Below are 60,948 nucleotides of genomic sequence, written 5' to 3'. Positions count from 1 at the left end.
CACAGCCCCAACACGGGCACAGGAGTGGGGCCAGGCTGGCAGCTGCCTTGCTTGAGACGGTGCAGGTTGGATGAGGAATTTGGGGCGCTTGGTGAGGGCATCTGCCACAGGACCTCCCCACCTCTAAATACACCCTGCTTTTACTGCAGTGGCCGGCCAAACTTTCAAGGGTTTGCAAGGTTAAATGCACCAGGAATCCCCTCTGTGCAGTGACCTCCCAGGAGCAAAGCAAAGCTCACGCAAGGTATTTAAAGTGCCTAACTTTTTTTTTCAAAGCAGAGGTGCCTGAGCTGGATGGAGGTGCCTTGCCTCTGTGTATTATTATTGCCGTGCCTTGGAAATAATGGATTTGCTCACCCTCCAGGTCAAACACTTTTAAACTTCTGGGAGCACTCTTTACAAGCCAAAGTTTTATTTGTTTCATAAACAAGTAAAATTATATTAATGTAAAACAAGTAAATGGACAAAAGTAAAACACACAGCACTGAACACAACGCTATAGAGCACTGACATGTAGAAGTGCAGTTCCCTCCCTCGTGCGATGCCCTCCCCCCCGCAGTCCCCCAAATGATTTGCTTGAAAAGCCTAATACAGAGGTCCAAAATCTGATTCAGCTTAAACATGATGTACAGGTCACAGTATTGAATCATAGTATTGAATCATAAAGGTAACGATAAGAGAGTAACTGTCTCGGAAAGGGGAAGGTAAAAGAGTTCCCCCATGTCTTCTTTTTCTTTCTTTCTTCCTTTTTTTAAATTTTTAAACAAATAGGTTAGGAGGAGAGGGGGGAAAATCCATGGAAATAAACACTTTTTCACTCCAATATATATATATAAAAAAAGCAGGATTCTCAGTGAACACAAAATTCTATAAAACTACCATTGATCTGTGTTGTTTTCTCCCCCTCTTTTTTTTTCTCTTTAAAAGTTGCTTAAAAAGGATAAAAAGTGCACAGACACCCTTATAAGGCACAAACAGATCTTCTGTACAAATCATGTATCATCGGACTGTTTAAAAAAAATAGCAATACAAGTACTAACAATTAAATCTGTAAGAGGCTACCTTTTCCTGGAAATTTTTTTTTTTTAAGAGGCCTATTTTGGAAAATTCCTGTTGCTCTCGGATAGGCAGGGTGACACGTCCACTGCTCTCACGTCCCCGTCGCCGCACGGCCGCGCTCTGGACCCTGACTGAGCTGGCTCCCTCACTGGCCCCGCTGGATGCTGCCCTTCTGGAAACCGGTCTCGGCTGCTACAGCAAAAACTCAACCTGTGCAATGTGCCCTGAACAGCTCAGACGCAGCCTGGGGTGGATTCAGTATTTCTCCTTGCTGGCTTAAAAAAGAAAAAGAGCTACACCAAAAAACCCCACCCCACCCCAGGTATGCAATTAGGCCCGCTCATTGAGGACCTGAGGTGTCAGCCAAGCAAACGGGCTCCGCTCTGCTCGTGCTCTTAGCTGCGTGCAGCCACCAAAAGGGACGGGGCACCCCTGAAACTGGGACAGCAGCCCCAAGGACGGCTGCTGCCGTTTGCTAGCCCAGACCTGATCCAAGCTAGCATCGCTCGCTGTGGATTCAGAGAACCTTCCTTGAATTCCTCATCATGCAAAGGCTTCTCACCGCAACCCGTTCACCAGGCAGGCGCTGACCCACCTGCCCTTTCATTTCACGCTCACGTACTTGGCCATCGTCGTGCTCTTAGAGCTGTGCCCACTGACTGCGGCCGGACCCTGATCTGCAAACGCGGGACCGGGGAGGTCGCTGCGAAGGCAATGTCCGCGGTCCCCGGGCGGAGGGCAGCCTGGAGGTCTGGGCAAGGCTCCAGCTGCGGGAGAGCTGCCTTCGCTGCCTCCTTTTGCAAAGGTGTAAGCAAACTCACGCCACGGTCGCAGTGCCTGGGGCTCTGCTGAGGGGCTGAGCACGCTCGGCGGCGGCACAGCCAGTGGCATCGGCCGAGTTTCCAAAAAGGGCGCTGCAAAGCCGGCAGGCTCTCGTGCCCATGCAGCAGGGCAAGGGGTGAGAGATCTCACTCTACAGCAGCCTCCCACCTATACACTTAATTAAAATGTTAATTAGCTCTTCAAGATTAAAAAAAAAAAAAGCTTTTCTCCGTGCCCTGTTTGCTGGCAGCCACAGCCCGCTGTGGGAGGAGGATGAGCTGCTCCCCTGGGTGTGCTCTCCCTGATGGCAGAGCGGGGCTGGGACGGGGCTGAGCACCGGTCGGTAACCAAGTACGGCACCGCCGGCACCACCAAACCACCACCCAGGCAGCAGCGCTGCAAGAGGCGGCGGTGCACCCACAGCTACCGGCACCTCGGAGGAGAGAGTGAATGGCGAGGTGAGATGACAGACACTGACAACGTCAGGCTGCCCCTCTGTGCCCAGAAGCCCTGAAATGTACAGGGGTTGCTATTCCTTTTTTTCTTTTTTGGACTAAAATGTGGTAATCCCACCTTTCTGAAGAAAGCCGTTCTTACACGCTTGGTGGCACATGGTGACTGAGCTAGAATGACACCAGCCCCTCTCTCATCCTCCCATTTGCATCCTCTCTCTTCCCATCTCTATGAACCTGGACCAGCTGGAAGTGGCCAGGCGCAGGCTGAAGGACTGCAAAGGAGCCCTGTAAGTGGGCAGGGGGCAGGGGACAGAGAACGGAGGGCAGCTCCTGCTGGAGCAGCAGGGAGGAGGACACCAAGCTCCTCATATCAGCCCCAATGCTGCATGTTCAGATGCTGCCCAGCTCATCCAGGTTGCTGCTGCCTGTAGCTGCCTAATATCACAGCTGAAACCCATTTACCTTTTAAGTCCCAACATCTAATAATAGACCCAGAGCCTTATTCTTTCCTCCTCCCAAATAAAGCCAAGTGAGACAGATCCCTGTTCATCTCAACAAGTTCCCATCTACTGTTGGGACCCAGTGTCCAGGCAGCTGGGAGCTCTGCTAGGAAACCTAGAAAGGCGTGAGCAAGAGCAGGTAAAATCAGCACATACACAGTCCCCAGAAAAAAAAGTGAGCCTGCTGGGACTGGGTCAGAAATGAATTTCTCACCACAGGCTCCAAGAAGTCCCTGTGGTGGGTCGGGAAGAAGGCTGAGCCCTGCCACGGCACTGGCTGCAGGGGAAGGGCTAGGGGAGGCGAGGCGGGCAGGACGGCATGAGACAGCAGCTAAGTCGCCTGCGAAGAGGAGCAGAGCAAAATGCAGGTGCATGTCCCTGGAGGTGACAAACACCATCATCGTAGACGGTGGTAGCCCCGTGCTTTTTCCAAGCCAGGATTGCAGCGTGCCCATCCTAACGCCCCTCTCATCCACAGGCTGCAAGTTACGGCTTCAGCAGCCAGACATACGGGCAGTGCCTGAACAGCCCATCGCGGCTGCCCGCTGCTCCACCGCTGCTCCGCAGCAGTTGGGGTTGGCTGGGGCTCTCAGCGGGCTCATGCTCCCCACTGCTACCCCGTGACTGCTCCCTGGGTCTCAGCCTCCCTGGCGAGAAGTCCCTGCTCTGCCACAAAAAAGCAAAAGCTGCTTTAGCTAAGTCCAGACCAGCTGCTCCACGTGCCCCAGAAGCCTGTTCAGGGGGGGCAAAACCCAAACAAGTGAGAACCTAGCTGTGCTACTATTTTGGCCTTAGCTAGCTCCCCTTATGTGGATGAGCATGACATTTCCAGATCAGTTTTGTCTACTTTGCCCTCCCACTGGGCCTTGTCCTAATTTTGTTCCACCACAGCGCAAGCACCCGGCAGCAGCCCAGAGCTGTTGGGGTTTCGGGGTTGGGAAGGCCAGTGGCACCTGGCACTGACCAAGTGGCAACCTCCCCTTCCCGATCCACACCACAGCAAGCCTCCTCCAGAGGAGGAAGAGGAAAAAAAGAGCCTTTGCATGGGAAATTTCTCATTTGCAGCTGGGTTGGGTCCAGACCGCGATTCCCCGGATTCGCCCGCGGGCACACGGCAGCCGTGCCTTTGGGCCCCACATGATCCTCAGCTCAATTTTATCCCTGAATTGTGCCCTACCAGTCAAATAAGGAAACACAGATAACGAGCCACTTGATAACGACTGACCAGCACGATAACCCATAAGCAGGGACGGAAAGGCATGGTTACTGCTAGCGGCGTTCCCCCTTCCTACAGCCCGAGCCGGGCGCTAAGGGCGGTATATTTTAATAACATCTTTGATGACCCGTCGGCAGATTGGGCAGCAGGCGTTGAGCTGCTTCTTCAGCTTAAGACCGCAGGTGTTGCAGAGGCACATGTGTCCGCAGGTGTAGATCACCGTGTCCACCTCGCTGTCAAAGCAGACGGTGCATTCCCCGTTCTTGCTGCTTGTTGGCTCCGGAGGGGGGAAGACAGGAGAGATGGGGGGGCTCAGGGGGGAGCTGGGAGCAGTCACTGCAAAGGAGGAGGAAGAACAAGGTCATTCAGTCACCAGGACGATGCACACCTGACAACGTACAATGCGCACACCCTCAAGTCAATTTTTTAAGGCTCTTCCTTCCTTAGTCATTGCCTGGTTTGTTTGGCCAAATAAACCCCAGCATATTCTAATTGGCAGCACAGGTACAGCTCCAGGCAGAGCCTGCCATCCCTTTTCTACAGATGGGGCAAAGAACAGCTTGCCTCACCTTCCCCAAGCAGGGCTGTGATTTTGCACACCCATTTCATGGTATGGGTGTGCAGAGCCCCGCTCTCCCCAAAGGAGCTGTGCTCCGTGCAGGGTGCTCTTGCATCTCACTAGCCACGCCGGGCGGCTGCGGCACTGCACAACGGCGGCATGTGCCAGGGATGGTACTGGGCAGGGCACCCGGGGCTGTCTGCCCGAGACCTAAACACCAGCACGTGAGCATTTACGTGCCATTTACGTGCCCATCCCTTCAGCAGTAGAGCCTTGGTAGTGCAGAATGCAGCAGTCTGGGTGCTGTAAGACCCCCAGACACGATACTGCACCCCCCTCTATTGCAGCACTGCTGCTGCAGCAAGGGCAGCCCCGCAGGGACCACTTCCATTAGACTGACAAAGTGGGAAGCAACACACAGCCCTTCTTCAGGCCGTGAAAAGCTTCCCACCACTTTGTGGTTTTTTTCCAATTATTTCTGTTGGCCTCGCAGGAGATGTAACATCTCCACCCTAACCTTGCCCTGCCATCTTGCATAGCATCGTCTATTAGCCCCGATTCCTGTCTCGGCGTAGCCGGCAGAGCCGGGTGCCGAGGGCTAGGCTCTCCTTACCAAGCGATGACTCTGAAGCAGACGACGACCTGTTGACGCTGAAGGCCATGTCCGAGTCACTGTCGTACTGTGAGCCTCCAGGAGAGCCTGAGGGAGAGACGGTCACTGGGCTGGACTGCACAGTGCCTGCAAACACAGGAGAGATCTGAGCCGTGGGGGCCGACAGACACCCAAAGCCCACCCAAAGCTAAATGCTCCTCAGCCCGGCGAGTCGCTCCCACCCAACGTGTGCAGGGTGCTTTAGGAGAAAGTCCAGCTGCTAGGTGCTGCCCCTCAGTAACAATACAGGTGCGCTATTTTGGATGTGACCTCCAGGGCCTGGACCTTGCTATGTCCTTGTATGATTTCTGTTCAGTGCTTAGGTGAAGCAAGCACCAGGTTATCTGACAGCCATCACTTGGGATGCAAAGTCACTTCCCCGCAGTCCCGATCTCTCCAGCAGCAGTGGCCTCAAGCTATCACTGTCTTACTGTCAGGTCAGGGGCAGCTGGGAAAGGGCATTGCTTTAAATGAGAAAAACGTGCTTTACAAAGTCATCAACATCTGCTTTTCTGACAGAATCCTTAACAAGAGGAAAGGAGAAGCACTGTAACAGGTCACCAGCAATAGATCAAAAGTGACATCTGATACCTGAGCTGTGGCAGTGCTTGGGGAGCGATTACAGTCCATCAGCAACACATGTGCTTAAACCAGAGCTGTGCTCACAAAAATCATCGCGCTTACCAAGACAGGAGTTTAATATCTGTTGGCTGGAATAGTGGGTTTGTAAAGAATCCCTTTTAAAAACAAACCCACTGAAAACCAACTGTCCCCCCCCCAGCCATCCCTGCCTCCCTACCTGCTACTTATTTTATCTCTCAAGTCTCATCATTTTCTGGGAGGCTTATATAGGCTGCATACATCTATGTGACAGCTACCATGTCTTGCTCACTCTTGTTTGCAAACACAAGGTGAGATCAGGAGCTGCTTACTCACATCGGTGACCACCCGCTAAAGGCAATGCTGAAAATGCAAACCTGTAACTCCCGTTCTGACCCTGGAAACGTCACCAGCCAGGTGCTCCCCACTATAATTTCTTTCGGCTGCACTTACCCAGTATTTTGAGCTGGTTGATTACACCGTGGATTGTAAAAAACACCCAGAGAGACTGTGAGGTGTCCACGCACATTAGCATTCCTCGGCTTGCTCCATTTACCCCGTGGTGCACCTCTCCATTCGGCAAGACCATGAAACTGAGAATGTCGCCGCTGTTGAGGACTGGGAACGCTCGGTAAACCACCCAGTACTCCTTGCGGTCCAAGAGGAAGTCCGGATCTGCTGGGAGCTCATTTGTCCGTAAAGTACTCGGATCACAAGAAGTGATGCCAAACGAAAGGGCCCCGTAGTACGGCAACCCAAGATGTCCTACTTCCACAAAGAGGCTTTCACCGATGTGCAAAGGCCGGTCAGAAAACACCAAAGTCCTATTGCTTTCTTGCCAGTTGGTGCATGCAACCATCCGGTCCTGAGAAAAGGTGATGTCAGGTCCACGGGTGGGGTGGAATCGCAGGTCTGTGTCCAGGAAGGCTGGAACCCCCTGGGCACGCTGCCGTCGGTTTGGGCAACAGGGGATGATGTGGTTGTCGGTTGCAAGTCCTGGTACCCGGCTTAGGTTTAGGTTTGCAATTTTGGCCACCACTTGGTTATTCTCCAGTTCGTTGTTATTGAAGTTGGCTGAATCATGGTTGCTCTGCGGAAGGCAAGTGCTGAGACGGGCAGTGCTGAGACGGGCAGTGGTCATGGTCTCTGCAAACATGCTATCTGTGAGATAAACCCAGTGATAAGGGACATTAGAGTCAAGATACAATTGCCTACTTTTACGGTTACAATTGTTATTAGTTCAGCCTACGGATTATCTGAATTCTGTTCCTCTGAATGGAAAAACAATGGAAAAATTAGCCAGAGGTCAACCACTAATGAACAGCTAGTGGTGGAGAGTCGCATGTGGAGCAGGCAGCAGGCAGAGAAACAGCTGCATCTTGGCACTAGCTGAGGAAAAACAAGTGTTATGAAGTATCCGTGTAATCTGGGAGCTCCTCACACTGCTGAACTGGGAAAAGTTGTAAACCAGTGTGGTCCTACAGCTTTCTCAGCAGATGGGTCTAATAGCTTTGCTCTGTAAAAGAAGGAAACGTCTCAATATCTTGTTGTCCAAAGGTCTTGTGCAAGACAAATCCACAACACAGTGATGGGGGAAGGAGCACAAGCATGAACAGATATTCTTTTCACACTCCTTGTCATTGCCTTACAGCTGTAAGGCATCTTGGCACAGGTGTGTCCAAGAGAGGTCTTTTTACAAGAAGATTTCAAGCCTCATATCTCAGGGGTGTTCACACCACTGCAGAGATTTTAAATTGAGAGCTTGTCCCAAAAGCTACTTGCTGCAGGTGTTACAAAGAAGATTTTTACAGTAGAGAGTTATTTTCCCCTTTCATAGCACAGGGATTTCCCTTCCCACAAAGGGAAAGTCAGGATGCTGACTCTTAATTAGTTTCCCAGATTTTCACCTCGGCCATGCCAGGCCGGGGGGGGATTTAAAGGTGTGGGGAGGTTTGGGAGTGCCTTCCTTCTAACTCCACCACTGCCCAGGGCAGCTTGGACACTTCACTCTGAAGGTCAGGCATTAACCAGCTGAACAAAGCCGAAGCACATGGAAGTTAAGAGTGTGCGTGAAAGAAGCAGACTCCTGGTCTTCCCAAAGATGGAGAGGGGAGAATCATCCCAGCACCAACACTGCCTGCTCCTTGGAGGAGAAAATCACCAGGCTTTTACCAAAGAAGGAAAAACACCCAAATCCATCCAGCAGCTGCAAAGCAGAGGCTGCCTTTGCTCAGAAGCTCACGCCGGAGAGGCCATGGTGTAGGCTGATGGCTGGACCAGCTGCTTCTAGCAAGCACAGGGTATCCGGCAAGAAATGCTCCCACAGAGGAGTAAGACACATCCAAGCTCCATGAGGCTGAAAGATCCATTTTGTTCCTCTGTATTTGACCTATATTTCACAGCTTTCTCAACTTGCAAAAATTTGGGGAGAAAGAGACAGAGAGGCAAATGTCCATTATGACACCACCACACCTGCAGCAAGGAGGCTGGGTCCCCTGGTGCCCCAGATGGCTGAGCATCACCCTGATTCCTGGGGCAGTTTGTGGGGCTTGGTACTTTGATTTAAAAAAAAATAAAAATCAGAGTACCGGTGACCTCGGGCCAACTCTTTCACTCGGCACACTTGGATGCTGCAGGCAGGACTGGGGGGTGGGGAGCAGAAATAAGCTAAATCTTATTTTTCTAACTGTAATCTAATAAGGAGGAAGGACTGCTCTGGTGAAGCAGCTGCACTGACCAATACAGTAAACACTCCTTCACCTCTGTGATGAGCACCAGAGGCTGGAGTGCATCGCAATTGCAATTACAGGATAAGCTACTGGTAAGGTTTAATTACGCATTTGAGGCAGAGCAGGCAGGGCAAAGAGTTGTTTATGAGTAGCCTTCTCGCCTGTAAAATAATTGGTACCATTCAGAAGAATATGTGATGAAGCTGCCTGCCCACTGGACTAACCATTTCACAGCTTATTGCTGGTGTCTGCTCAGTGTGAGGATGGAGGCACCATTCCCTCGAGCAAGTGCAGCTTAGTTTGGCTGTTAAAACTGAATCAGCTCCTAGGAGCCTCCAGGAAAGGGCAACACACTTGTATTTTAAAAAGGATTCCCTGTGGTGTAGACCAGTTCAAAACACTCCATCTAACACCGAATTAATTTGAAATTTCAATGCCGTAGAAGTCACAGAAGTCATTCCATGGCAATCGGCTCGGTTTGCTAATGGGAACAAATTCATCCCCTCTTGCAGCCCTCCCCAAGGATGATGCTTGTAAATCAGCCAGGTACCACCTGAATGCAGCAATCTGCTTAGGGGTGAGGGGAGATGTGGCATGCAGTGGCAAGGACCCCGAAGCACACAGGAGCTCATGCTACATTTTCTCATCACTCTTCATTCAGCCGGCGGGCTGCATCCTGTGCTGCTGCCGGTACTTTGCAGACATACAGTGATGCTCATGTGTAAGGGAAGGGTGAGTTGAGTTATGTCTGCAAAAACAGCTTGTTAAACTGCCAGTCTAGGAGGGGGCCACGGCCAAAAGTTGAGAGAGGGGCTGGGGAAGGGCACCAGGAAACTCTTGGGGAATGGGTGGTAGTTTTCCAGTGGACTGGCAGTAACTGGTAGCTGGGAAAGAACAGGGGAAGCCAGAACTGATCACCTTTGTCGTCTCTGTCCCTGGGGCCTTGCTGTAAAGCAGCACCATGTTTTTCCACACCATAACAGTACCATAGCTAGCTCAGAAAAAGCTGGATAAACTTTACTATGTAAAGTATTTACTTACATATTTACTTATGTATTTATTTATTTACTTATGTATTTACTTTACAGGTAAAGATTTCCATTTATCCCTTCACATGGCTGCTATAACATAGCCTTAAGGCTTTCCGTCACTGACATCTCTAAAATATACTGCCCTCTGGATCCCCACTGCTGGCAAAAGAAAAATGGTTAATTTGAGGTACAAAACCAACAGTAAATTAGTTTTCTTACGTGTCCCGTAGAAATGATCAACCAGATGGATCATGCATCTTTTCTACGTGACCATGCCTCTGTGGAAAGAGCAACCAGAAGAGCGAGCCACAGGCCAAAACACACACTTACCTAGTATTTGCACTTCATGGGTGATTCCATAGACGTCTATGAGCGCCCAGAGAGGGCCGGAAACTTTAATACCACAGTGAAACAATATTGGCTCTTCATCATTAATACTGTAGAAGACTCTCCCATGACGGTCAACCCAGAAGGCCAAGATATTGTCTCTCACAGCAAACCTCTCCGGCAAAGCTTTGGCCCAGTATCCGGGTCGGGTCACTAGGTCCGGACAGGCGTACTTTGGTATCTCCTCAGAGCTCATCTGCGACGGGTCGTGAATGGTGAAGCCAAAGCGTAGGGCCCCGCTCCAGCCGTGGTGGACCGCCACCAGCTTCAGCCTGACCTTCTCGTAGAGGTGGATGGGCCGGTTGGTGAAGGTGACCCCGTTGCAGAAACTGTTCCTCCGCGTGGCCTTGCGGGAGTGAGCGTCCAGACGCACGTTCTTGCCTTTGGCTTGGGAGTGGAAACGCGGCGGCTCCGTGATCGTGAGGACCGAGCGTCTCTCATGGCTGCTGTTGGGCAAACTGTAGTAGGGGCGGCTGGAGACGGAGCGGGTCTGGTGGCTTGTGTCTGCAAAAGGAGAAACCGGCGGCTCTGTCAGAAGTGCTTGACCCGAGCCACGTGTTAGCTCAGCCCCGGCAACGGGCTTTGCGTTACTCGCCGGGAACCGCACCATTTAATCTTAAAATGTTGTGCTTGGCCACAACCTGCTCTTTGTCGCACCGATTTGGCCCTCAGCTTTATGCAAATGGAAGGCACGTGTGGCTCTTGGGGCAAAGGTTAGGCAGCTGCCCTTCTACACCCTGCAAAGCTGGATGAAAACGAACATCCTTTTGTTCCCATCAGATGCATCCTATCGCACTCGGAAAGGCCTAACGCTTGTGACTGGGGCTCCGAGTTTCCTATTAGTAATGCATGTGCTGTTAAATCACCAGCTGGCGGCCAGAGCCACACCATCTCTGAGAAGCATGGCTGTTAAGACCAGAGCTGCTCAAGATGAACGCGGATGTAGGATACTGATTTTTGTGGGACATGCAGCCACTGGCTTCTCTGTCCCTTAATTTTGTAAGGATGAACAGGAGCTTTTGAACAACACAAATAAACCAAGACATTTAGCAGCTGGAGCACTATCTCTGCATCACCAGACTGTTCTTCCAAAACTTTCAACCCAGTCCTTGGTTCAGATATCAGATGAAACTGACACATTAAGGAACATTTCATCCCACAAAGCTTTGCCTTTACACAGAACTTCCCATTTGAGCTCAAAGCACTTCATAAACGATGATTGTTTTCAGCTTCACAGCACCACAGATGGCACAGAAATCCTGCCATCCTCGTTTTACAGATGGGAGAAGGAGAATTTATGGGTGAGATCTTGCAGCATTTAAAGTCAATAGCAATTTTGAGACCAATTTCAAGAAAAGCAGATTTAAGGCCTAAAGTGAAGTTCACACAAGCGTGAAGCAGAAATGAAAAAAGCTCAACTTTTAATCTTAAGCCGTAGCTATAAGTTCCCCGAGGCAGCGACAATCTCTTTTGCATATCCCCGAACACATGGGGTCTTGCTCCAGGACCAGGGCTCCCATGACCACCACCACCACCATGGCATTACAGGCGCTTTGATCTCCCCATTTCCCACCCACTCCACCTCTCCTCCTCTTTGCACCTGGCTTTGTAGATTTTTAAAGCAAAAATGGAAGGCGTCCTGGGTGCTCAAAATCATCCTGTTAAATATAAAACTGCATCACATGCACACATTTATTTTGAAATATTTTACCACGTTTGAAGCTTTAGAAGCTCCCTGCCTAGCCCTTCCTTCAAGCTGCTTCCTCCCTGTGTGTAACCCCTGGGTTTGCTTCGTGACAAGGGAAGGATTTTCTGACACTTTTGTCAGAAAGACATTTTTGTCTTCTTTCTGACACTTTTGTCAGAAAGAAACACCAGAAGATGCTGGGAGCTCAGCTGGGAAAGCTGACAGGAGAGCTGCAGTTGTGACACCTTTTTTTTGCAAGCAAAACCATACCAGGTAGGGCAGTGAGATGCTGGGACTTGCAGTCATGTCTGAACTAAGAGAGGCTCTAAGCAACCGCTGCCTTTGTAAATGCAAGAGAAGAGGGGTTGCAGGCAAGATTTGAACATGAGCTTAGCCCTTGAAATCTGCAACAGGAGTCAAACAGCTACAAAGGCAAAAAGCTCCTGTTTGCATCAAGACAAAAAGGGCAATCCTAAATTATGACAGGCAAACGCAGTGGCTAAACAAAAGGTCTTTTGTATCTCTTCATTCGTACTGCACGTGACAATCGCTGTGCAGCACAAGGTAATGGTTAATTCTGGTGTACACTAATGTAAATAAATACCTCCTTGTTCTTACACCAGTGGGGGGGGGTATGCCATTTCCATGCCAGGGCCACAAAGGCAAAGTTCTGGGGGAGACGGGGAGAAGAGAAGCCCCTCCTGGGTGTTAAATCCCCTCGGGGCGGTCTCCCTGCCTGGCAGAGCACCTCCGCTCACAGCAGCACTGAGGACCAGGCTCTCCTCCGGGCTCTCCCAGCGCGGGAGGGGGTTCCCTGGGGCTGTGGCGTCAGCCTTGGCCACACTTGCAAGAAGTATGGGTATTTCTCTTGGGAATTCCCAGGAGAAATCTCATTTCTTGCCTCCTGAAGAGCTAAAACGCAGAAGATGGCTGCTCTCAGCACAGACCCACCCGCAGCTCATGTGGGTGCTGCTCCGTGTGTCTGCCTGCAAATATTACCGATAAACGATGCTGCTGCAGAGGAAATACGGTCTGGGGTTTCTTTAGCAGACAGAGGCACGGTGGCATGAACCCAGCCAGCAGGCAGTGCTGGGCGAGTGACCCTGAGCAGCGAGGGGTGAATCCTCTCCTGGCCACGCTTTCCCACACTGGCTCCCCATTTTTCACCGGGATTCACAGAGCCTTTGTGCCGTCCAGCTGGGACATGGGTCAAGCAAAGCCACCGACGGGTGCTGCCGGGACAGCCTCCGAGGGGCTCCTGCGGGACTCAGTGGGCTCAGTGCTGCTCTTTCACATCTCTCCCCACCTTGCTGGCCAACAGCCTCCCCGTGTAGAGAAGCCCCCATTTTATAAACCATTGAGCTGCTTTTTTTCCTAAAACGGTTAAAAACAACTGCCCTGTGAAAGCGAGCGCCCTGGTCTCAGTGTCTCTGTGTTGGCCAGGAGGAAGGAGGGAAGAGAGCTTCTGTTCTCCCCGCTATCACCAATAATCCCCTGCTTTTGGAAAGTGTGGAGGACCGAGGCAGGACTGACAGCGACAGCCGTGTGACGGACAGAAGAGCAATGACACGGGCACCCACTTCAAACGCAGCTTTGGGTCCACCCTGCCAGAGAGGAACTTGGGGCCAGGGTTTGGCTTTTTTTTGTTTTGTTTTTTTAAAAACAGGAAAGCATATTGTGGCTAAACAATAGGAAAGTCTCCAGAAGGAAATGAATGGATAATTTATTTATAACGGCGTCCCCCCCTCACATGAACACCTGCCAGTTGCCACCAGGAATAAAGCCTGACATAACCCAAGGCAGGGGAGGCAGAGCTTTCCCACTGAAACACGCCTGAAGCTGAGCTTGGGCATGTGCTTTACTCATTATGTACTGACGGGGACTAGGCAAGCTCAACAGGATGTTTGTGCCTTTGAATTGCCCTAATTTGTGGCTCAGCTTCCATAGTTTGGATCACATTTCAGTCCCTCTGCTATTTCTCCAAACCCTCTCCTGTCTGTGGTTTCCTACCCAAAAGGCCGTCAGGGATAATGACAGCCAAGCTCGTGGCAGAAATGCCACCCTACACAAGGGTGCCTGATGCCGTGACAGGCAGCTAAGAGCTATGCCAATGCTTTTTTTTCAGCTATGAGATTCCTACAACTCTTTCAGCAAGTAATTTCTTCTCTTTATGCCTCACTTCCCTGCCTAAGAGAGTAATAGTACTCCTCCACCTCGCAGGAAGCTAAAAGGATTAAAAAATGTAAGGTTCTCAAATACTACAATCCCTGAGCCCTGTAAGCAAGTCAGCAGGCTGGCTAGATCATCAAAAGGGACACGAACGCACTGGGTCCCCCTGGGTGATGTCTTGAGGTCCCATCCAGCACTTTTCTTCTTTTCATTACAGAGTTTTCCAGTTTTCATCCCTAGTCTCACCAACTGCAAACATGATGCTTGCAGCATGAGTCCATCAAACGCACGAGCAGGGCTTCAGCAAATATGAAGTAAGCCAGGAAAATGGAAGAATAAGCTGAACTGAAGGATTAAGAATGGTGTAGGGCTCTTCACTGAAATCTGCAAAAGAAACCCTTCTGGCAAGGCAGCATGTCCATCCACACCCTCACAGTGTCACACGAGCGGCACTGAAACAGATTTGGGTTATGGGGACCCATGCTCTCAACTGCAAGTAGATATCACACATCTGAAACTTCACCTGCCTTCCAAAAGGCTGGGACATTTATTTCTTAGGTTATGATGACCTTTGGAGAGGTATTTTAACAAACATGCACTTTGCATTTCAAAAAGGTACAGCAGGCAGACCCTGGACAAATTCCACATATTTATCATGGTTCCAGTTCTAAAAATAAACATTTCTTTCACCCATTTGTTCACAGCATCGGGTTTGCTGTGGCACTGTAATCCCACTGACAGCAGCAGACAAAATTCAGAACAAGAGCCCTCTCCAAGCCTGCTGCTCTCTAGGACACAGGACAGAGGAGGCTGCTGAGCTGGGGAGTTGACCTTAAGCCAGGTCAATCCTGCCTTCACTTACCCTGACAAGCTGGGCAGGAATAATACAACAGAAAGCCCTAAAATGAGGGAGGAGAGAATAACGTTCAAGACCAGAGCTACAGCAGAGCTATGGTGAGGGCAGCCTGACAGTCGGAGGAGGAGGAGAGCACTGCCTTTCCGATGTGCCATGGGTAAATCCACAGTCTGCACCAAAAAACACTCCCTGGTTCCCACAACCCTCTCCTGATGGCCCCCTCCAACTAAATCCATGACAAAAGACACGCAGGATCACAAGGTAAGCAAATTATGGGGCAGCCAGGTGCTAAAGAGGGATGCATACTGGATAAAGCAAGGATGTCAAGGAAACAGAAATTACTGGGACCACTACCCCGTGGATGAACAGCTCACAGGAGAGAGAGCTCATCAGCATGCAGCTGGAGTGTGGTCTGCCCACGTTGTTCAGAGAAAAGGCTGAAAGGTAGCAGCGGGCAGCCTGAAATCTATCTATTAACGCTTGCTGCACAGGCGAAAGGGAATCCACCTAACGCGCCTGTGTCTTATCTTTATGGCCGCTGCTTTATCTGTAACTTTAGAACTTTTTCCTATTACAGTAGATAGTTAGGTTGCTGCTGCTGCAACAACCCTGTTGAACATTAAACAAGGCATCTGGGGAGAGGGGGCAGGTGACTTTTGCTTTGAAACAGGAAAATCCCAACAGGTGGGGACAACGAGGTCAAATTTACTGCATGACCGCAAGCTTGTAGGAACAACCCTCACGGACTGAAAGTAAATCACAGCGCAGTCCGGTAAAAGGAAGGTCCTCGCCGCGCTCGTCCCACCGCACCTTTGCTGCTGGAGACGATGCGGCCGCCCACGGGCACGCAGGCTGGAGCCTTGCCGGAGGCTGGGAGAAGCAGGCTGGACTGTTACTGCAGATAACAAACCTTAACGGTAACACGAAACAGGATTCTGCTCCGACGCGATCTTATCTTCTGAGAACAAGAGATAAAAATCTGTTCACGTATAAATTTAGTGCGCTGCCTAGACATCTATGGTTTTTTTAAATACAGAAAATGTGTTGGGGAGATCTGCGGGAAGCACTGGTGTTGCCTATTCCATGCTCACCAGTGTGAATTTGTAAAGTTAGGCTACCAAATCCACTATAAGGCTGCTACAAAAAATTGGCCTCATTTCCAAACGTCCTGCTGGCTCAAACACTGGAAAACTCAACAATTAATAAATATCCCCCATTTAAACTCCTGTGGTTTGCAAGACCACACCAGAGCCCTCCTTTGGTGTAAAGGTCTCCTTGCCTGGTCCTCTAACCTGAGACAAATTTCCAGGGAGTTAAAAAACCCCACACGGTTCACTTGCAATAGTGATGCAGAAATGGAGGCGTTAAGGGGAGATTGAAGAGCCTGTAGTGAATTGCAGGAAATGTGACATTTTTGAAGAGACTAATTTGGGAAGGAGGAGAGGAGGAAAGACAGAAGTTGTTTCTTCATTAAAAGAAGGTGTGTTGTGGCACTGAGGTAACTCTCGATGCAAATAACCAATGGTCATATAACATTTTGCATTGCAAAACAGTCCAGAAAAATCCCGGGCAGAGAACAGGGCTTGACTTTAGCTCACAAAATCAAGTTGTGCCTGTCTCCACGAGGATTTTCGAGCAAGAAAACCCTCTTGCTTCTGTGGCCAATGCTTGAAAACAAACATTTTATGGGGGATTTTAAAAAAAAAATGCTAAAATCCATTTTTTTCTAGGCAGAGGCTAATGACACATTTATTCTGGTCTTCTAGGCATTCCTCCATGAAAGCAGAGAGGTATTTGCCAACAGCATTAGGCAAAATCCTTTTGTTCTGATCCTTTTTCTCAAACCAGCAAACACAGGCAACTGCAGCAGGACCTTGCAGTATTTTCCAGGCTGCTCCATCCCCTGTCTCCCACCATGTCCTCAGGAAACAAGCTCCTGCATTGCTGCTCCTTTCAAATTAAGCCCTTTCCTTGCAAATACGAACACAAAGTTCAACCACAACATTTAAAAGAACAGTTACCTTGACAGGAAAGCCAACGCCAGGCCTGAGCTCTCCCAGTTAACCGAACATCACATCATGACACCAGCACTGGAGCCAAAAGATGGCAAGTGCAGCTGAAACACCAATGTCTCTCTCCAAGATCCACCAGCTGGCTCGAAGCAGAAAATAAACCATGACAGAAGGCCTGCTCCAAGGATGAAAGTGCTGATAGCAAATCTTCCACGACCTAGAAGCGATCACAGAGCCCCAAAGACTGAGGAGAGCCAGCGCTCTCCCACATCAGGCAGGAATACTCTTCCAAACCACTTCCAGACCCTCTGCTTGACTTTGCGTTTTGGTAGTAAAGGAAAATCAAACTTGACACAAAGAAAGCCAGTGCATGACACTGATGGTGTGGCATTTTCAGAGCAAAGTGAGGAGCCCTGAGCTAAACTGATAGAGTCTTGTGGATCAGGCTGTAGAAGCAGGGTATGCTATCAAAAAATCTACTGCTGGGTCTGCAGGTATAGGTAAGTCCATCTATGCTCACCTCTGTCTCCTTGTTCCCCCATCTCTCTCCTGTTGTGCCTCCCACTGTGCACACACATGAATTTTGCTGCAAAGTTGGCCCCATCTTTATTACAGGCTTTCAGTTCTCCTGCATATAAATAGCACTAACAATCCACAGAAGCCAGCGATTAAGCATGGAAAAAAATCTCCTCTCCCCCGTATTATTAGTGAATCTGGGTCAATGAGTCTGCAACTCTAGTAACAAATTCTTAGACTTAGTTAATGAGAGACAGAGCAAGAGCAAGCGGGAGAAGGATGGAGAAAAGGCAGGGTTCATGCCATAATCCCTGCTTAAGTCTTTTGGTGCAAGTGATGAAAGCAGCTGCATGATAGATGAGGAGCTTTGGAAATGGCACAGCTTATTGTAATCCATTATATGGCCTCGACACCCAAGTCCACTGGCTCGTGTCAGTCAGAAGGCCATGCTCACAAGCCAAAGAGCTTTGAAAGATGTCAGGGATCTGAAAATCACAAAATATGGGATGCAAAACCAGATGAAATTTTTGGCTACTTGCTGAAGACAAAAACAAGTCAAAAATAATCAGTCAGCCACTCTTACTATAGCTCTTCTTGGGAATTTCTGGACTATGTTCTCACTAATATGCTGCATATGCAACACATATGATTTCATACACCAGAAGAGCAAACCTGTGCCTCTTACTTGATGTATTATGTTTTTGCAAAATTGTTACCTTCTTTAGAAAGTTAAGTTTAACTTGGGAAGAGCAGAGGGCGGCTCAGCTCACTTTATCTACCAGTCCTAAACTTAAAGAGTCCATAGCACAGTTTTGGGAGGTGATCAAAAGCAATGAGAACTAAGCAGTTGATGTCTGTTTAAGGAACTCCACAAATGGATTCTGAGGACTGCTAGGCTGGGAGACTAAATATTTTCTAAATCTAAATGCTCAGCTTGTCAGTCAGTGATTAAAATATGTATTTTTGTGATTTATTATTTTCGTTGTTTTCTAGAAACAGACAATAAAGTGCACCATAAAGCAGAGAGCACTAAAAGATGTAACACTTCAGGTGAGAAAGAGTGGTCTGGGGGAATGAACTCAGCTGGAGACCCAAAGATGGGAAGAGAGGAGCAGAGATGTGGATGGACAAAACCCCTCATTTCTCTGGGGCGGTTGGGTTTTGCTTTGATTTACTAAACTCATATAGAAATGGGGTCCAATTTCCATGGATTTACAGTGCTAAACCTTTTTTTTTTCGTTGGCTGTTACTTTGTGTGGCCCTGAAGCCCACTACCATCTTCTGATGCATCAATTTTGTTAAATCAAGTGTATTGTGCTCACTGCAAGGCAAACCCAACCTAGAAAGCCAACATCCAAGGATTCCATTTCAACAGTGGCTTTGCTGTTATGTCGCAGCCCCTTCTTCCTCAGCCTGACTCAAGGAGAGTCCCACAGTACATGTGTCAGGGCACCTTTTTCTCTAATGACTGCTACTACAATTGTTAGAGAAGGACTTTGTCTTCAGTGGCTTCAGTGCTCTTCAGCATGGCTCAAATACGGATTTTCATGGCATCAAGACAGACAAAGAGATATTCTTAATTTTATAGAATATCATGCCACTAGGGTCCGTCTCAGAGATCCCTTCCCCTTCCTCCCTGCTCCAGGCCAGCAGCATTCACTGCTGCAGCAGAGACCACAGGCACAGCCTAACAGCAACCCAAGAGACCCCCAAACCCTGCTGTATTACTCAGTACTGCTGGTCCCTCGAGGCTTGAGGCCACCATCTGGCTCTTGCTTTGAGGCCAGGAGGGACCCTGTTGTTGTGTCTGCAGGAGACCCATCGTATGTTCCTGATTAATCACACTGCACAGAAAAGATCCTAGTTAAAGCATTTTTCACAGATTAAAAAATGAATCTGGGTTTGTCTCCTTGCCCCCAATTCCTCTCCATTCATTAATTCACTTCCAAGACAACTTTTCCCCTACCAACAGTATAAACAGCTCAGAACTGCTTTTCAGAGCAATGCTTTGTTCTGAACCGGTGTTTTTCTTTTCCAGTCATGACTGTGATTTGTTGAAGAGTTACAAGAACATGTGAGTGGCATAATCACTGACATTGAAACGGTCCATGCCTTCACCCTCTCCCCTCACCGCCAGAAGAGCACATAACGACCATTAATGCAAATAGACTCCCTGTCTCCATTGAACCTCTTTTCTTTTGACCAGCTGTACCAAGTCATCTGCACTGGGGATTTATAAATAGTGACCATGTCATTCCAATGTTAATGGCTGTTAATGAAATTGGAGAATGAAATGCGTTCCCTTTTAATATCCTCTGAGCAGCAATTTTATTCCAACCCATGGTTTCAATACAGGGTTCATGGAAAGAGCGCTGGAGCTCGGCACATCCTTCCCACAGCCCATCAATGTGTCGCTTCCAGCACAGACAGGAACAAAAAGAGGGAAAGAATTTTGTTGTCTCCCTGATGCAGGAAACCCACCCATCCCCTACAGACAGGCAGCGTCACAGCGCTGCACCAGGGCAGCTTGTGAAACAGGGAGAAAAAAAGATTTGAAAAGTAATAGCGGTAATTTAGCTTCACTTTTGATGCATCGTTCTCTGAAAACACCCTAAAAGCCAGTGTTTATGTTGTCTTCATCCCTCTGAATTCAGATTGCATACAATCTATGCTTACGCCCTTCCCACCTCCAAAAAGCATGTTTGGAGACAGGCCAGTACATAAGACGTGCTGTCAGAGCCCTCCCCGGGTCTGCGTCTGCACCGTCCCGAACCACGCTACAGCTGAGCTGGACCACGGGATGCTCAGGTGGGGTGCGTGATGCTCGAGCCAAGAATTGTTACGAGCAGAGTGGGTTTTCCACGCTCGGTAAAAGTGCAAGAAAACTTTCCTGTAAGCACGGGAATTGTCCAGTGCCAGGACTACAGAGGAAGAAAAGCTGCAGATGAAGGGTGAGATCAGCACTGTGAGCGCAGAGCTACAGGCGCAAAAAGAAGAGCCTGGCCGTTCATTTCTGCCTTCAACTTTTTCCAAGAAAACCTTATGATAAAAGGAACAAACCTGCTATTTTTCTTTGCCTCAAATTTGTTACAGAAGCCTCTTTCGTCTTTATCTCCTCTCTTCGTAGTGGTTCTAAGGGTCTCTTTTTTCCCTCCTAATTACAACTTCTCTATAGTCAAAGGACAGGAAAGAATTCAGTTTAAAAGAAAAAACAGTGGAGCTATTTCAGTCCAAACAGGGATGGATAACCAGAGAGCCATTAGATTTAACGGTGGCACCCATACAGGGCTTTTGATCTGTCCTAAGGGAGCCGCAAAACCGCAGGAAAAGGGAAAAAAAGGCCTCTAGGAAGATGTTCTTTCCAGCAAGCCCTGCTCCCAACATGGTGCAGCATTTTTAAATGCTGTCCACAGTTCCTTTTATATTTACACACAGTTTAAACAGTGATCTGGCAGCAAGAGGGGAAAATGCTTTGGGAGGAACGCATGGCTGAGGAAGCTAAATAAAGAAGTGGCCAGGTCTTCAATCATCCTATATTTTATATATACAAAGGCTGCGATTCCACTAAGCTTTTCCGAAACAATATGTAAAGAATCCAAAACAGGGCAAATGGATGGGAATAACTGGTTATAATTAAATCGGGGGGGCGGGGGAGGGCGGGAGCATGGCTCTTCCACTCTGCCAGGCCAGTTTCCCTGGAGGCATCACAAAGCACAAAGGGATTTGTGGTGGTGGGACCTCTAATGGGTTATAAGTAACTGCACAGGAGCTGGGTCCAGCCTGCACTGGGTGGGCTGGTGCCTGAGGCCAACACTCTCCCAGCAGGAGATTTTACATAAATTTAATACTGGCCAAAATCTCTTTCCAAGCGATCTGAAGGGCTGGTGACTTCACTCAACTCATGTACAGTCCAACCTGTACAATAATATCACGTATTTTGTTGGCTGTTTTAGTTAATGTTCAGACAAATAAGCTGTATCTTTGGAAACAGAGCCAAAAATCTTTAAAAGGAAAAAAAAAGGAGAGTTCTTTGCTGGTCCGGAAACAGAGGAAAACATTCAACTAAAAAAAGATGCATCCTTTTTAACTTGGTTGAAATTTTTTTGAATGCATAGTTTTCTGCTAAGCTATGAAGCCAGTTTGAGAGGCAGGTGGTTGTGCAACACTTGGCTGCTGCGTGGCTGAGCTGTGAGAGCCTTTTCCATGATATCTACAGGAATTAATAAGAGGAAACAAGAGCCACTTCAAGGCATTAAACTGTCCAAACAAAAGCAAATACAGTCATACCACTACTGGACACACAATGACCTCAGCCCCTTTCTTCATCTCAAATGTCTTCAATTATTTCAACACAAAAAGGATTTGAGCAAGAGGTTTATTTTTAAGCCTCCATGTCAATCTTCTTAACACCAGTGGGATTTGATGCCAGCACACCTAAGTCAACATCAACATTTTTCTCCTCTTGCTCTCCCTTTGTGGTACCACAGCCGAGAGATAATAAAGGTAGGTGAACCAAAGAAATCTGGAGATGAGAGACAATTCCTTGCATTGTTGAAGATAAATGCCAGCTTTTTTTGCTCCTTCCCGCAGAGGAAGGAATTGCTCCTGAGAGATGGGGTGAATGTGCGAATTATACAGCAAACAAACAGCACTGCAAACTCAACACCGATCACCCGTGGATGCCTGCCTGTCAGGGGAGGTCCAGGCAATATAAGGTACTGGTTTTCATCATGTTTTCCCACCTCTTTAAGGTGGAGCTTGGACCATTGTTCAGCAAAGAACACTTGGTCAATACCTTCAAAACAGTTTACTGCAGAGCTGCAAGCTGTTGTTATTTTTATAGCTGTGTTGTATTTTTTTTGTATTCTTCATAGATCATTCACACTTATAAAACCCCACTGTATGGTCAAACAGCACACTCCTTAATAACTATGGAAATAGAAATTTTAGAAATCCCACATGAAACAATATAAACAGCTGTCTAAAACCTCCCATTTCCACCCAGATGGCTCTTGTTTCAATTAACCGAATCAAACTTCAATTCAGAGTCACTCACTGGCCTTGTTTGGATTTACTTGGAAAAACACACCTATAAATCACGTTTGGAATACTGTGGAGAGAAAGAATTTGTTTCTCTTTGGGTGGTTCTTCTGTTTTTTTCTTTTTTCTTTTTTTTTTGGGGGGTAGAACAAATTTCATTACCAGACAAAAAATACACAATTACATGTTGACAGCTTAGAGCCTCTGGTGGTTCTGGCCACAACAAAACATAGGCAGCTGCGTGACTACATGCTGTCCCTCTGCTTCTTCAAAATAGGTGGCACCGAGCGTCTCCCGTGCTGCGTGTGCCACTCACATCATCTCCCAGGGACTTCTGAGCTGGAAACATGCTGAAAAAGGGATGTCAAAAGTATGGAAAGCCTGAGGTCATTAAAACGGATCCACACAGGGGCTTTCCCTTGGTCCCAAATCCACCAGACACTGGGCGTTATGGGTGCCGCTGCTCACAGAACGCCTTCTTGAAATACCAGATCTGAGCAGTCACTTGAAGAGCTGCAGGAAAGCCCTCTCCGAAGCAACTCATTCCTTGCAGCAATCTGCTGCTGGCAGAAGGGGAGAGGCTCGGCGTCCCCGAAACCTCCCTGCATCCCACAGAAAGGTACGTTCCCCCTGAGCAGGCATGCTCCCCGCTGCCCAACCCCTCGTCTGCCAGCACATCGAGGAATTGGCTTCGGATGAAGCCAATTGCACTCAAGATGTCTAAAAATAACGCTGAAAATCATCTGAATGGCAGTGGCCAACATCCACGCTGGCACAGCTCGGTCGGCTCAGGTCCACGGAGGACTTCCGGCACCCACGTGTGCTGCGTGTGCCACAGCAAGGCGTGCGTGCACTTTGGGACGTGTCTGAGCTTTTCCTGACGGACAGGCAGACCAGAGCACCCACCGCCAAAGACAAACTCACCACCCTTTGCTGGTGAAACCAGCCTGCTGCTTGCAAGAGCTGCTCGTGGCAGATGCTAGGAGGGAAAGGGGCCGGGAAGCGGCACAGCTTGTCCTCAGCATCACCCCGGGATGTATACCATGCCCCAAACGCCTGTGCCGACCTAGCCCTCCTTACCCCTTCCATTCCCCATGCTTTTGTGCATGATGAGATATGCTCAAAACCACTGGTTCCCAATGAGAAAACCCCTTCGTTAGCACCACAGCGGAGGTTTTTTCAGACAGAGCCTGGGACATGGGACCAGCAAACCTGCCATCGACAGCCCCAGGGCGGAGCAGGTGCCTGCCTGACCTCAGCAAATTCAGGGATGTTTTCCAGCTCAGCTTCCTACGCACGCAGAGCTCGGCGAGACAGCAGCATGTCCTCCCGTGCCCTTTTAGGTTTTTCTAGGCCACCCTGGTCATGTAGGATCAATAGCAGAAGCGTTTCATGCCATTGGTAACCCCCTAGGAGCCCTCGCCTGCACACGAGCAGTGCCATACGGCCATGTCTCAATGGCACACAAAACCTCTCTGACTGCAACGCTTCCTTTGCTCGGAGAACACAAGATCCTGCAAAACTGCGTCTTATTAGCTTAAGGTGGTGCCTAATAAGGAGGAGCTGCTGGTGGGGCAATACCAGCAGACCCTCCCCAGAGCAGACCCAAGCCGTGAACCTCTCCAAGCCAGAAAGGCAGCACCGGGAGCCTCCCCTGGCATGGGAACGGTATTCCTCAAGGACTGCACAAGGCATAAGCCTGTGCCTAAAGGCCCTGCCCTTTGCTCCCATCTTTCCCATCTGCTTCGCATTGATGCCTCATTTCTCACAGCAGTAACTGCTGAATTTGAATTGTTTTCTGCAGCTCCCCACCCTGTGACAGCAGGGTTTTGGATGGGGACATTTCTTCCTTCTCTTTGTCAGACCTACATGTCCACATCGGGCAAAGCCCCGGTGCAGCATATGCACGCAGGGTTGCACGGGGCCACCAGAAGGATGGAGAACAGCTGGCATGTCTGCCTCGATCATTCCCCACCACCACAGCCCCAGGCTTGCTCCCCAGCATAGATCCCAGGCAGTGCTGTGTCTACACCCCCTCTGCCACCAACCATGCCTTGCCTGAACCCCTCTTGGGGGAAACGGTCACTTCCCTGGAGAAAGAGCACTTCAGGTCCCAAAACCCACAACCCTCCAAGGCAACAGAGTGGTGAGCTGTAAGGCAGCATCACTCCCTTCAGCTACTCTTTCGTTGCCACAGAGAGAGACAAGTCACAACTAGTGCTCCCAGCACCGCTGTTAGCTCCGGGGGAAAAGATTACGAAAACGACAGGGAGAGCTTTAGAAGAGCGTTGACTCGGTAGGGCAGAGACCCAAAGTGATGAGCCTGCCGCGATGAATGACAGCTGGAGATGCACAACAGCAACCGCTCCAAAGTGATACCCTGGCTCACTACTGGAATATAGGCACAGAAAGACATAATACAGGAATATAAGCACGGAAATGTCCTCAGCACTGACCTACCTAACATTTCTGCCCATCACTTTTAGTCCATTGGAAAGGAGGAAACAAGGACGGCTCGGTGCAGGGCTGTGTTCAAGATACAAGATGCAAGGAGCAAATCAGGGAGGGAGAAAGTATGGTCAGGACCCAGAGGCACACAAGGAAAGCTTCTCCCTCCTTCTGGGACTGTCTCATGAGGTTGCACCGTTAATCTCATCTCAAAGGAAAATCTGAACGACTAGCTAAGGGGTACTTGACATGGTCTGATGATTGATTCTACTGGCATGCCCATATATTTCAGTATTTACAGGAGTGCAGGGTTTTTTTGCATGGCTGTATAAACATTTACTACATAGGAATGCATACAAAAAGATGGTTTGAAAATAGTTTGTTTTAAAATGAGAAGTGGTTTTGACCTCTCTGGGAGGAATGTACCTCTGCCCTCTGCTTAGAGATGGTCAGCTGAATGCTTGAAGAGGGTGGGAGAAATAGTAAACATGTTCAGGGAGCTGGGAAGCAAATTTTTATTTTTGTTTTGCTTCTAAACCTAGCTTTTAATATTTCTAAGAGCAAGAGGCATTTCAAAAGAAACACGATCCCTCGCAACTCAATTTTGAAAGGGGGCTCATTTTTAATCAAAATAAATTTTAAAGGAGAAAAATGCACACGGGGACGGCATTTCAGGGAGAAAGGGCTTCGCAAAGCATTTGAGTAACTAAATGTCACAGTGTCCTCATGAAGCAGATGAGCTGGCAGCAGAGCTGGGGGGGGACCCCCACCCTGGGGTCCCCACCCTGGCACCCATAGAAGAGAAATAATCTGCGCTGCTATTAGGAAGCACTGGAAACCATCACTTTGCTTGTTTGAGGGAAGAAAGGACTGTTTTAACCAATTCATTATTATGAATATTAAACAAATCAAGTTTTGAAGTTTAGTTCATAACGACTCCAACTTCCGCTATTGTTCTGCTCTGTAAAATCAGACTCTCCAGACAGTATCTGTCAATCTGATTACTATGTAGTTAAATGAGGGAGAAAAAAAATTGTTCTCTCTCACCTGCAAAAAGCTATCTATGCCTTGTAATTATTTGCCTTGATAAATTTAATTTACTTGAGTTTTCCCTTCTAGATTTGGCTGGTCAAGTTAAACTATAAAGATTATTCATAGAAAAGCAACCACAGTTGGTTACTAGGATACAAAAAATCACTTAGTACGTTCCTCCAATGAATAATCCCAGCAGAACACACACAAATTCAATAAATTATGAATTTCTCTTTCTCTCTTACATAAACATTGGGGTTGCAGAGGCATTTCTTGGAACCCTTTAAAATAAATTAATATCTTAATTACTATGCAATAGCAAAACAAACAGAGGGGATAGCCAAGCCTTGCAGGTGAGCTGCATCCTTTGTCTAGACATGAAAGTTATTTTGGAACAAAGGCAGGGTGCAAACGGATAGCAGATTCATTATTGCCAGTATCTATGTGCAGACACTGGTATTTGGCATGCTCACATGCCTTTTCAAAGCAGATAACGTAAGCAGTAGAGTAAGCTAATTTGGAAGAAGGCATTCTTATTTCAGAAAAAAAAAATCTCTTCCTGCACAATTCCACGTATACAAAAGGTCTTACATAAATGCACTTGTTGCCAGATCTCTGAACCTACAAGGTGAAGCGAGAGATAAGTTTTCCTACATTGGGTGGCAGCTGCCAAGCCAGTCCATACGAGGCCAGCATCCACAGGGCAGCACAACTGACACTGCTGATGGGGAAAACAAACTGCAATCAGACTAAGTCTGCCCCAAGCCACTCAGATATTTTTGGAAACAACACCCAGACTCAGCAGATCGATTTTGGATACTTAACAGCATTTGGTCTTTCTTTTTTTGTGTGCATGTGTGTGGTTGTATCTTGCTCTGTCTTTTCCTAGCCCTCATGATATCCCCTAATAACAGCAATCCCCAGGCATGACTCAGTACAGACTGCTGTTCAAGGCTATGGTATTTAAAGACATGCTATGGGGTCTGTTGGCTAAGATCAGTTTTTACAAACTTTAACCAAGATGCACTTCCTTGAAACTCTGACTTGCGAAGCATCTGTCCTTCTCACCCTCTCCCTTTGATCACATCAGCAGCACAAGCAGTGCTGTTCTGCTGCTGGCAAATCACCCAGTAATTGCTATTTAAGACTCACAAATCAGATGCCAGTGTGAAGATCTGCCTCATACTCTTCAGAGGACATCTCCTTTCCAGGAGAGATCAACCAAAATGCCTGGCATACTGAAATATCTGCAAGCCTTCTTCCATGCAAGTGCAGGGAAGCTCCGCTGGCATCAAGCTTTCCCTCCCCTCACACATGGTCTCAATGTTCAACTTTTATGTTTCAGCCCTCTCTGCCAACGAGGCTCTCGTGCAGACCCCGTGCCGTGTCCCCGTGTCCCCGCAGGCTCGTCCCCAGCCCATCCTGCACAGGGCTACGTTCACCAGCCAGCCACCAAGTCCCAAGGGGCACCGTGCTCCAGAGCAAATCCAACGCTGATCATCAGATAAAAGTTGAGCCACTTAAACAGTCTTTCCATTGTGTAGTTTGTCCCTACGAACCATCCTGTGAAAGTTATCTCTGTTTTATAAGCCAGCACAATGGCCAACGGCCACCACACAATATATCAGCCAATACTCTTTATCACTAAGAGTGAAGCAACAGCCAGTTAGCAAATTATTTCAGTTTTCATACTTAGAAACCCTTTCACTTTGCAGGACAAAGTAATCAAGAGTTTTTGATGGCGTCCTGTGGAATGGACCGCCAAAGAACAGCCCCTTAAAGACGTGTTTCTTGGGGGCACACCTCTTTGGCAAGAGCCTGCAGAGATTATCTAGCCCACCTTTACCCTCTGATTAGCTCTACTAATGCCATTCCTAGCTGATGAGTAACAAACTTGTTCTTTAAGACATCCAGTGATATAGATATTCCAATTTACTGTACCCCATCAAGGTTTTACACTGATGTTAACCTGCCTGGCTGGCTTCTGGAGAACATGTGCTCAGAGGTCCTGGTCCTGTCTCCTCCCCAAAAAACTGTAATTCACTGCAGCCTCTTAGTTGCTCTTCTTAGCAGCAATTTTGGCCACCATCAGGACACTAGACCAGACAGATCTCAAGCGCCAAGTGTTTTCTGTTACCAAAAAAAAAAGCTCTATCCAACCACGTCAAGTTCAAAATCCCAAGAAATAGCAATTTCTGCTCATTAGGAATTATGCTTTCAACCTTAGCATCCCACCAAGGAGATAACTTTTGAACTCCACTCCATAAATTACAGAACATGTTAAGCTGAGAAGCTAGTGCCCCGATGAGACAAAACAGATAACAGGCTGAGAAAAGCTGTTGCCACAGTGCTAGTTATCACTGAGGAAAGAGAGATACTGAATGAAATTATTTCATTTCTGCTGCCAAATGAGATATTCTATCTTTTATCTTTGGCTTGTCAAGGCAGGGCTTGGCAGATTTAACATTTGAGTTATGGAGGAGGGCAAAAATCAAACCACTTTTTTCCCCTAGCATTTGGAAACCTGATGGAAAACTTTCACTCAGGGAAATTCTCTCTTGACTGACTGTCTTCCCTGTGTTGCTACTTGGGCAATGGAAAACAGAGCTTTGCTTTTATGTGGTCTATTTATTTCTCCCACGTAGCCATAAGACATTATGCCATCAGGAGTGCAATCACAAGAAACCTCGAGTCACAGACAAATAGATGGTTAAAATAGGAGAATTCCTAAGTACAAAAGTCTCATTGTTATGTAAATATCCACAGTGAAACAAGAAAATGGAGAAAACGCTTCTGTTATATGCAACTATCTAGCCAAGAACTCTACAAACACAACTCCATCCATTTTTCTCCCTTCAAAGCATCACTAGCTCTTAAAAAAATCCTAAATGTGATTTCCCTGCTGCAACGAAAAGCTTTGAAATGCAGTTAAATGGTTTTTCTTTAAAGAATCTTCCTGTATAATTCCAGCAGCAAGTGAGAATTCATTTCTTATCTTCTGATTTGGTTTCTTTACACCAGTCCTGTTGGTGCAGAAAGGAAAAAAGACATGCTGGAACAGGGAAGGGGATGGGGTCTGATCCTCTCAGTAGGCAATCTCTGAGCTGCTCCACTGCCAGAGGTCTGAAAGAACTGAGAGAGAAAAAACTCCTGGGTGGGAAGCAAGCCCTGCTTACACAAAGCAGAGGAAGATATCTCCCTGGACACAGAGGGAAAAACAAATTAATAAGCAAGAAATCACTTTCCTCTCCCTCACTCCTCCCCAAAGCCCCACTTCAACTGTTCAGACACCAGGAATTTAATGTTCCAGCACTCAATAATTGAGACAACAGGGCATCCAGGTCTGAAGAGAAAAGCTGGCACAGGTACACTGAGATAAAGCTTTCAACCAGACATCTCGGTGCCAGTGATTCATGCTTTTTAACGTATAGAGGGAAAAAAAATACAGCCATCATCAATATATGGAACAACCCAGAGTAAACAGCATCTCCTTCCCAACAAGCATATCCTCCCACGGGCGTACATCTTATCTAAGGGACCATCGGGAATGGATTGCTCCAGCTAATGCCTCTGGGCAGTCCTGCTGGATTTGCAGCATGCAGTGAGGTGGGATGGGGAGGGAGGTCTTCAGAGAAGCGGTAGGACCTCACAACCTAAGGACACTGGGGCCATCAGAGAGACACATGGACCGTTGACACAGGGTCAGTCCCCTCCAGGACACAGCAGATTAGCGATGCCAAGGGCAAGGGTGGAGAAGCTGCCTATATGAGAAAACAGAACAAAGTATGGAAATGCTCCTATAGCAAAACTTCCTCCAGCAGTCACAGACAGAAAAGCCTCCCCGAGATGTGACATGGAGCCAGGTCCCTTCCGACAGCTCTTCGGGCTCCCACCTCTTCCCACGCTTGTTGGTAAGTAAGCGCACATGTGCCCTCCGGGTAAAGTCTGGAGAATGGTGTGCTGGCCAAGCTCTATTTTGATGCCAGGAAGCCCCAAATAAGCATGTGGCTGAGGAGCTCATCAGGAGCAGGGAAGGTGCACGTCGTGAGTCAGCCGTGTGGTTTGGCTGCCACGGCAAGAAGCAGCAGCAGGCACGGGAAGCCAAACTGCTCCGGGCACAAGAAAGGAGACAAACAAAGGAGCTAAGACAGATGGAAATACAAAGAGAAGAGACGGAGGAGACTGAACACACCTTCCCCATATGGAAACTCAGATGGGATCTGACACGTGTTTCAGGGGATCACACCTGGCCTCATCCCATCTTGCGGCTCACGAAGCCACCCCAGCAAGGAAGCCCCTGCTCCCGGGTTCTCGCTAGCTCTACCCCTGGCTGGTCCAGCAGATTTGCTTCCCTGCTTCTCTCCTGAACCCACCACATCCATCACAGTGACACGCACGCACCACCTTAGGAAAGCCTGCTCTTATTTTAGCTACCAATCCACACAGATAGGCTCTGTAAACAGTGGGATGCTGATGAGAAAGAAAATGTTTCCTTTCAAGGCAAACTGTGCAGCAGGACACTGACTATCCAAAAGTGCAACTCCAAAACTCGAGGAGCTTGAATGCTAAATCCACTGGAGCTAACGAGGACCAAGGTGCTTATTTGCACTCCTAATTGAAAAACCACTGAACGTGATACCCAAGGAGGATCCTTACTAGAATGGGAAGAGAAGCATGGCATAAGCTTCAAGGTGACTCATCCTTTTCATGTCAAGTAAACATTAATGCCCGCACATTCAAACTTGACTGCCTAAAGTTAAAGAGCTTAAACATACTTAAGCACCTCCATAGGCTGTCAAATCATAATGTGCCAGGAAGCAGCAATTTCCTTTGCCTGCGGTGAGGGCTCTCTAAGAGTTTTGCCTACACACACAGACTTAGGGGTATGATTTTAAGCATCCACAGTAGGGTGAGATGGTGACACACGGCTCCTTTTGACCTGTGGCAATTATCCACAGAAATAAAAGGCAAAAAGTGCTCTTTGCCAGATATCCTACCTCTTAGTAGAGCAATTCCACTCTAGAGTGTGAACAATAAAATAGAAGAGAGGGCACCTGCCCAGCACTATCCAGCGTGAGAGTGGAGAGCAACAAAAAGGTCTTGCTTTAATGACACACTTGGCAATGTGCTGTGTGCGTCTGACAGCACACTGGCCATGGGGCATGACACACAGCTCCACTTAGCACCATCTTGATAGGTGATGCCTTCCTGGAGTCAAGTACAGTTGTTTCTCCAGTCTCAACAGCCGAGATGCCAATGGTAGCGCTGAATTAATTATGCCAGTTGGCAGCAGCACATTTTTGGGTATGTACTGTGCAAGGCTGGTTAAAGATAGTCCTCAGTATACGATCAACCTGTTCCAGCTCTAAATCACAGTGAAGGCTGAGCAGTTTCACAGGTTTCCTTCTGAAGAGTGGAAAAGCAGAAAGCTACAAAAGAAGCAGCGAATTAATCTATTTTTTTGCATGTCTATGACCTTCTTCCTGGAGATGCTTCATGCCTGCATGTTAATTAATTAACTCTCAAATAGCCTTATAAGCCAAACAGTGTTTCCGACCTGCCTTACATACAAAGCAAGACCATGATAAAGCCACTTACTCAAAGGTCACACAGGGAGTCAGCAGCAAAATCAATGACAGACTCTAGAAACCTCAACTCCCGAACTAAAAGAGGCAGAAAAACAGACAAAATAGGGCTGTTATTGAGGCAAGATTAACACCTGTAACCAGTGTTGAACCAAACCCAAACCAAAAACTAGTCTGAACAGGTACCTTTTTCACTCAAACCAGAACAACCTGAAGTGTTATTTTGTAGTTTTGTTGAAGTCAGACTGGAACCAAACCAAACAATTTACTGAACTAATTCCCTACTCACAATACCAAGAACTCCTCCTACAGTGTAACACTAGCAACTAAAGGGAGAGGAGGGACCTGAGAACAAATCTAAACAAAAATGCTCCTTGAGGCTGAGTTTGTAGCCCCTGGAAAAGGCAGAGACATCTTTTCCCACTACATGGTCTTTGCTACTCACTTCTTATAAAAGTGTGTATATTATGATAACACACATCAGTATTTTAAAAAGGATACACAGAAACATAATCTTTTGCCCACAAGCTATAAATTCCTGTTGCTGTACTGTAACCAGGACCCTAACGACCATCACCGTTTTGCAAAAGACTGGCAGATGGGAGCATCAGCCCGGTGAAGGTCTGAACCTGGGATTTTTGATTTGCTGAGAAAGTGTTAATTATTAAAAACATTTTTCTTAAGAATACAAAATAATTTCTTGAAAATAAGAAATTGAAGTCACTTCTGCCAGAACAAGCCCCATTCTCCCTTGTGTTTACCAGACACAAATGCCACTCATACTTGGTATTCCTCGCAGTTGTGAGGAAGGCTGTGGGAGAAGCACTGCAATCAGATCCCAGCCAGATTCTTAAAAGGGAATTTGGCTTCTTTGTTAAATACCAATGACCCTATTTGGGCCAGGATCAACAACTGGATCCCAACTGGAAAGTCCTTAACTCATGCTTCAGCCAGTGAGTGCCTCCTGCCTGCCCTGCCCACCCACGGCAGCAGCTGCCCATGCTCACCCCACCACGACGAGCTGCCGCGCACCACAAGGACACTTGCTCCCTGCCCAACTCTCCTAGATGTCGTTCCTCACTTTTTCCTGCACCTTGCAGCTCCATGTAAGGCCTTCGCCAGGTCAGGGGAATTTTCACCTCTCCCAGCCTGCCAGTCCTCAAGTACCGCTGGGCTCCCTGCATCTTCAGGGGAGGCTTCATGCCTCCATCTGGCTACTAACCATTTTCTGAGCCCTGTTGAAAGTGGCTGCCAAGGAAAGCAATTAGCACAGAGAAATTAGCACCGTCCGTGAAGGTGGGGTGCGGACGTGCGTCGCTTGCTGCCTCGCTCACCAGTGAATTAACTCGAGAGAGCAACTCCTCTGGGGAGCACCGCGGGTAAGAGCAGCCACAAAGCCCCATGTCGGTATGCAACCCATCCACCACCACCATCCACGTGGCCTCCCAGCCCACTCTGCAGGTCAGGACAAGTTCCACCCATCGGCTGCAATGCTGCACACCTAGTTTATCACCTGTAGGAGACAGAAAAACGGCATGCCTCAATAATAAAGAATTCACTCTTGCCTAACAACCTGCCCGCAAATCGTCTCGAACAATGGGCAGCGGTAAGGGGAGGGAGACAAGAAAATATTGACATCCAAGCGTAAATTCCCACGCTGCACTGGAGATGCAGTGGGAGATCCTCCCACTGTAGATGCAGGAAGGGTTGGCAACAGGGTAGCGCGGAGCGGTGTCGGCCAGCACTACGGAGGAGCCCGAAGGCGAGGGGGTCCTGCACACCCCTCCGGGGCCAGGCCAGCCGCAGGAGGCAACCGTCCTGCTGGAGGAATGTGTCATGTATCATTTAGCTGTCATCTAGATAAGAGCGATTTCCACCACCACCTCAGGACCGTTGTTAAGCGTATCTGACACATCTCAGCTCTTTTCCGTTCAAATGCCTCCTCAACCGGTTCAAATATAGAAGCTGCCTTTCATTAGCCCTAGCCTATTACTCATTTCAATACCACTGTGGTCAGAAACCTCGCTGTTAATTTGACAAAGCCTTCATCCATTGTGCGTTAACCATCAGATACTTGGCAAACACAAGTTTCCCAAGCTCCAGATACAAATTTCTCCGGCACCGATAGCGTGTGCTCTTGTATCATTACATGGAAATGTGGAGAGAAAGGGAGAGGCTGTGCAAGGATTTAAAGATGCCACAAGCACAGAAAACATATTTGAACAAATTTAGGTATAAAAATTAGTTGAGCTGTGTTCAATAGGATTTAAAATTGAATTCCACTACTTGAGAAGAGTATTTCCATTTCTATGTAAAACCTGAATTGTTGATTGTTTGGCTTTTCCAGGAGCCAAATGATGAAGGTCCACATTTCCTTGACATTTGATCAGAATGGAAAGACATTTTCCACCTTGAGCTATTTACTGTGAACAAAACGATAAAAAGGGAACAGCATCAGTAGGCTTCTACAGTTAACTGATTTAACACAACAGGTAGGCAAATTTTAGTTTGGGGATGTTCAGTCTGGTTTTTTTTTTAATAAATTACTTCAGCCCGTGGGACAGGGGAGAGCAATTCCTCTGTTAGTTAAAATGAAAGTGCATTGCTCAGTCTGCTAAGGTGAAGAAAGAAGTGCACGTTGGACAAAGAAGAGGAAAGACTTAATTCTGATTGATTATCTTTGAGTAATTCTAAACAGCCACAGCATTTATAAATAGGATTTTGTCCAAAAATTCAGTCTTCTGGAAAAACTTTATAATTTTCAAAAGGACGTTTCTAAGAACAGTTCTAAACCTGCTTCCCTCTGTGATGCCATTTGGATAATGAAAGACAAACAATACATCCAAGCACATCAATATGAAAAATTGCTGAATTGTGTCCAACTTGACAAAATAGGTTTATAAATTTCCAAACTGCAAACATCCCAAATCTCTTCTGCAGCCACAGGTTAACAGCTTCTTTTAACTGCTGCACACAGCTGAATTTGGGGAAAAGACACATTTTCAGCATCTTCCAGCACATTAGCGAACGGTGTTCAAGTGTCCTGCGTGGTTCTGCCTTGCGCAATTTGACAAATGTTTGCAAATGGCCTATCCCCAGCAAAGCAATCCTTACAGACAGCCTCCACCTGGCAGGACAGGACGGAGATTTTCTAGGCCACCAGAACAATGTTTAAGTTGGGAGGTCTACATAAATCAAGTCTTCGGTTTTTCCCATCAAACTTTCCCACTTTCTTAACAACTTCTTTTGAAAGCACTGCTAGGAACTCTTTAATCACAGAACTGCAGTACAACTGATGTCATCGCTTTTTTTAAATTCACGTGTGTAAGGCTGTGCATATGAAGGCTGCTCAGGAGAGACTGTTCTAGCAATAGGCAGAACGGCTGATACAACTCTCAGCCTTCTGGAACAGAGCTCACAGCTAGATCCCACGTCCCAGCAGGTACAGGTATTTTTTCTTTGGGAAGTTCTAGCCTTACCAAGGTAACCTCCCCTGACCCAAGGATATTTCCCTGGCTCTCCCAGGTTTTTTGCATGTGCCCTTTGATGCTTCCTCTAGCTGAAAAGCCGACCCACAAAATGAATTTTCTCCAAGGTCACGCACTCCTTACAGTGCCTTTATTTGCCAGTTGGTGAGGTATTTAAGAAAATGAAAACTTCCTTATTGTGAAAGGAGCTAATTTCCCATTTAAATGTAATAGAGAAGCAGAGGAGGTGCAGCTAGAAATCTAATCACAGGTTCATAGCTAAACCACAAGCCTAGCAGCTTGCTTTTATGCCTTGAAGGTCCCAAGCACCCTCTCTTTGCAAAGACAATATATGGCACATCCAAATGCAAATCTATTCCTCTCTTTATTTGTATATTCAGCTCCCTGGCTGATTACAGGGAGGCATGTGTGTGCGTTCAATAGGTCCTCCTGCTTCTTTAAATAAGTTTAATAATACCCTTTTTATTTATGGGAGCCCAAAGTACAAAGGATGCAATGCAGGAGCTCCGCAAGAGCAGAAAAGAAAAGAAAAGCAAACTAGCTGAAGATACAGACTGGCAAGGGCTCAGCAATTCAATACTGTTGATTCTGTAGAGACCAACTGCTTTTATTATGCACCGATTCTCTGAGGAGGAAAAAAACCCGCAATTATGAACTCGCAAAGGAAAAGAATCTGTACGTCTCTCGTGTAAGAGGAGAATTCGCTAAAAAGGCAGTTTAAAACCAGGGTGGTCTACCAAACATTTCAGACCTGCTTTCAAATACTTTTCTCCTGGTGACTCTGAACAACCGATGTCTCTCCACGTTAAAAAGTTGCATTTATTTTCTTTTCAAAAAAAGGAAGGGCAAACGCACAAGACAGCCCCTCGAAGGTTTCGACCGAAAGGCTGGGGATCCCCGCTTCAGCTGCGAGAACAGCTCCACTTCACCCGCTTCTGCCGCTCCCACATGGGCGAAGCCGTCCCCCGCCGCCGAAGCATCACCGCCCCGGTGCCCGCCGCGGCGGGCACCGTTAAAAATAACAGGAATGCCACAACCTTTGAAACACTCGCCTTACCTCGGCCCGCTCGGCAGGGGCGCGGGGCTCGGCCCCGGGGGCGGCACAGCCCTCCCGCCCCGACCCTCTCCCCCCGCCGCTCCCGGCTCATCCCCAGCATCTCCCGGGACGGGACGCGCCCCCCGCCCCGCAGCCCCCCGCGGGGCACCGCAGCCCCCCGCCAGCGCCCCGCTTCTCCCCCCCCAGGCCGGTACCTGCCAGGGTCTTGTGCACCGTGTTGCCCATCGCTCCGCTCGGCGGCGCGGCGGAGCCCGGGGCGGCCCGCTGCTCCGCAGGGCCATGGACAGCGCCCGCCTCCCGCCGCCGCGCTCCGCGCCCCGCCCCCCTGCCCCGCCCTCCGCCCCGCCCTCGCCCCGCCCAGCCCCCGGCGCGGCCCCGGGACGCCGCTACCGGCGCAGCCCCCCGTCTCCCCTCCCCGGTGCCTTTCCCGGGCGGCTGGGGCTGCCGAGCTCCCGCCGACACCGGCACCGGCACCGGTACCGGCACCGGGCGGGGCCGGAACGGCGGGGAGAAACTGCGGCGAAAACCGGCCGGGGCTTTGGGGAAAAAACACGGGCCCGGCGCTTCCCGAGAGGGTCCGCCGGCCCCGGGAAACCCCCTTTTGCCTCTCTTAGGAAAAACATTGCTGCTTTCTCCCCTAGAAAAGAAAGGGGGTGGAGAGCGGGAGGGCACGGCTGGCGATTCCAGCTTTATCCTCTTTCTGTCGGGACAGACCTGTCTATCGGCAAAACCCTCCCAAAGGGTACCAGCTGCATTGGGAAACACTGGGAGTCGATAAACCCCAGCTCTTTTCCCCTCCGTGCCATTTACTATCCGGGTGACCTCGGAGAAGCCGCTTTGCATCCCAGTGACACGGCTTCCTCATCTGGGAATTGAAGGTATTAGCAGGAGTGTTGTGTCGGCAAATTCGTTATTAGTTTGAAGCACACCAATACCATGGTGACGAAGGATACCTCAGCCGACAGCCTGAAGCACAGTATTGACAAGATTTGCCTCACAATTTCTCTCTCTTCCCATCTCAGACGTAAAAGCATGTTATAGCCCCATTAAAGAAGACCAAGGGATTCCTTTTTCTTCCCTGGTCGCACTTGTGCTGCTGAGGGGTGATGCTGCCTTTCTTCTCTGAGGCGGTTTTCGTAGTTTTAAGAATGGAGAAATGGGAGCATCAGAGCTACAAAATGTGCCACAACCAACGCATTGGGCTGATGCCGCAGTGCATAGTGTTTGGGAAAATCCACCGTGTCCCTTAGCAGAAGTCACATCTGTGGACTATCACATGTCCTGTGGGACACCAAAAAAAGTGGAAAGAGGGACAGAGCCAAGCACCGGTAGCTCAGTGGCCTGGCAGAGATCAGGCTCTGATCTATTGTCAGGAAGCTAAAATAACAAGCCTTTAATCTCTAGATCATGTTGAACGGGTCAAGTATGGCTCAGGAGATGAGAGGGGACAGAAAAACCTAATTTCCAGGGGGTTTTGCCATCACATGGATTTGTTAAAAATGGGAGTATCGAATGAGACACCAGCAGCTGTTCTTAAAAGCGCTTGCACCCATCTGCTGTCGTCTTAGGTTAGCATATGTCTCCCGCTGTCTTCGGTGCCCTGAGCTGTAAACCCGGCGCAGGAGCTGTCAGAGGGCAGGAGCCAGCGTGCTGAAGCCCAGCGCTCCCCGTCAGGGAGAAGGGGAGGGGAGCAATGTCATCCTATTTACACAGAGGGGAAAGTCCTTGTTTCACTAGACAGCGGGGAATGGGAGGCTTTGGCTAATCCCGGCCGGTTTCCCTCAGCAGGGAGTGGTAGTTGTTATTTTAGGGCTTAAATGAGCCTTAAAAAGCCAGAGGTGGCAGAGGGGGTTCTCCGCAGCTGGGTCTCTGCGGCTGCCTGGGGGCTGCCAGGGCAGCTCATGTGCGTGCCACGGGTGGGCTGCGTGCCACCTCCTCGGGGGCTGCCCGGGAGACGCGCCACGTCCCTCCTTCCACACCCCGACCACACCAGCCCAGAGACGGTCGCTGCCTATCCCAAGGGTGTTCCAGCCCTTCCTCCTCCCCAAAAATGAGGTAAAAATAGAAGACAATAAAATGGAAATGCACATCCTTAGGACATGGAGGCAGCCTCCAGGAATGCAATCAACGCTCCTACTTCTTGGCATTGTAAAAATGTAGAGTTTGTTAAAATAACCCGCTGCACACAATGCAAAACAATACGCATGAGAAATAGTTGAGCGAGGATGACTTCACCCTCCCCAGAAACCACACTGAGAAAGTACAAGAGAACCAGAGACCGACACTGAGCAGGGACTGAAAGGCAATGCAAAGTCACTGCTCAGCCTGGAGAAATGCAGAAAGGAAACCAACTGTCCCGACTGAGGAACCACAAATGAAAGCTCATTAGCATGTTAAAATTCTTTCCGCTCCAGCAAGTTTTGATAACTATTGATAACACACTTCAGTAATTTCTTCTGTAAGCCTGACAGATGGCTTAAGAAATCCCCTTCCCTCTCTCACCCTCATTTCGATCAAGGGACAGCATGACCTGCTTGCGCATGTCATTTGCTTTTGTATCTGCATTCTCACAGACATAAAATAGTAATATCACCTAAGCTCCTTCCTAGTATTTTTTATTACTAGATCTCAAACCATTTTGCAGACAAGGTGAGTGACATTATCCTTATTTTAGAAGTGATGAAAACGAGGCAGAAGGAACCCAGGAGACACGTACAAGGTCACCCCGTTGGCCATTGGCAGACTCGGGAGCAGAGCTCAGGAGCAGAGGAGCCACAAAACACTTACTGTGTTAGAACCAACTCACAGGACTGGACACTTTCAGCCACACACACAGTACTGCTGCTTCTCCCTCTGCATTTTCTACTGCCCCCCATAACAAATTCATCTTAGTGGGATCAGTGGAGTAAGGTCAGGGTAATACCACGCAAGGGAAAAAGTCTCTGGAAGGCATTCTGTATTACACTGATGTCAGACATCTGTTGCCCAGCTCACTTTAATCACCTCTAAATCTTACTGCGCGTGGACGTGTACCCAGGCCTTTAAAATATGGCACAAAAAAGAAAAGAGAGACAAATTTCTTTCTGAATCAAAAATGTGATGAGTTCCACCTGAGGTTTGTCACAGAGAGGGATATGATGCAAACCCTTCTATACCCACGTACACAGGCCAGACCTCTCACGAGAGGGTATGGGCTCTACTGACTGTTAGCAGTCACATAAACACACTCATATAAATGTAATATTTCCAGAGATGCAAATAGCTTACAAAGAACAGCTAAATTTCCACTGATTGATACCAGCCTGAGGTGTAACTCTTCCTATGGCATCAAATTGGTTGCATTGTCTTTGTAAATCCCTTGGGCGCTCGAATTTTAGGGGATGAAAGATGTTATGAGAGGTAAGGTATCACCGTTAGCAGCTGCCATTCTTGTCTATCTAACAGATGGCAGTAAATAATGACAGACTCCTCTCTTTCAGCAACAGTGAGATAAAACACTGAAAAATCTGTCTGCCTTTCCCCTTCAGGGCAGCAAGCCCTCCTGCACTCCAGCAGAGCAATCTCCCCGATCCCCAATTACAGCTGCGCCACGGGGTGCACCTTCCCTGGCCCGCAGAGCAAGGCTGCAGTTGCCCCTGCTGCTGGCTGCCTCCCAGCAAGCGCCAGTTCTACTCCTCCACTCTCAAACCGGCCAGCTCTGTCTTGTTCACAGATGACATCCACTGAAAACCTGTGGACCTCCCTAAATCTCTCTCTTTTACCAACGACCAGATTACTGCTTGCAGGCATTTCCCTCCAGAGCTGGGTATAACCCTGCTCCACAGCCTGGGGGCTGTCAGCTCTCGCTCTGGTTTCACACCCCTGCACCTTCAGTTCTTCTTTTTTTCTTTCTTCTGTGGCTCTAAATCTGAGTAGACGCTTGGAGCATCCATTTCTCTTTCAGCCCCATCTGTCTGGAGCTCTGAGACTGTCCAAACCCCTTCCATTTCCATCACATCTCACCTTGAAACCTCCCTTTCCCTCCCCTACTTAGCAAGAGCTCCCTGGGAATTCTCAGAGACTGCAGACAAAGATACCCTGGAAAAATACGTGAGTCGACTGCATGAGCCTACCATGCTCTTCCAGCATGCAAATACCACCATGTCGAAAAGAGTACAGTTACTCTGACATGCACATCAGTGACATACAATGCATCTTCTTCAACAAGTACATATCCAGCATGGATGCACCAAGCAGTATCACGGAAATAATTCCTTCCTACTGACACATGCGCAGCAAAAAGCTCATTTCTGTAGCTGCGCTGAATGGTGTTAGGTGCTTCCCCCTATAGAAGTCACGCTTCTGTGGACACCTTGTGTTTCCCTTCCTCATCCTACTGACTGAAGTGACTGTCCAGGAGAGAGCAGATTTGACTGAGAAAAGCAAATGTTACTTGTCTCACAACTTCCCAGCCTCCGCACCTTGCCTATGGAGAGTACTAATAAGCTTCGCTCCTACTTGGAGAGGAGCAAAAAAAAAAAAAGCTGTTCCCTGATTTCCCGTAATACCCATTTAAAGGGGTATTTGTTTAGGAGGGATGCGTGTACGGAGCGTCCTCCGGCACCGCACAAAGCCATCCTGCCACCCACGCCTTCCAACTGCTGAAAGCAATTACTTTCCTCCCCTGCTCTCAGCACTAGCACAGGATGCGCAAGGTCTCCACAGGTCATGCACAGAAACTGGTTTTTACTTTTTTTTTCCTCTAAGAAATCAAGGGAAGCAGGAGCTTCCAGCACAACAGTAGGAAAATCTTCCAAAGAGCTTCTTGAACTGGCCTTGACTACGCAGCAATTGAAGCTGTTTCCTGATCCCAGTCCTTACTGCCTGCTGGAGATTTGGCTGGCACGAGGCTTATTTACCCAAAGCTGGAGAGATTAAACCACATTTTCTGGAAGATAGGGCGGAATGGTGTTGGGCCAGAAGTGACCCATGGGATCTGACGCAGGCAGGGAAATGGAACCCGCAGAGATGGACCGGTCCCATGGTCAAACAAGCCCTTCGTGGCTTCAAAAGAAGCAGCGACCATCTGCCCTGACCGCACTTCTATATTCAAAGTGCAGCAAGTGGCCATGACATGCGCCAGCCATGCAGTGCATGGAAAAGTAATCTCTGACGAGATGCCAGAGCAAGTCTCAGCCAGAGAACATGTGGGCATTCCTGGCAAAAAGGACTTCGCGATGGATTCCTGAGCTGCAGCAATTACAGCCCAGCCAGAAAGAGGAAAAGGAAACGATGAAACCACAGTGCAGCAAAACATGGTTCGATGTCACTTGCACAAGCCACATCCCAAATGGCTTTGGTAAGTATAATAACACAGTCCCCAAACAGCAACAGAGGCAGTCGCAAAGGGCAGAAGGTGGGGTTGCAGCGAGGATGATGAGGCTGCGGGGAGAAGCAAGGAGAGTGGAGCCAGCAGAGAGGAGGCATCAATGGGGAGGTTCAGTGAAAGCACCTTTTTCTGGGAAGAGTGTAGTTGGGCTGATTGTTCTGCCATGGTATTAATCGCTTTAGATAAACAGCACTTTCTCTCCAGAGAACCCAAAAGCACCACCTCAGGTCGTTCCCCATGCTTTCCATAGGGCACGGGGAGAAGAGGGGCTTCTGGCCATGACCAAACACAGGTCCAACCCTGCAGCCCCAGAGGCACCAGCACGGCTGGGAGATGCTCCATCTGCAAGTCCCAGACGAATGCCCTTTTCTTCAGCGGGGGTGGAGGGTGGGTTGGGCCCATGTAAAGAAGAATTTCCAATTTAGAAACAAACAGAGGCAGTTCCTATTATTGTTAGTGGAATGTCAGCATCTCTGGTCCCAAGCACCACTGTCAACAAACAGGCTCACAAATGCTCCTTCAGCATCAGCCAAAATAAAATCCATGAAAGCATCTATAACTCAGCATTCACTACACACATAACAAGCTCTCCTTTTTCTTTTTAAATCCAGTCTTGTCCATGTAATTTTAACATAAAGGAACTGGCTGTGGGCTGTGTTATCAAATGAGTCATCATTTTATGTGACAGTGTAATATGATTTAGAGAATTCTTGGCACACCAGGATGGATTATGCATTATAATCTCTTAATTTGGACTGTTAGTGCTGTGCATCAGTGACTGGAGCAGGAGGGAAAGAGCAGGTTATCTGAATTTCAGTCCTAGCTCTGCTCCTGCTTTGCTGTGCGACCTTCGCAAATTAGTTACCCTCCTTCTGCCTTACTTTCTTCATCTGCAAAGCAGAAACACGCCTGTGTCTTGCGGCAGGGTTAGCTAATGTTCACACAGGAGATCTGAAGAACATTACATAAGTGCAAATTACTATTTTAATAAGGGAAGAAAAGCAGAAGGACTTTGTTTTGGATGCAACAGGCTGATCTTGGGAAGTATTATCAGAACTACCAGGACACAGTCTCTGGGTGCTGTACCAGTCACAAGCTAGTTGGAGATAAAGAATGATTTTCAGAAACATGAGGAAATACTATCAGGAAACCTAGAGATTTGCAGACTGGGACTCTTCAGAAAATGAGCATAATTTCTGATAAATATTGAAATGCAGAAGATAAATAAGAACCCTTGGGGAAACTCCTCTCCCATCCCCCAAATACTGCATGGTGATGTAGTCTTGACAAGCAATGTTGGCTCAGCAGCCCTGGAAGTGAGATCAGGCATCATTTGCTGTCAGGGAAGCCCAGGCAGGGGCAGCTGAAGGCGGACCTGCCACCTCCAGGGGCAGAGGCTGTGCTTGGCAGGTAGGGCGACGAGCAATTAGGGTGATGAGCAGCCTGGAGGAAATGGAAGTGCGTGTGAATCAGGAGCTGTGGACGCTTGTCCACTTCAGGCTGGACTAAAAGTACCAGAGTCCGTTTACCCAGTCCCACTCGTCAGAGCGGAAAAGTTTGGGATCAGAGTGTGCTGGGGAGATCCAAACAAACAAACCCAGAGCCTAACATCTGCAACTGTTACTCCTGACCCCCCTAAGCTTTCCATTCCCTCTGCCTTTGGTAAATATAAACTAGCACATATTTAGCAAAAGGTCAATAGGCAGGGAGGAGACCAGGCACCCATTTCCAAAGCTATCCCATTCCTGTCGGCTAGCTACTTTCTGAGTCCATGAAGTCTGGCTTTGTCTGCACCATTCACACAGTTCCTGGTCTGGTATTAGCAGGGAGCAATATTTCTACAGGCAAGAAGGATGCATTTTATGAGATGCAAATACCACATGAAGAATTTTAGGAGACTGAGGAATCCTCCCCAGAGAGAAAGAGAAACCCATCCAGAAGAAATGAAAAAAAACCACGATCTACATTTGCTGGCAGGAGGGTTTCTTCTGAGCTCTTCAAAAAGCAGCACACTGCTGCCAAGGCCAATCTGTCAGAATTGGGACACATCTGGGGTAGATAACTGGCCTTTCCTGGGGCTGACTAAAGATAAACTTTTTTCCTAGTAAAGGAAGAGAGGTCGCTGTGACAGATGAAGTAGGCAGACAGCAATGGGTGGCCTCTGGGAGCTCTTTGGGGAAGGCATGACAAGTGAGAAACACAAACATAGGACGTCTGCCTGTGCTTTGAGCTTTCTCACCTGTTACTCATTTCCCCAGACAGGGAAATGACTGAAAGGCCACTTTTAAATGCAGTAGCTGATAATATTTTACATCTTAGGAGCTCATGGGAAAAAAACCCAAGCCAAACTAAACCAAACCCCACATATACTACCTCTAACACCTTCTAAATATGGGACCAACTTCTTAAGCTTCTACTTGGGAGTTACTCTCTTGAAATGAAATAGGAAGAGGGGGCAGAGGGATACCGGATAGTGCAGAAAACTATCAAGGAAAAAAACATCTTTCCCTTCTTGCTCGACCTTCCCAGACTTTTCACCCATCTCGTAGCAAAAGGGAGTTGACCCTTGATGGCTCGCAGCTAATTTAAAAGCGGGTAGCTCTATGCCCAGGGGATGGGATGCCCATGCTGCCATGCCAGCTATCTAGGCACAAAGGTGTTGCCTAACGGGCTGCGTGAGAGCTCTGCATGGGCTGGAGGCAGAGCACAGCCCACCAAAACCCTGCACCTCTGCTCAGCTGGACCTGCTGTGCCAGGGCCGCACAGGGGACCGCGTGCGACCATCCACCAGCACGTCACCTCGGAGGAAAAAACGCACGCAGGGGCCAGCGAGGCGGATAGAGTATCCACGTAGAAACGAGCAAAGCCTTTTGTTCTGCACACACCTCCCGCATTTCCATTCAGCGCACCCAGCGCAAGTGAGGCGAGGGATGAGTCAAAGCTCTCGCGCCGGATGCGCCTCTCCGAGGGCTCCGCCGCGGTGCTCCTGGTTACGGTGAGATCAGCGCCTGCCTCGCCGCCGCAGCTCTGTGCCGTGCCGTGCCGTTTCGCCCCCGCACTCGCCCCCGCTGCCTGCACGCCGTGCTCAGCAAAGGAGCCCGCATCCCACCTCCCGTGCCTGCTTCACCCGGAGCTGCCGGGGAGACGGAGTCACCGCGACGCTTGCCTGGGATCGCGGAGCTGCCCATGGGGATTTATGGAGAGAACCCAAACCGGCGCCAGAGTAGGCTCAGGATGTCCCACAGGAGGAGGCTCAGGATGTCCCACGGCCACAGCGCCGCTCTTGGCCTGGGGATCACATTCGCTCACACGGGCACTGTAGGGATCGCTGTGTGGTCTAACAACTCTTCTCTGAGAGCTTCGCGAGAAGACATGACCCCCAGGCACAGCCTCAGCTAGCAGAAAACACGTCTTTGGCTGAGGGATTCAGGTTTGCCCCTCCTGTGGGCTCCTCCTCTAGCTCGCCCTGAGGAGAGGGCCACGCAGAGCATCGTTTCCGCTGGTACCCCAGTGCTGCGCGAAGGCCACTGGCTTGGGCAGCGGGAGGGCTCTCTCGGGGACAAATGCGGTATGTCCTCAGGGCAGCTGGCTACTAAACCCTCCCTTCCCTGCTCAGAGCATCTCCCAGAGGACCCCTGGTCACAGCATAGGTGCTTGCAGGGCCCTTCTGCAGCGCCTGTCTCAGCTCTAAGGTTGGTGCCAACTCCCGCAATCAACACCCCTCCTCCGAAGTACCAAAGTGAGGGAAAGCCTGTCAAGAAGCCTGTCAAATCAGCACAAACACAGCAGGGCATCTCTGAGCAGAAAGGCGGGAAGAGGCAGCAATGGGCATGGTAGAGCAAGGACTGGGATGGACAGCAATAGCTTACAGCAGTGTTGCCACCAAACACCCTGTGGTTTCAAACCAGAACCTGTGCACCGCTTGTATAAAAAAGCCCATTGGGACAGAGAAGAACCCAAATGAGAGAAACTCACCAGACTTTCTCTTAACTGGGAACACATCAGAGCAGTGTGGATGTTGTTATTCCCTTTGTGAGCTCTAGCTCTAGCACTCACAATAAATGTTATCTCCTGTTTTCCGCAGATTGTCCTTCTAGAGCTGCAGCATCAGATCCTGACCCCATGTGCAAAACACTGGTGCCTTTATCCCTAGCCCTGAGAACATGAAATCAAATGACAAAGAATCCAATCTCAGCTGTCCTCTTCGGGGCAGAACAAGACATGATTTATAGATTTATATACACACATGCCCATCTATTCATCCTCTCAGCAAACAGTTCATGAAGTGTGCCTTAAGCCTTTCTGAATTGGGCAATTCTCTGCCTAGACAATCAATCCCTAACTGAGAGTCTGCAGGGAAAGACATCATGTTGCAGGAATGCTGCAGAAGCTGTCGCATATACTGTTCCCTTTGTTGAGAATAGCATCTTTGCCTTGGATATATTTTTTTTTCCTCCTTAGCCATTAAATTTCATGAAACGGGGCCCAGTTCCAGCAAGCAAGAAGAACATAGCTAGATTTTGCTTCTCCTTTCCTGAAAGGCTGAGAAACCAGATTTAAAAAATGTGCTTAGTGGGCGTTTGGTGGGACGAATTCTCTCCCATAGTTCGGCATTTTTGAGATAGAGAGAGAGAAATAGTTACATTGCATATGGTGCCTGGTTTTTCTTCTACAGCAGGTAGCTTAGAGAGTTGCCGCTTCCCCTGCCATGAAAAAAATCATAGTAGTTGTTTTAATTCAAAAAAATTCTCCAAGAGACTTCAGGTTAGACCTTTTGTCAAAAAGGCTCAGTGCAGAAATTTGTAGAAACTTACCCAGTGCTTGCGTGTAATGAAAAGCAAATTATACCTTGACAGCAACCTAAAGGGCAGGTAGCTCTCTGGGGCATGGCCTGTCTTATTCTCTACAGGATTCCCAGTACGTGGCTGGGGCTATTGCGTGCTTGCCTATAACCATAGTAACAATAATAACCCTTCTGAGAAACATCTGATTCATCTCTTACAAGGACTTCAAAACCAGATGTAGCTCCCTTGGACGTAACATAGATGACAGCAGGATTAAAGTCTCTATGCACATTTAGAGTCTAACAGCATCATTCAGCATTACTGTTCTTGCAGAGCTGGCAGAAAGGACAAATGGGCAACAGGGCAAGTTTCAATCCTTCCCTGCCGTCTGATGCCACCCATGGCAGTGATGGCCCCAGCAACTATCCAGCCAAGCTTTTCCTCTGCATCCCCATTATGGGGAAAAGTTGTTGGAGCTTGGGTGGAGAGACCATAAAAACCAAGGGTGATTCCACTGTAACCAGTGTTCTTAAACCACTACAGAATGACCGGTGTGAAGACCTGGCTGATTCTGCGCACCAGGCATTTGCACACTCGGTTTGCAGGAACACAGACAGGAGGAGATCTCCATGTGCCACTGGGAGAGGGCTAGGAGACCACGTAAGGAAGAGGCAAAAGGAACAAAGAAAGATTCCTAATGAATGACGTTCTTGTTTCCATGCATTCTTATTAGCAACATAAAAAGGGGAGAAAACAATTGCCAAGATGTGCTGCATCTGCAGAATTATCTCCAAATTAAATGCACATCCACATTCTATAAAGCATCAGTAACTCTTAAAATCTAGTGATTTTTTTTTAGCTGCCAATTTTAGAGACTTCCCAGGAGATACCGGCCTAAACCTGCTATCTCAGCTATTAAATAAAGAGACAGGATATTTTTATTAAAAAACCCAAAACACCCCCAAGAGACTCAACAACTCGGACTGAAGATAGCAGCCCTGCAGCCATAAAACATGGTTTTTAAAGAGACTCAAATCTTGCTTCTAAATCTTGCTTCTGCGTTGCATATGCTAGACAAACTCTTCCTTTTCAGTTCACGGGGAAGCCTCTTTCCACCAGCTGGCTCCAGAAATCCATCCTTCTAACCAACACACACCTCTGCATCGCCCAACTTTCTGCTCTGGGTCACTGCAGCTCCTGGCACCGGGCACCTGACAACATGGGCAGTGAGTGCATCGTCCCAGCCCAGCTCATAGCACAGACATCAGTCAAGAGCAGCGCCAGCCCTCCTGAAGATCAGCAATAATGCTGGGGTAGCTGTACAATAAGCCTGGCAATTGTTTTATCCCTGATCTCAGTGACCTGATTTATGGCTATTTACCTGCACTTTAACTTTTAACGATTTCTAGTAATGAATCCCAAGCCTGAGACTAACTGTGAGAGCAGGGAAGTTCCCCAGAGCCGGTTTCTCATGGCAGGGCACGCATCCACGTCCATGCAGGAGCGTGCAGAAAGGGACCTGCGTGCCTGTTCAGGTTCCCCGTGGGTGCCGTCGGGAGGACTGCCTGCTGAGGCTGCACATCACTCAGAGGGCTGTGTCCCAGCGGGCACTCAAGACAGTGAGCTTGCACCAGTTAAGACCTTACACCTGCATCTGGTCGGTTTTTCTCCCATATACAAGGCTGAGGTCTGAATCTTGGTGCCTTTTCCTCTGTGATTTGGAGCGGGATATGGGATTTCTCACTTCCTTTGAGAGGCACTTTGAGATAGGCAGCTGAAAGACAACTACTACAGCACCACGTGGATTTGGGGATGTTTACAAAACTGCAGAAATCAGAGCTGTCTAATAGAGGGAGAACGTTGAATTCATTACGCCCCCAGATGGGGTTTGGGCTCAAAGAAATTTCAGATGACGAGCTTGTTATGAAACTTAATAGGACATTAAAGCCTTTCTTTTGCGGTGCCAGAGAACTAGCCTTTTGGCTTGACATTCAACCCTTCCCTTTGCAAAGGCTGAGCCCCATCCCAGGCTTTGCATGCTCACAAACGAGGACCACACTGGCACGTCACAGCGCATCCGCACCCTGTGAGGCGCGCACCAAAGCCAGCACGAGGGCGAGAGGTAAGGTAGTGGCCTGGCTTTTCCAAACCAACCAGCACCAACGTGTGCCCAAGCTGATGCGCACTCCTGGCAGCTGACTTTCCCAGGAGAAGACTTCAGCAATGTCTGGAAACCAGTTCTTTCCAAAGCATCTCACACAGGCTTATGAAAAAATTGAGGCCTCTCCAAGCAGCAATATCTACAAAATATTTCTGTAAGTTTTTTTATGGGTTTTCCCATTTCAGTGCCCAGGCAGCACATACATCCAGAGCAGTGAGGTGAGCCACAGCTCGCCGAGGGGGCTGGTGACATTGGCCAGGGACATGGACTCAGGACGTGGCATCAGGACACGGCTTCCTGGCCTGACTTGTGAGGTGATGCTGGGACACCTCAGCTGTGTGCACATGAGCCAGGATGGGTCCAGGAGAGCTGCTGCTGCCCCTGGCTGTGCCAAGGAATAGGGATGTGCATGCAAGTGAACTGAACCACGTGCTGGTACAGGGCTGCGTGGAGCTGTCTGGAGCATCTTGGCCAGCTCAGAGATCTCAGAGGTTGTGGTAGAAGCTCTGCAGCTATCAACTTCAGCAGCTTCTTGAAGGAAATCGGTGTTGACGGGCATAGCATGGGAGAGGCATTCAATCCCTGTATCTTCCAGCTAGTTGAGCTCTTTTCCCCCTGGACCAGCTTCATGCTGGCAAGCACATATGTGGCTCCAAGTCCCTTGGTTGTGGCAGACAGCTTTCTTCATCATGCACCTATTCTAGCTCATCTCACTGGTGGGATCCTTTGGCCTGGACTGGGTTTGCTCAGGGTAGGAACTGCACTGACTTGTGAGATTAATCAACCAAAAATCTGTCACTGATTTTCCTATGGCCATGAATTTGCTCTGTGTATTTTAAAACCACACCTATTCTGAACAGAAGAACCCATTCTTGCAGTGCACTTTGTTACTGAAGGGCTTTATTTGAAGAAAAGAGAAGGCAGCATCTATTGTATATCTCTGTGCAGTGAAAAGGAAGCAATGTCTCACAATACTTGTGAAACCTCTAGGTATTAAAGACAACAGTTTGCAAGACATCATCTCCACTGCCTGGCAAGGACTGAGCCTGCTGCCTTCACTATACTCTTGGCTTACACTGGTCCATCCATCACCTGCCTTTTTAACTGGCAATGATGAGGAAATTATGCATGCGAGCAGCCATGTGCACCACAGGGTGTAATTCCTAACGTCCCATAGCAAACATTTTTCCTGGTGCTAGCAGGTGTTTCAATCCTTCATCTGGACTTTTATGAACAGTGCTGCTGGGTATCTCCTTCCAGCTGCTCCCACAATCTAGCTGTCAGCTGTGTGCCAGCTGAAAAAAAAAAAAAAAAACCAAACAAAAAAACCCAAACTTGGGAAGGTTTCTGGGGCATCTGGAGCAGCTCGGTGGGCACTACCATGACCCTGTAGCTTGGCCTTAAAGGCTAGTAGAAGAAGAAGGCATGAGGCTGGTAACTAGACCAGCTGCTGGCTCCTCATCTTTCCTCAGACTCAGTGGGTTGTGTTTGTGCTGCAGCAGGCAGCACAGCACAGAGCAATTCATCACGGCCAGGCCTGGGCCACAAAGCTGTAGGGAGGGGTGGAGGAAGACTGGACAAGTAGGTCACTCAGCTACTGTCCCCCCAAGTTCATATTGGTCTAAGCTCTACCCAAATAGCAAGGCAGCAGTACTCCCTTCTACCTGCTTCCAAGCAAAGCTGCCCACAGCAAGTAACATCGTACACAAGGCTTGTCCCTACAGCTCAAAGAAACAGCAGTCACAAGTGCTCAGGCTCTGCCTTCTCAGGAGGGGTTTTCACGACACATTTTTCCCACGCATCTCAGTGCTTCATAAAATACAAACAAGCCTCAGAGCACTCCGAGGACGTGGTGGCTGTTGTATTGCATTTCTACACTGAGAAACCAAGGCACAGAGATGTCACGGAGCTGGTCACAGCCCACTGAAGTCACTGGGAAAGTCTCCTACTGCTTCAGTAGGAATGTGGGTTGGGGCCTCCAGCCTACTCCAGGCAGGGAAAACCCTGGCACAGAAAGTAAAGTTTGGTGTTGCACAACCCGGGAAACGGCACCCCATTGAGCAGCTCTGCCGGGGTGTGAGAGGACTCCGCGTTAGGAGGGAACAGGACTGGAGCTGGCTCCCCAGAGCAGCACCACTTCACACAACATGCGTTCTGCATCATGGCAGGAGAGGGCTGGCCCAGTCCCTTTCCATTCACCATCTACACCCAGCCTGGTAGAAGATATTTATTCCTAGAATCGGTGGGGCTTTATCAGCGGACTTCGACCTACAGCATCTCCCCATGTATTTCACAGCTCTGCTCAGCCTGGAGCTGCAGCACTCCCCTGCCCCGGTCCTAGAAAGGACTCAGGGTTGTACTGTGTATGGAAAGGGCTCTGGGCTGCCAGCAAGCTTCACATCGGGCTCCAAAATGACTCTCATCTCTGAGCCGTGTCAGTCCCAGAAGCCAGCTCTCCAAAAAACAAAAGGTCAAACCACATAGTGTGTTCAGCAACACTGTCATCACAGCAGTCTGTAGTGGATGGTATTTCTGGGTCTGCGGCCATTTAATGTCCCCAGCAATTAGAGGCAGAGTCCTGAGTCTCTGAAACAAGGCAAATCGCTGATTAACGAGAAATGGAATAAGGAAAAACAGGACATGGGTTTACTTTTCTTATTTCTTTTGCTGTAATTGTTCCAGATCTGCCCAAGGAAAGCATCCCTCAGGGCTTATCAGAGCAGCCACCGCAAAGGAGAACAAAGGAAACACCAATCATTTCCAGTAAATCAAAAAATGACAAGCTTTAACCTTCAGAAGAGAGCAGATTCCTGCAAAGGGTTTGGCTGCTCTGTCTTTGAGTTTCCTTTTCCCCAGTCCCGGTTTCCTAGCAAAAGTTTCCTCAAACAATAGAGATTGGCATCAAAAGAAGAAAGAAAAAAAAAAACAAACCAGCCCTCCTTTCACAAATAGGCTTAAAATGGAAAGACAGGGCTTGCCACCTGGGAGCAATTGGTTACTCTTTGCAGTGTGGCAGCACTGAGGACTCAGGTCAAGCACCGCAGCCCTGTTGTGTGGGTGCTGTACTGTTACACAGGGCAAAAACATGCTTCTTGGCTTCCTCTCCCTCCCTTTCTATGAGTAGGAAAGATGTTAGGGGACTGGGAAGTGGTTACTCATACCACAGAGCTGTTGCAGAGAACGACTGCACACAGCAGCAGCCCACCACGGGGCTGGTGAGCTGCCAGCAGAGGCCGGGAAGGGTAAATGCAGGCCAGGCATCATGTACCAGGTGCTCAAAGGAGGGCAAAGCCTTTCTCAGGCACATACTGCAGCCAGGCACAAGCTCAGAGAGGATGGGATGGTCCATGCATAGCTCTGGGAACTGGACACAATCTAACCCTGCTCCTCTCTGGCACTAATTCCACCTGCAGTTTTGCCCAGCTCACGTGCATTAGCATCCTCAGATGTAAAACAGACTTAGAGAGGTCTCCAGAGACAAAAAGAGCTAAATGTGGATATTCTGGCAATGAGGGATTGGGCCAGACACCATGCTGACCTTCCCCTCCTTTCAAAAAACCACATGGGATGCTGAGCAGGACTTGCTTCTTATCCATCAGGAGTGAATGAGAATTCAGTCCAACCTGAGGATGCGCTGGTTTAAAAGACAGTATCACCTAAATTAGGAGGAGTAAATAAACCACACACCTGCACACACACCTGTGACTGTCAGGGAAGACAATATGCAAGGGTAAGGAACCAAGAGATTCCTTGAGAGCTGCAGATGTTAGATACAGCTGGATAATTGCTTGGGTTGCTGTAAATCTATACTCAAGGGCCTCTTTTTCATGGAGGATGCTTTTCAAAACCCCGCAGGGAACAAAGAAAACCTTCCTATCTTACCCACGCATCTTTCCTCACCTAGGAAGAAAACAGGTATCTCAAAACCTTCTTTCCTGGGCAACGAGACGCCACCATAGAGTCACATCCATGGAGAGCGCAGGCGTGTGACGGGTTGGTGCCGTGGACTGGCTGCCGTGGATGACCATGCCTCCTGGCACGTTCAGCCCTGGCTAAGCACGCAGGGGCTGCAGCACGGCCCCTTCCCACCCCATGGCCCTCCACCCCGGCGTAGTGAATCAGTTCAGGCGGCCGGCTGCATCTAAGCACCTGCCAGAAACAAGCTTAGCCCTGGAGGACACGGCAGGCAGCCACGAGAGCTGATGAAGCGCGTGGACGATGGCCCGTGATGCTGGTGTCTGCGTGCATTCACCCAGACTTGCTTAGGTGCAGCAACTGCCTTTACCCGCGGCTGCTGCCACCGGAGCTCGTCTGCTGCCCTCACCGGTCACCGTTCCCAGGGCGTGCAGTGGGTCACCACGGCTGGGGTGAGCTCTTGACAGGCTCATACCATGCGTGTTGGCTCTACCTTCCTCTTGTCCCAACTCGGACTCCATCGTTTCACCATCTTTCAATCTAATTGGGCAGCTAACGATAGGAGAGATTTGTTCTTGAAACTTGCTAGGGAAAATGCCTTAGTAGACTGCAGCTGAAGCAAGAGCTATAAAAGGGTTAGTCGCTGCTCCCAGGAATGTGCACCAACCTGAATAACGGGCTGTGCAGAAGACTCTGCTTAGACCTTTGCCGGAGTCAGAATTTGAGCAGCACGGATGGCTTGGGCACTGTACAGGCAGAGACTCTTGGCAGCACATAGGAATGACTGCTCCAGGCCAGTGCAAAAACCCATGTGCCTCAGACAGGGGACAATTGCTCACTCTTAAAAAGATAAAATCAAGGTGATTATAGCAAAGTGGAACTTCTAGTATTTTCCCAGTTACCAGAAGTCTTCATTCAAGGGTTCATTGAGCAGAGAGGAGAACTGGTTTACTGAAGTGGAAGCAGGTCATTAAGACATGAGAAAATCATCAAGAGAACACCTCAACCACAAATGCTCCTGCCAAACGGAATTGCTACCAAGGCAGATGAGGCAAGGACATCAAAAGCTCGTCTTTGCTTCCCCAGTGAGGCCATGTCCATGTCTCAACAATGGCCGTGGGTTTCCCTAGGAGAATATGACTGCGCTAACGTTGCCTTATAAACAACTATGCATTTGCTCCCCTTCAGCGAGCTAGGCCATTGTAATTATGACATCCTGAGCATTGATGAGGCCTCGTGCAGCCTGTTTTGCCAGTTTTGTGTTCGAGAAGTGACTCATGAGCACCCTATCAGCTTACTGTATCATGGCCACTGAAGGCACCACACCTGCCAAACACCGGAGGAGAAAACCTTCCCTGCTGCTCTTGCACGGGCCCTTCCAGCTTACGTGGAGATGTTTGCAGAACGTTTTTTCTTTAGAGAGGAAAAGATTACGGTTATGCTCATTGCAGCCATGGGGTGGATTGGGAGAATGAGGACAAAGCACTGGTCGGGGTCATGCTCCATCAGTTATGTAGGAGCACCTCCTCCTCCTCCTCCCTCCACATCTCCAGGAGGAAAGGATTCAAGAACAGCTAACATCTACCCAGCATCATGCTTTGAGAGATGGTTTCCAAAGACACCTGAGCTTCCCTGACCCATCTGCTGCCTGTGTTGATAGTTGACTGCTAGGGTCAAACTGCTAGATGGTCATTTCTGTGCTGTGGAGATTGGCCATTATCAGAGTGATCCACCTCACAGACCTCCCCATAGATGGGAGCCAGTGACCCCTTCATTAATGCCAGGTTTCCAGGAGGTCAGACAGCTCCAGACAAAAGCTGTTCCCAGTGTTAAAGACACTGCAGCAGGTTGCAGGTTATCTGCAGGAGGGTAGGAAAGACTGGCAAATCCCCAGAGGTACAGAACTTGAACTTCCTGCGGGTGATTGACCCGAACACAGCACCCAGATCTCTACGGTCTGCTCTGATAACAGCCTCACAGATCCTGATCCCCCGAAAACCAGCTGCAAGAAGCAAATGTTGTGCAAAGGAACAAAGCTTCCATCCTTTGCTTTGCAGACTTTCCCAGTACCGAGTTCAAACTGCCCATCCTTCAAACTCCATCATCCCAAAAATCTACCACACCCCCAATATCTGCTGCTCAGAGGCTCTGGATCCACAACCCTGAACCCTTAACAAGGTCTCCCTGGAATGACATTACTTACACAAATCAATGCTACTCACTGAGCAAAGCCTGCAACAGCAGGCTGCCAGATCTGTTCTACACTCGTCTCCTTATTCAGGCAAGGTCCTCAGTGGAGTTTGTGCCTGCGGTCAGTATGAAATTAAACTAACTGAAGTGAAATAAAATCTCAGGAATAACTCAAGCTTATGTAGATAATTTGTTAAAGCACTAAACCAAAGAGGCACTTGCTCACTACAGACTTTGGTTTTTCTCAATAATTACGCTGGAGTTAGCCACACTCCTTTACCTAGCCCTGTTTCTCTGCTTCAGTGAGATCTCACTGAGAAAATGCTGACTTCTCCCCTGCCAAAAAATTAATGAAAATTAGGTGAATTCTCTGTCAAAATGTTCAACTACAAGAAAAAAAACATGCCACATATAACTGAGCTTTTGTTCAGAAACTCAGAACCATTGTGGAAAGCAAAGGCTTTTCTTCAGCATTTCACATGCTCTGATATCAACTTTGCTGTCGTAAAATTGCTTCTGCTTTGAAAATGGTCAACTTGCTGAAATTTCAGTTGACTGAGAGCAGAGTTAATTATGCTAATGAGACACCAGAGTACATGAAGAAGCCTCTTCATCAGGTCCACGCTGAAAATCTGTGCATCTTTGAGGTTTTGCACTATATGCTTGCCCTGCCGTTCCATCAGCTGTTTAATTAATTAGGACAACTTCAAAAAAACCACAGAGAGAGAACAACACAAACCCCTTTGATTATGGAGCCTCCAGGCACGTGCATTGCTCAGCTAACACACCCGTGAGCCCTGCTGCGAACACCGCCGCTGACCCAAGCTCTTACAGGCGGCAGCTCTTGTGAATGTTCATAGTTGGTCTAACCCAACAACACTGGTGAAATGAATTCATTGTTCTTTTAATCTTACCTTTCTTTCCCTCCAGGTTAGCCGTAACCCAGGCCACTTATCTAATCAGTTCATGCACTTAAGCACATGGGAGGAGCTGGCATGAGGGCAGGACGATCATCAGATTGCATCTTCCCATGGAAGTGGTGGCTTTTGCCCCTCAAAGTGTAGGTAAAACCCTGCCCTTAGGTGTTTTCTGTGCCAGCAAAGGCATCTAGGGCAAGCAGAACAAGAGTGAAAAGTAACCACTTCCATCACACTGCTTCTTCTGGGTGTGGATCACCCAGAAGTTTTGAATGGTGTGAAAATAAATAGTAATTTTTTTAATTAACCAATTTTTTTTTTCTCCAAACAGGACAAACTCCCAAGTGAATGTGCTCAGGTAGATCCCAAAGGGATGCCCCTGAAGTGACTGCACCACATTTTCCTTTGCCTCTGGCTCCTGTGTGTGAAGCGTGTGGCCGGGTTCAAGGCCATGGCTACACACTTCCTCCAGGTTTCCAGTGACATAAATCAGAGTGGGACATAGCCTGCAGCTACCCCAGCCCACCCTGCCTGCAGTGCTTCAAAACCTGCTTTTGCAGGAGAGCAGCCGTCCACCTTGCAGCAGCTGTCGCTAGCAAAGGGCGTGAGGGGCCGAGGCTCAAATGCGGATTCCCAGTGGGAGCTCCATGGCCATGCTCCTGACAGCACTGGGGACCAGCCTGCCTCCCTGCCAGGGCTTCAACACGCCCTTCAACACACAGCTAAAATGACTAATATACCCCCCATTTAACTCAGTTTCCTTCAAAGCCCAAGAGGAACCTTTGGAGACCAGCCTGCCTGTGTTTGAGCCATTACCCAAAGCTTTGGTGGGTGTCCTGGGCTCTCTTGCCTCTGCCCATTTGCATGTGGGTGCAGAAGATGGGACGAAACTGTGAAGTGAGTCAGTCCTCTAGCAGCCATTGTCTCAATCTTTAAAAAGGCTGGCATGGAGAAAGGATCCCTATTAAGGAAATTCTAATGGAGGTGAACCAAAAAGACTCTTCTTAAAATTATAAACAAAAAAAAAGTAGAGAGAGAGCGCAGCCGTCATTTTGTATAGATGGAACTCTGGGCTGCAGGAGCCTTTGAAATCCCACCCATAGAACTATTAGTTCTACAGCCTAATTTCTCCTATCCGTATTATTCACATGCTAGTGGTGTTCCCTGTGATTTATCCTAGCCTGACTTTAGTTTTCAAATATTCCCTTTTAAAGATAAAAGGCTTTCAGCAGCTCCCAGGTTACAGAGATGCAGTAAAAAGCAACAGAGCAGCGAGAGCAGAAGCTGTGAGTAGCTCGATGCGTGAGGACAGGACACTTGTGTCCTCAATAGAGAGCAGACCCTTTGGGAGCACGTGTTGGCTCCTTTGATGTGCCATGAGCATTTCAGATAGGGTTGCGTCCAAGAAGAGAGGGCTAGGGTAGCTGCCAGGTTTATGATTTCTAGGATGAGGCTAGTCTCCAAGAACAGTTCCCTCATTCTCCAAAGACCATCAGATGAAGTCACAGAATGGGAGGGGGAAGGGGAGAAGCAAAACAACACACAGAATATTTTTATGTATTTAAAGGCCCCCAAAGATGTGCTCAAGCCTCTGTTCATAACTCCAGGGAAGGGCAGAAATTTTGACATCTGATTATTTGTTTTGTGCCCGCCATGTACTTCAGGCTGAAAACTGCCTGGAATTAATGGGCTGAGAGTCACCACTCAGAGACATCAAAGGGCTCTCTAATGGGGAAGGAGAAAGCTGCAGACTAACCTATTCCCTCTCTCCCTGTCAAGGGCTTTCTGCCATTTGCTCACCTTGCCACCAAGAAGAAAAACTAAGATGGCATTTAACCCACGCAGCTACTAATTAGGAATTATTTTCTTACATGCTCCTCATCTCTGATTCCTTTAATTACAAGGTGGGGCCCTTAGTTCCACTTGTCTCCTCCCAGGATAAGGAAAAGTTGGAGAGAGTTAAAACATCTCACCTGGGACAGGTTTCCCATTTTGCCTGAGCCATACTTACTTTGTGTGACCGAGTAGTGTACGGACAACACGCAAAGTACAAATCTGCATCTCCATGCCTGACAATTATGGCGTGTACATTGGTGTGTCTGTGCACATGCTTTTGCCTGCATACCAGGCCTGGGTTAACTTTGCTCCAGTTTGCCCCTTTCGGGACAACGATGCGGCTGGAATGCAAGGACTGGAGACAAACAGCAGCACTGGTATGTGGCATCATCCAGCCTCTGCTTCCCTCTCCAGCGCTCTGCTCTCACCCCTGTGTCTGGGCTCCTGGGCACAGGATACACAAAGCATTCAGCAGCAGCGCAAGATTCAGATGCCTGCAGCCCCTGCTGCTTCTTCCCACCTTTGTGCCTTGCCAAAACATGCCTACACCTCCTTCTTCACTTGTTTCAATAAAACGGCCCAAGAGTCCTGTGAACCAGAGAAAGAAAACTGGTCCAGCTTGTAGAAAAGACAGCTCTACTCCAATTTGCAGTGCAGGTGCAGTCAGGTAAGCCTTGACACAGGACTAGGAATAATACAGTGCTTCCAGCAAGCAGTTTATGATATAAATCTATTGCTTTAAATACAATCTGCAGGGCAGTTCATAGTGGCCATGCATGATTTGACTAGGGGCTGCAGAAAATGCTCCCAGTGCCAGAGAGACACTGTGCCCAGGCTGTCCTAGCCTGGCATCACCATTCCTTGAAATAAAAATCCCTAACCAGAGTACCTGCACTACAGTCCCTGGGCAGTTCAAGAAGAACACATTTCCAACCCAAAATCTAAAGACAGGAAGGGCACACTTGGAAAAGGGAGACCTAAACATATCCTTCTGTGGTAGGCAGGATGTGGACATAACCCACAATCATCAGTCCTTGTTCTTCTTAACCCAAGGCATCCATGCAGCTCTCACTCACAAACCTGGGAGCAGGCACGCGCTTCCTCCGTGCTTCTTTTCCGTCCAACTCCCAACTGAAAAATTGGGGTTTAGAAGAGGATTTACTGCTATGTCCTACAAAGTACAGTGGGAAAGCTGAGGGCGAGGCCAAGTTGTCACCTTTAAACTAGTCCTAGAAAGGGCCTTTGCTGTAGAGTAAGTTCTGTGCCTACTACTGGGGTTCAGGAGAGTTGGAGGTAAAAGAGAAGGGTGTATTGCCTCACCCTAAAAGGGGTCTGTGTTCATGGCACATGCTTCCAGAGCTCCATTGCCTTTTGCAGGTAAGCTTAGAATGGGCCCTTGGTATTAAACTTAAGTCTGTGCATGCTGTTAGGGTTAAGACAACATCAGCAACCATGCCAGATCTTGATTTTATCATACTGAGAACTAAACACACGTAATTATCCTATTCTTAACCAAATACTAAACTGAGCAGACTGGCTGCTCTCGTTCTGAGCACTAAGCGTGGATGTAACCCTAACTCAAAGGCAGATTAATATGGGCAGCAGGCAGCAGAACCTGGTGTTTCTAGGGGGTCAGATATTTTCCAGAAAACAGCATTGCCCTCATCTGCGTGAGACTTAAGCTGGATAACAGAGTTAACTTCGTATACCTATTTATTGCACATTCTCAGGCTACAAATATGAATTCACGTAAAGCAACAGTGACAGGACTCCTGCAACAAAGGGGTTTTCCCCCAAAGCATCCCATTTTTAGTGGAATTCAGAAGACAGTTCAACCCATCTCAGCCTGGGAAGTCCAACACCGAGCAGGACAGTGGTGAATATTGGCCATTCAGGCCTGTTTGTGCTGGGGGAGCAAAGGCAGTGCTGCTCTGAGCAAGGCTGGTACCAGACAAGAGCAACTTGGTGAGGAGAAGAGACTCAGTGCTTCTATGCATATGGCTTCTCGTTTTGCAGAGCTGCTTTTCAGACTTGCTAAAGGTACAATATTAAGGCAGTCAGGCATTCAAAAGATGGATGGATAAGCTAAAATGTGTGAAAAAGATGAGTGCTTGGTCTCATTTCTGAAAACAAGACATCTCATGTTTGGCAAGAATATGCACCCAATGTCTCAGATGTTTTCCCTATGCCCATACCTGCTTACAAAAACATCCATGCTGGCTGCAGAGTTTTAGTCTTCCCTCTAGAGAATAGCCACCAACTCGCTACAAAAAAACCCATACTGCACAATCTTTGTTTCATGTTGCTTTTCCTGTTCACAGAGAGAGAAGTTTCTATCTGCCACTCCTAACAAACCCCAACATACCTTCTCCAAGCCATACTAAAAGCTAATGCAAGTATCTTTGATCTTAACCCTTCCATACACTATTCAAGCCTTTGCATCAACCAGCAAACAAAACTGTCTTCTGGATGCCTGGACCATCTTTGCCCTTTGGGAGATATATCAGAACCAAGAAGCAGCAGCTTACGAGGGACACATCTGCCCAGCTGTGAGACAGCAGGAGCACAGAGATCACTCGACTTCAGCCATAGGTGAGGGTCTATTGGCAGTCATGTGCATCACAGTATAAACTCCACCAAGTTTCACAACTCTTCACATAATGGCAAGAAGTGGCTATATGATACTGAAATAGTGTAACTATCTGGGTTTTCAACATGAAATCTATTTTGGGACCTAGGAGGAGGACTCCTTAACCTTCACTCTTGGAAAGAATTGTTGATGATCTCACTGCATGGCTATCAGTGTCCTGGGCCAAATAATCCTTATGCTCTTGGACTTCTGATCAGCTAACGAAGCAGATGCATGAACTAATTAAAGAAGCAGAGCCTGTGTTTTCTGCTTCTTACAGCTCTATATTCAGTAGCTGGTACATGACACCTCGTGAGCTGATGCTTGTCTGTCTGTGATCTAAGATGAAAGAAACATTCAGCAAATAATCCAGGGGGATGGGAGACTAAACACTCTTTACTAGGGCTGTTTCAACATATGGAGAAACAAAATCAATTGCAGAATCACAGATTCATGGGCAGTAGTTCTCAGGAATGCTCTTAGGAAAATAAGCTGATCTCTTCTGGATGGAAGTATTTCATACCTGAGATGACATCACCTGGAATTTATAGTCCAATTTTGCAAGAGGACAGACTCTGTGACCAAGTTCCATAGGCCTTTTCAATCTTTAATTATGATAGCATATTTAATCCTGTAACGTATTTCATAGGAGGCAGGCAGCTAAAACAAAGTTGCCTTGGCTTAACACAGAAAAAAGAGTGCAAGTGATTTCAATACCACTAGCCTGTTGCTGTTTGACTTAAGTTCTCAAGAAATTATATAAAGTTACACATGAGGAACATCATTAAAAACAAAGCAAGCTAACCTGTAATTTAGAAAAGAAACCTTCTCTTCCCTGAGTTATTTATTAACCAGTTAAGAATCTGTCAAGGCCTTCTTAAATATTAGCAAACAGTTGTTGAGATCAGGACAGAATCCCAGACCAAACTGCACGATTTAATGACTTGAGAGTCTGAAATTTATTGCTCTCCTTGTGCAAACACTGATCTGCAGCTGCACATAACCACCTATCCCCCAAATCTCCCAAGAGGAGGTCAGAGCTTGGGGTCCTGCTCTCTACAAACACTGCTGCAAGGGCTATTCCCAACACACTAAGGTGACAAAGGAATAAGAAAGCCATAGAACCCTAAGGCAGACAAACACCCAGCAAGGATGACATTCCCATACACCCACTATTGAGAAACATATTTGACTGAGAAAGATGTATGCTATTGTCCATTTTAATATAGAAAATATACCACTTACCTA

The 60,948-nt window shown here is 48.3% G+C and overlaps 1 protein-coding gene across 2 annotated transcripts; it reads right to left on the bottom strand.

Moving 5' to 3' along the window:
• Positions 1-396: 396 nt before the first annotated feature.
• Positions 397-36,211, bottom strand: NEURL1B (neuralized E3 ubiquitin protein ligase 1B). 2 transcript variants are annotated; one of them, XM_075056643.1, is made up of 5 exons: positions 36,095-36,211; positions 9,954-10,514; positions 6,317-7,024; positions 5,225-5,350; positions 397-4,388 (listed from the first exon to the last, which is right to left on the bottom strand). In XM_075056643.1, exons 1-5 carry the CDS (start codon positions 36,123-36,125, stop codon positions 4,144-4,146), a joined length of 1,671 nt encoding a protein of 556 aa, XP_074912744.1. In that variant the 5' UTR covers positions 36,126-36,211; the 3' UTR covers positions 397-4,143. The 2 variants fall into 2 exon arrangements, with proteins under 2 accessions (XP_074912744.1, XP_074912743.1); XM_075056642.1 differs by lacking the exon at positions 36,095-36,211 and having other exon boundaries at positions 9,954-10,789.
• Between the last annotated feature and the right edge of the window lie 24,737 nt (positions 36,212-60,948).

Source organism: Buteo buteo, chromosome 24 (genome assembly GCF_964188355.1).
Source record: "Buteo buteo chromosome 24, bButBut1.hap1.1, whole genome shotgun sequence".
In the NCBI taxonomy this organism is placed as follows: domain Eukaryota; kingdom Metazoa; phylum Chordata; class Aves; order Accipitriformes; family Accipitridae; genus Buteo; species Buteo buteo.
Note: the sequence above shows the minus strand (reverse complement) of the source record. Positions and strands in the feature narration are given on the sequence as shown.

Excerpts from the sequence above, each read along its gene's own strand:
- NEURL1B (XM_075056642.1), bottom strand. The coding sequence starts at position 10,620 with ATGGTGCGGTTCCCGGCGAGTAACGCAAAGCCCGTTGCCGGGGCTGAG. Across the intron at positions 7,025-9,953 it reads CCATGAAGTGCAAATACTAG|ATAGCATGTTTGCAGAGACC; the intron begins GTAAGTGTGTGT and ends TTTATCTCACAG. Across the intron at positions 4,389-5,224 it reads TGCTTCAGAGTCATCGCTTG|TGACTGCTCCCAGCTCCCCC; the intron begins GTAAGGAGAGCC and ends CCTCCTTTGCAG.